Genomic DNA, 72,089 nt, shown 5'->3' with positions numbered 1-72,089 from the left:
CCAACCCTGGGTGTCTCCATACAGATGTTCCAACCCTGGGTGTCTAAATACAGATGGTCCAACCCTGGGTGTCTATAGAGAGATGGTCCAACCCTGGGTGTCTACAGAGAGATGGTCCAACCCTGGGTGTCTCCCTACATATGGTCCAACCCTGGGTGTCTCTAGAGAGATGCCCCAACACTGGGTGTCTCCATACATATTGTCCAACCCTGTGTGTCTCTAGAGAGATGGTCCAACCCTGGGTGTCTCCATACAGATGGTCCAACCCTGGGTGTCTCCAGAGAGATGGTCCAACCCTGGGTGTCTCCAGACTTATGGTCCAACACTGGGTGTCTCCAGAGAGATGGTCCAACCCTGGGTGTCTCCATACATATTGTCCAACCCTGGGTGTCTCTAGAGAGATGGTCCAACCCTGGGTGTCTCCAGAGAGATGGTCCAACCCTTGGTGTCTCTAGAGAGATGGTCCAACCCTGGGTGTCTCCATACAGATGGTCCAACCCTGGGTGTCTCCAGAGAGATGGTCCAACCCTGGGTGTCTCTAGAGAGATGGTCCAACCCTGGGTGTCTCCAGAGAGATGTTCCAACCCTGGGTGTCTCCAGAGAGATGTTCCAACCCTGGGTGTCTCCAGAGAGATGGTCCAACCCTGGGTGTTCCCATACAGATGGTCCAACCCTGGGTGTCTCCAGAGAGATGGTCCAACCCTGGGTGTCTCCAGAGAGATGGTCCAACCCTTGGTGTCTATAGAGAGATGGTCCAACCCTGGGTGTCTCCAGACATATGGTCCAACCCTGGGTGTCTCAAGAGAGATGGTCCAACCCTGGGTGTCTCCAGAGAGATGGTCCAACCCTGGGTGTCTCTAGAGAGATGGTCCAAACCTGGATGTCTCTAGAGAGATGGTCCAACCCTGGGTGTCTCCATACAGATTGTCCAACCCTGGGTGTCTCCATACAGATGTTCCAACCCTGGGTGTCTAAATACAGATGGTCCAACCCTGGGTGTCTCCAGAGAGATGTTCCAAACCTGGGTGTCTCCAGAGAGATGGTCCAACCCTGGGTGTCTCCAGAGAGATGGTCCAACCCTGGGTGTCTCTAGAGAGATGGTCCAACCCTGGGTGTCTCCATATAGATTGTCCAACCCTGGGTGTCTCCAGAGAGATGTTCCAACCCTGGGTGTCTCCAGAGAGATGGTCCAACCCTGGGTGTCTCCATACAGATGGTCAAACCCTGGGTGTCTCCAGAGAGATGGTCCAACCCTTGGTGTCTATAGAGAGATGGTCCAACCCTGGGTGTCTCCAGAGAGATGGTCCAACCCTTGGTGTCTCTAGAGAGATGGTCCAACCCTGGGTGTCTCCATACATATTGTCCAACCCTGTGTGTCTCTAGAGAGATGGTCCAACCCTGGGTGTCTCCAGAGAGATGGTCCAACTCTTGGTGTCTCTAGAGAGATGGTCCAACCCTGGGTATCTCCATACAGATGGTCCAACCCTGGGTGTCTCCAGAGAGATGGTCCAACCCTGGGTGTCTCTAGAGAGATGGTCCAACCCTGGGTATCTCCATACAGATGGTCCAACCCTGGGTGTCTCCAGAGAGATGGTCCAACCCTGGGTGTCTCCAGACATATGGTCCAACCCTGGGTGTCTCCAGACATATGGTCCAACCCTGGGTGTCTACAGAGAGATGGTCCAACCCTTGGTGTCTATAGAGAGATGGTCCAACCCTGGGTGTCTACAGAGAGATGGTCCAACCCTGGGTGTCTCCCTACATATGGTCCAACCCTGGGTGTCTCTAGAGAGATGCCCCAACACCGGGTGTCTCCATACATATTGTCCAACCCTGGGTGTCTCCATACAGATGGTCCAACCCTGGGTGTCTCCAGAGAGATGGTCCAACCCTGGGTGTCTCCAGACATATGGTCCAACCCTGGGTGTCTCCAGAGAGATGGTCCAACCCTGGGTGTCTCCATACATATTGTCCAACCCTGGGTGTCTCTAGAGAGATGGTCCAACCCTGGGTGTCTCCAGAGAGATGGTCCAACCCTGGGTGTCTCTAGAGAGATGGTCCAACCCTGGGTGTCTCAATACAGATTGTCCAACCCTGGGTGTCTCCAGAGAGATGTTCCAACCCTGGGTGTCTCCAGAGAGATGGTCCAACCCTTGGTGTTCCCATACAGATGGTCCAACCCTGGGTGTCTCCAGAGAGATGGTCCAACCCTGGGTGTCTCCAGAGAGATGGTCCAACCCTTGGTGTCTATAGAGAGATGGTCCAACCCTGGGTGTCTCCAGACATATGGTCCAACCCTGGGTGTCTCAAGAGAGATGGTCCAACCCTGGGTGTCTCCAGAGAGATGGTCCAACCCTGGGTGTCTCTAGAGAGATGGTCCAAACCTGGGTGTCTCTAGAGAGATGGTCCAACCCTGGGTGTCTCCATACAGATTGTCCAACCCTGGGTGTCTCCATACAGATGTTCCAACCCTGGGTGTCTAAATACAGATGGTCCAACCCTGGGTGTCTCCAGAGAGATGTTCCAACCCTGGGTGTCTCCAGAGAGATGGTCCAACCCTGGGTGTCTCCATACATATTGTCCAACCCTGTGTGTCTCTAGAGAGATGGTCCAACCCTGGGTGTCTCCATACAGATGGTCCAACCCTGGGTGTCTCCAGAGAGATGGTCCAACCCTGGGTGTCTCCAGACATATGGTCCAACCCTGGGTGTCTCCAGAGAGATGGTCCAACCCTGGGTGTCTCCATACATATTGTCCAACCCTGGGTGTCTCTAGAGAGATGGTCCAACCCTGGGTGTCTCCAGAGAGATGGTCCAACCCTGGGTGTCTCCATACATATTGTCCAACCCTGTGTGTCTCTAGAGAGATGGTCCAACCCTGGGTGTCTCCATACAGATGGTCCAACCCTGGGTGTCTCCAGAGAGATGGTCCAACCCTGGGTGTCTCCAGACATATGGTCCAACCCTGGGTGTCTCCAGAGAGATGGTCCAACCCTGGGTGTCTCCATACATATTGTCCAACCCTGGGTGTCTCTAGAGAGATGGTCCAACCCTGGGTGTCTCCAGAGAGATGGTCCAACCCTTGGTGTCTCTAGAGAGATGGTCCAACCCTGGGTGTCTCCATACAGATGGTCCAACCCTAGGTGTCTCCAGAGAGATGGTCCAACCCTGGGTGTCTCCAGAGAGATGGTCCAACCCTGGGTGTCTCCATACAGATGGTCCAACCCTGGGTGTCTCCAGAGAGATGGTCCAACCCTGGGTGTCTCTAGAGAGATGGTCCAACCCTGGGTGTCTCCATACAGATGGTCCAACCCTGGGTGTCTCCAGAGAGATGTTCCAACCATGGGTGTCTCCAGAGAGATGGTCCAACCCTGGGTGTTCCCATACAGATGGTCCAACCCTGGGTGTCTCCAGAGAGATGGTCCAACCCTGGGTGTCTCCAGAGAGATGGTCCAACCCTTGGTGTCTATAGAGAGATGGTCCAACCCTGGGTGTCTCCAGACATATGGTCCAACCCTGGGTGTCTCAAGAGAGATGGTCCAACCCTGGGTGTCTCCAGAGAGATGGTCCAACCCTGGGTGTCTCTAGAGAGATGGTCCAAACCTGGGTGTCTCTAGAGAGATGGTCCAACCCTGGGTGTCTCCATACAGATTGTCCAACCCTGGGTGTCTCCATACAGATGTTCCAACCCTGGGTGTCTAAATACAGATGGTCCAACCCTGGGTGTCTCCAGAGAGATGTTCCAAACCTGGGTGTCTCCAGAGAGATGGTCCAACCCTGGGTGTCTCCATACATATTGTCCAACCCTGTGTGTCTCTAGAGAGATGGTCCAACCCTGGGTGTCTCCATACAGATGGTCCAACCCTGGGTGTCTCCAGAGAGATGGTCCAACCAAGGTTGTCTCCAGACATATGGTCCAACCCTGGGTGTCTCCAGAGAGATGGTCCAACCCTGGGTGTCTCCATACATATTGTCCAACCCTGGGTGTCTCTAGAGAGATGGTCCAACCCTGGGTGTCTCCAGAGAGATGGTCCAACCCTTGGTGTCTCTAGAGAGATGGTCCAACCCTGGGTGTCTCCATACAGATGGTCCAACCCTGGGTGTCTCCAGAGAGATGGTCCAACCCTGGGTGTCTCTAGAGAGATGGTCCAACCCTGGGTGTCTCCATATAGATTGTCCAACCCTGGGTGTCTCCAGAGAGATGTTCCAACCCTGGGTGTCTCCAGAGAGATGGTCCAACCCTGGGTGTCTCCATACAGATGGTCCAACCCTGGGTGTCTCCAGAGAGATGGTCCAACCCTTGGTGTCTATAGAGAGATGGTCCAACCCTGGGTGTCTCCAGAGAGATGGTCCAACCCTGTGTGTCTCTAGAGAGATGGTACAACCCTGGGTGTCTCCAGAGAGATGGTCCAACCCTTGGTGTCTCTAGAGAGATGGTCCAACCCTGGGTGTCTCCATACATATTGTCCAACCCTGTGTGTCTCTAGAGAGATGGTCCAACCCTGGGTGTCTCCAGAGAGATGGTCCAACCCTTGGTGTCTCTAGAGAGATGGTCCAACCCTGGGTATCTCCATACAGATGGTCCAACCCTGGGTGTCTCCAGAGAGATGGTCCAACCCTGGGTGTCTCTAGAGAGATGGTCCAACCCTGGGTATCTCCATACAGATGGTCCAACCCTGGGTGTCTCCAGAGAGATGGTCCAACCCTGGGTGTCTCCAGACATATGGTCCAACCCTGGGTGTCTCCAGACATATGGTCCAACCCTGGGTGTCTACAGAGAGATGGTCCAACCCTTGGTGTCTATAGAGAGATGGTCCAACCCTGGGTGTCTACAGAGAGATGGTCCAACCCTGGGTGTCTCCCTACATATGGTCCAACCCTGGGTGTCTCTAGAGAGATGCCCCAACACCGGGTGTCTCCATACATATTGTCCAACCCTGGGTGTCTCCATACAGATGGTCCAACCCTGGGTGTCTCCAGAGAGATGGTCCAACCCTGGGTGTCTCCAGACATATGGTCCAACCCTGGGTGTCTCCAGAGAGATGGTCCAACCCTGGGTGTCTCCATACATATTGTCCAACCCTGGGTGTCTCTAGAGAGATGGTCCAACCCTGGGTGTCTCCAGAGAGATGGTCCAACCCTGGGTGTCTCTAGAGAGATGGTCCAACCCTGGGTGTCTCCATACAGATTGTCCAACCCTGGGTGTCTCCAGAGAGATGTTCCAACTCTGGGTGTCTCCAGAGAGATGGTCCAACCCTTGGTGTTCCCATACAGATGGTCCAACCCTGGGTGTCTCCAGAGAGATGGTCCAACCCTGGGTGTCTCCAGAGAGATGGTCCAACCCTTGGTGTCTATAGAGAGATGGTCCAACCCTGGGTGTCTCCAGACATATGGTCCAACCCTGGGTGTCTCAAGAGAGATGGTCCAACCCTGGGTGTCTCCAGAGAGATGGTCCAACCCTGGGTGTCTCTAGAGAGATGGTCCAAACCTGGGTGTCTCTAGAGAGATGGTCCAACCCTGGGTGTCTCCATACAGATTGTCCAACCCTGGGTGTCTCCATACAGATGTTCCAACCCTGGGTGTCTAAATACAGATGGTCCAACCCTGGGTGTCTCCAGAGAGATGTTCCAACCCTGGGTGTCTCCAGAGAGATGGTCCAACCCTGGGTGTCTCCATACATATTGTCCAACCCTGTGTGTCTCTAGAGAGATGGTCCAACCCTGGGTGTCTCCATACAGATGGTCCAACCCTGGGTGTCTCCAGAGAGATGGTCCAACCCTGGGTGTCTCCAGACATATGGTCCAACCCTGGGTGTCTCCAGAGAGATGGTCCAACCCTGGGTGTCTCCATACATATTGTCCAACCCTGGGTGTCTCTAGAGAGATGGTCCAACCCTGGGTGTCTCCAGAGAGATGGTCCAACCCTGGGTGTCTCCATACATATTGTCCAACCCTGTGTGTCTCTAGAGAGATGGTCCAACCCTGGGTGTCTCCATACAGATGGTCCAACCCTGGGTGTCTCCAGAGAGATGGTCCAACCCTGGGTGTCTCCAGACATATGGTCCAACCCTGGGTGTCTCCAGAGAGATGGTCCAACCCTGGGTGTCTCCATACATATTGTCCAACCCTGGGTGTCTCTAGAGAGATGGTCCAACCCTGGGTGTCTCCAGAGAGATGGTCCAACCCTTGGTGTCTCTAGAGAGATGGTCCAACCCTGGGTGTCTCCATACAGATGGTCCAACCCTAGGTGTCTCCAGAGAGATGGTCCAACCCTGGGTGTCTCCAGAGAGATGGTCCAACCCTGGGTGTCTCCATACAGATGGTCCAACCCTGGGTGTCTCCAGAGAGATGGTCCAACCCTGGGTGTCTCTAGAGAGATGGTCCAACCCTGGGTGTCTCCATACAGATTGTCCAACCCTGGGTGTCTCCAGAGAGATGTTCCAACCCTGGGTGTCTCCAGAGAGATGGTCCAACCATGGGTGTCTCCATACAGATGGTCCAACCCTGGGTGTCTCCAGAGAGATGGTCCAACCCTGGGTGTCTCCAGAGAGATGGTCAAACCCTTGGTGTCTATAGAGAGATGGTCCAACCCTGGGTGTCTCCAGAGAGATGGTCCAACCCTGTGTGTCTCTAGAGAGATGGTACAACCCTGGGTGTCTCCAGAGAGATGGTCCAACCCTTGGTGTCTCTAGAGAGATGGTCCAACCCTGGGTGTCTCCATACATATTGTCCAACCCTGTGTGTCTCTAGAGAGATGGTCCAACCCTGGGTGTCTCCAGAGAGATGGTCCAACCCTTGGTGTCTCTAGAGAGATGGTCCAACCCTGGGTGTCTCCATACAGATGGTCCAACCCTGGGTGTCTCCATACATATTGTCCAACCCTGGGTGTCTCCATACATATTGTCCAACCCTGTGTGTCTCTAGAGAGATGGTCCAACCCTGGGTGTCTCCAGAGAGATGGTCCAACCCTTGGTGTCTCTAGAGAGATGGTCCAACCCTGGGTGTCTCCATACAGATGGTCCAACCCTGGGTGTCTCCATACAGATGGTCCAACCCTGGGTGTCTCCAGAGAGATGGTCCAACCCTAGGTGTCTCCAGAGAGATGGTCCAACCCTGGGTGTCTCCAGAGAGATGGTCCAACCCTGGGTGTCTCCATACAGATGGTCCAACCCTGGGTGTCTCCAGAGAGATGGTCCAACCCTGGGTGTCTCCAGAGAGATGTTCCAACCCTGGGTGTCTCCAGAGAGATGGTCCAACCCTGGGTGTCTCCATACAGATGGTCCAACCATGGGTGTTTCCAGAGAGATGGTCCAACCCTGGGTGTCTCCAGAGAGATGGTCCAACCCTTGGTGTCTATAGAGAGATGGTCCAACCCTGGGTGTCTCTAGAGAGATGGTACAACCCTGGGTGTCTCCAGAGAGATGGTTCAACCCTTGGTGTCTCTAGAGAGATGGTCCAACCCTGGGTATCTCCATACAGATGGTCCAACCCTGGGTGTCTCCAGAGAGATGGTCCAACCCTGGGTGTCTCCATACATATTGTCCAACCCTGGGTGTCTCTAGAGAGATGGTCCAACCCTGGGTGTCTCCAGAGAGATGGTCCAACCCTTGGTGTCTCTAGAGAGATGGTCCAACCCTGGGTGTCTCCATACAGATGGTCCAACCCTAGGTGTCTCCAGAGAGATGGTCCAACCCTGGGTGTCTCCTTAGAGATGGTCCAACCCTGGGTGTCTCCATACAGATGGTCCAACCCTGGGTGTCTCCAGAGAGATGTTCCAACCCTGGGTGTCTCCAGGGAGATGGTCCAACCCTGGGTGTCTCCATACAGATGGTCCAACCCTGGGTGTCTCCAGAGAGATGGTCCAACCCTGGGTGTCTCCAGAGAGATGGTCCAACCCTTGGTGTCTATAGAGAGATGGTCCAACCCTGGGTGTCTCCAGAGAGATGGTCCAACCCTGTGTGTCTCTAGAGAGATGGTACAACCCTGGGTGTCTCCAGAGAGATGGTCCAACCCTTGGTGTCTCTAGAGAGATGGTCCAACCCTGGGTGTCTCCATACATATTGTCCAACCCTGTGTGTCTCTAGAGAGATGGTCCAACCCTGGGTGTCTCCAGAGAGATGGTCCAACCCTTGGTGTCTCTAGAGAGATGGTCCAACCCTGGGTGTCTCCATACAGATGGTCCAACCCTAGGTGTCTCCAGAGAGATGGTCCAACCCTGGGTGTCTCCAGAGAGATGGTCCAACCCTGGGTGTCTCCAGAGAGATGGTCCAACCCTGGGTGTCTCCAGAGAGATGGTCCAACCCTGGGTGTCTCCATACAGATGGTCCAACCATGGGTGTTTCCAGAGAGATGGTCCAACCCTGGGTGTCTCCAGACATATGGTCCAACCCTGGGTGTCTACAGAGAGATGGTCCAACCCTTGGTGTCTATAGAGAGATGGTCCAACCCTGGGTGTCTACAGAGAGATGGTCCAACCCTGGGTGTCTCCATACATTTGGTCCAACCCTGGGTGTCTCTAGAGAGATGCCCCAACACTGGGTGTCTCCATACAGATGGTCCAACCCTGGGTGTCTCCCGAGAAATGGTCCAACCCTCGGTGTCTCCAGACAAATGGCCCAACCCTGGGGGTCTCCATACAGATGCCCCAACACTGGGTGTCTCCATACAGATGGTCCAACCCTGGGTGTCTCCTGAGAGATGGTCCAACCCTGGGTGTCTCCAGACAAATGGCCCAACACTGGGTGTCTCCATACAGATGCCCCAACACTGGGTGTCTCCATACAGATGGTCCAACCCTGGGTGTCTCCAGAGAGATGGTCCAACACTGGGTGTCTCTAGAGAGATGGTCCAACCCTGGGTGTCTCCAGAGAGATGGTCCAACCCTGGGTGTCTCCAGAGAGATGGTCCAACCCTGGTTGTCACTAGAGATATGGTCCAACCCTGGGTGTCCCTAGAGAATTGGTCCAACCCTGGGTGTCTCTAGACAGATGGTCCAACCCTGGGTGTCTCCAGAGTGATTGTCCAACCCTGGGTTTCTCTAGAGAGATGGTCCAACCCTAGGTGTCTCCAGACAAATGGCACAACCCTGGGGGTCTCCATACAGATGGTCCAACACTGGGTGTCTCCAGAGAGATGTTCCAACCCTGGGTGTCTCCAGAGAGATGGTCCAACCCTGGGTGTCTCTAGAGAGATGGTCCAACCCTGGGTGTCTCCAGAGTGATGGTCCAACCCTTGGTGTCTACAGAGAGATGGTCCAACCCTGGGTGTCTCCAGAGAGATGGTGCAACCCTGGGTGTCTCCAGAGAGATTGTCCAACCTTGGGTGTCTCTAGAGAGATGGTCCAACCCTGGGTGTCTCCATACATATTGTCCAACCCTGGGTGTCTCTAGAGAGATGGTCCAACCCTTGGTGTCTCTAGAGAGCTGGTCTAACCCTGGGTGTCTCCATACAGATGGTCCAACCCTGGGTGTCTCTAGAGAGATGGTCCAACCCTGGGTGTCTCCAGAGTGATGGTCCAACCCTTGGTGTCTACAGAGAGATGGTCCAACCCTGGGTGTCTCCATACAGATGGTCCAACCCTAGGTGTCTCCAGAGAGATGGTCCAACCCTGGGTGTCTCCAGAGAGATGGTCCAACCCTGGGTGTCTCCAGAGAGATGGTCCAACCCTGGGTGTCTCCAGAGAGATGGTCCAACCCTGGGTGTCTCCATACAGATGGTCCAACCATGGGTGTTTCCAGAGAGATGGTCCAACCCTGGGTGTCTCCAGACATATGGTCCAACCCTGGGTGTCTACAGAGAGATGGTCCAACCCTTGGTGTCTATAGAGAGATGGTCCAACCCTGGGTGTCTACAGAGAGATGGTCCAACCCTGGGTGTCTCCATACATTTGGTCCAACCCTGGGTGTCTCTAGAGAGATGCCCCAACACTGGGTGTCTCCATACAGATGCCCCAAAACTGGGTGTCTCCATACAGATGGTCCAACCCTGGGTGTCTCCCGAGAAATGGTCCAACCCTCGGTGTCTCCAGACAAATGGCCCAACCCTGGGGGTCTCCATACAGATGCCCCAACACTGGGTGTCTCCATACAGATGGTCCAACCCTGGGTGTCTCCTGAGAGATGGTCCAACCCTGGGTGTCTCCAGACAAATGGCCCAACACTGGGTGTCTCCATACAGATGCCCCAACACTGGGTGTCTCCATACAGATGGTCCAACCCTGGGTGTCTCCAGAGAGATGGTCCAACACTGGGTGTCTCTAGAGAGATGGTCCAACCCTGGGTGTCTCCAGAGAGATGGTCCAACCCTGGGTGTCTCCAGAGAGATGGTCCAACCCTGGTTGTCACTAGAGATATGGTCCAACCCTGGGTGTCCCTAGAGAATTGGTCCAACCCTGGGTGTCTCTAGACAGATGGTCCAACCCTGGGTGTCTCCAGAGTGATTGTCCAACCCTGGGTTTCTCTAGAGAGATGGTCCAACCCTAGGTGTCTCCAGACAAATGGCACAACCCTGGGGGTCTCCATACAGATGGTCCAACACTGGGTGTCTCCAGAGAGATGTTCCAACCCTGGGTGTCTCCAGAGAGATGGTCCAACCCTTGGTGTCTATAGAGAGATGGTCCAACCCTCTGTGTCTACAGAGAGATGGTCCAACCCTGGGTGTCTCCATACATTTGGTCCAACCCTGGGTGTCTCTAGAGAGATGCCCCAACACTGGGTGTCTCCATACAGATGCCCCAAAACTGGGTGTCTCCATACAGATGGTCCAACCCTGGGTGTCTCCCGAGAAATGGTCCAACACTCGGTGTCTCCAGACAAATGGCCCAACCCTGGGGGTCTCCAGACATATGGTTCAACCCTGGGTGTCTCCAGAGAGATGGTCCAACCCTGGGTGTCTCCATACATATTGTCCAACCCTGGGTGTCTCTAGAGAGATGGTCCAACCCTTGGTGTCTCTAGAGAGCTGGTCTAACCCTGGGTGTCTCCATACAGATGGTCCAACCCTGGGTGTCTCTAGAGAGATGGTCCAATCCTGGGTGTCTCCAGAGTGATGGTCCAACCCTTGGTGTCTACAGAGAGATGGTCCAACCCTGGGTGTCTCCATACAGATGGTCCAACCCTAGGTGTCTCCAGAGAGATGGTCCAACCCTGGGTGTCTCCAGAGAGATGGTCCAACCCTGGGTGTCTCCAGAGAGATGGTCCAACCCTGGGTGTCTCCAGAGAGATGGTCCAACCCTGGGTGTCTCCATACAGATGGTCCAACCATGGGTGTTTCCAGAGAGATGGTCCAACCCTGGGTGTCTCCAGACATATGGTCCAACCCTGGGTGTCTACAGAGAGATGGTCCAACCCTTGGTGTCTATAGAGAGATGGTCCAACCCTGGGTGTCTACAGAGAGATGGTCCAACCCTGGGTGTCTCCATACATTTGGTCCAACCCTGGGTGTCTCTAGAGAGATGCCCCAACACTGGGTGTCTCCATACAGATGCCCCAAAACTGGGTGTCTCCATACAGATGGTCCAACCCTGGGTGTCTCCCGAGAAATGGTCCAACCCTCGGTGTCTCCAGACAAATGGCCCAACCCTGGGGGTCTCCATACAGATGCCCCAACACTGGGTGTCTCCATACAGATGGTCCAACCCTGGGTGTCTCCTGAGAGATGGTCCAACCCTGGGTGTCTCCAGACAAATGGCCCAACACTGGGTGTCTCCATACAGATGCCCCAACACTGGGTGTCTCCATACAGATGGTCCAACCCTGGGTGTCTCCAGAGAGATGGTCCAACACTGGGTGTCTCTAGAGAGATGGTCCAACCCTGGGTGTCTCCAGAGAGATGGTCCAACCCTGGGTGTCTCCAGAGAGATGGTCCAACCCTGGTTGTCACTAGAGATATGGTCCAACCCTGGGTGTCCCTAGAGAATTGGTCCAACCCTGGGTGTCTCTAGACAGATGGTCCAACCCTGGGTGTCTCCAGAGTGATTGTCCAACCCTGGGTTTCTCTAGAGAGATGGTCCAACCCTAGGTGTCTCCAGACAAATGGCACAACCCTGGGGGTCTCCATACAGATGGTCCAACACTGGGTGTCTCCAGAGAGATGTTCCAACCCTGGGTGTCTCCAGAGAGATGGTCCAACCCTGGGTGTCTCTAGAGAGATGGTCCAACCCTGGGTGTCTCCAGAGTGATGGTCCAACCCTTGGTGTCTACAGAGAGATGGTCCAACCCTGGGTGTCTCCAGAGAGATGGTGCAACCCTGGGTGTCTCCAGAGAGATTGTCCAACCTTGGGTGTCTCTAGAGAGATGGTCCAACCCTGGGTGTCTCCATACAGATTGTCCAACCCTGGGTGTCTCCAGAGAGGTGGTCCAACCCTGGGTGTCTCCAGAGAGATGGTCCAACCCTGGGTGTCTCCAGACATATGGTCCAACCCTGGGTGTCTCAAGAGAGATGGTCCAACCCTGGGTGTCTCCAGAGAGATGGTCCAACCCTGGGTGTCTCCAGACATATGGTTCAACCCTGGGTGTCTCCAGAGAGATGGTCCAACCCTGGGTGTCTCCATACATATTGTCCAACCCTGGGTGTCTCTAAAGAGATGGTCCAACCCTTGGTGTCTCTAGAGAGCTGGTCTAACCCTGGGTGTCTCCATACAGATGGTCCAACCCTGGGTGTCTCTAGAGAGATGGTCCAACCCTGGGTGTCTCCAGAGTGATGGTCCAACCCTTGGTGTCTACAGAGAGATGGTCCAACCCTGGGTGTCTCCAGAGAGATGGTGCAACCCTGGGTGTCTCCAGAGAGATTGTCCAACCTTGGGTGTCTCTAGAGAGATGGTCCAACCCTGGGTGTCTCCATACAGATTGTCCAACCCTGGGTGTCTCCAGAGAGATGGTCCAACCCTGGGTGTCTCTAGAGAGATGGTCCAACCCTGGGTGTCTCCAGAGTGATGGTCCAACCCTTGGTGTCTACAGAGAGATGGTCCAACCCTGGGTGTCTCCAGAGAGATGGTGCAACCCTGGGTGTCTCCAGAGAGATGGTCCAACCCTGGGTGTCTCCATACATATTGTCCAACCCTGGGTGTCTCTAGAGAGATGGTCCAACCCTTGGTGTCTCTAGAGAGCTGGTCTAACCCTGGGTGTCTCCATACAGATGGTCCAACCCTGGGTGTCTCTAGAGAGATGGTCCAACCCTGGGTGTCTCCAGAGTGATGGTCCAACCCTTGGTGTCTACAGAGAGATGGTCCAACCCTGGGTGTCTCCAGAGAGATGGTGCAACCCTGGGTGTCTCCAGAGAGATTGTCCAACCTTGGGTGTCTCTAGAGAGATGGTCCAACCCTGGGTGTCTCCATACAGATTGTCCAACCCTGGGTGTCTCCAGAGAGATGGTCCAACCCTGGGTGTCTCTAGAGAGATGGTCCAACCCTGGGTGTCTCCAGAGTGATGGTCCAACCCTTGGTGTCTACAGAGAGATGGTCCAACCCTGGGTGTCTCCAGAGAGATGGTGCAACCCTGGGTGTCTCCAGAGAGATTGTCCAACCTTGGGTGTCTCTAGAGAGATGGTCCAACCCTGGGTGTCTCCATACAGATTGTCCAACCCTGGGTGTCTCCAGAGAGATGGTCCAACCCTGGGTGTCTCCAGAGAGATGGTCCAACCCTGGGTGTCTCCAGACATATGGTCCAACCCTGGGTGTCTCAAGAGAGATGGTCCAACCCTGGGTGTCTCCAGAGAGATGGTCCAACCCTGGGTGTCTCCAGACATATGGTTCAACCCTGGGTGTCTCCAGAGAGATGGTCCAACCCTGGGTGTCTCCATACATATTGTCCAACCCTGGGTGTCTCTAGAGAGATGGTCCAACCCTTGGTGTCTCTAGAGAGCTGGTCTAACCCTGGGTGTCTCCATACAGATGGTCCAACCCTAGGTGTCTCCAGAGAGATGGTCCAACCCTGGGTGTCTCCAGAGAGATGGTCCAACCCTTGGTGTCTCTAGAGAGATGGTCTAACCCTGGGTGTCTCCATACAGATGGTCCAACCCTAGGTGTCTCCAGAGAGATGGTCCAACCCTGGGTGTCTCCAGAGAGATGGTCCAACCCTGGGTGTCTCCATACAGATGGTCCAACCCTGGGTGTCTCCAGAGAGATGGTCCAACCCTGGGTGTCTCTAGACAGATGGTCCAACCCTGGGTGTCTCCAGAGTGATTGTCCAACCCTGGGTTTCTCTAGAGAGATGGTCCAACCCTAGGTGTCTCCAGACAAATGGCACAACCCTGGGGGTCTCCATACAGATGGTCCAACCCTGGGTGTCTCCAGAGAGATGTTCCAACCCTGGGTGTCTCCAGAGAGATGGTCCAACCCTGGGTGTCTCTAGAGAGATGGTCCAACCCTGGGTGTCTCCAGAGTGATGGTCCAACCCTTGGTGTCTACAGAGAGATGGTCCAACCCTGGGTGTCTCCAGAGAGATGGTCCAACCCTGGGTGTCTCCAGAGAGATGGTCCAACCCTGGGTGTCTCCATACAGATGGTCCAACCCTGGGTGTCTCCAGAGAGATGGTCCAACCCTGGGTGTCTCTAGAGAGATGGTCCAACCCTGGGTGTCTCCAGACATATGGTCCAACCCTGGGTGTCTCAAGAGAGATGGTCCAACCCTGGGTGTCTCCAGAGAGATGGTCCAACCCTGGGTGTCTCTAGAGAGATGGTCCAAACCTGGGTGTCTCTAGAGAGATGGTCCAACCCTGGGTGTCTCCAGAGAGATGTTCCAACCCTGGGTGTCTCCAGAGAGATGGTGCAACCCTGGGTGTCTCTAGAGAGATGGTCCAAACCTGGGTGTCTCTAGAGAGATGGTCCAACCCTTGGTGTCTACAGAGAGATGGTCCAACCCTGGGTGTCTCCAGAGAGATGGTGCAACCCTGGGTGTCTCCAGAGAGATTGTCCAACCCTGGGTGTCTCTAGAGAGATGGTCCAACCCTGGGTGTCTCCATACAGATTGTCCAACCCTGGGTGTCTCCAGAGAGATGGTCCAACCCTGGGTGTCTCCAGAGAGATGGTCCAACCCTGGGTGTCTCCAGACATATGGTCCAACCCTGGGTGTCTCAAGAGAGATGGTCCAACCCTGGGTGTCTCCAGAGAGATGGTCCAACCCTGGGTGTCTCCAGACATATGGTTCAACCCTGGGTGTCTCCAGAGAGATGGTCCAACCCTGGGTGTCTCCATACATATTGTCCAACCCTGGGTGTCTCTAGAGAGATGGTCCAACCCTGGGTGTCTCCAGAGAGATGGTCCAACCCTTGGTGTCTCTAGAGAGATGGTCCAACCCTGGGTGTCTCCATACAGATGGTCCAACCCTAGGTGTCTCCAGAGAGATGGTCCAACCCTGGGTGTCTCCAGAGAGATGGTCCAACCCTGGGTGTCTCCATACAGATGGTCCAACCCTGGGTGTCTCCAGAGAGATGGTCCAACCCTGGGTGTCTCTAGAGAGATGGTCCAACCCTGGGTGTCTCCATACAGATTGTCCAACCCTGGGTGTCTCCAGAGAGATGTTCCAACTCTGGTTGTCTCCAGAGAGATGGTCCAACCCTGGGTGTCTCCATACAGATGGTCCAACCCTGGGTGTCTCCAGAGAGATGTTCCAACCCTTGGTGTCTCTAGAGAGATGGTCCAACCCTGGGTGTCTCCATACAGATGGTCCAACCCTAGGTGTCTCCAGAGAGATGGTCCAACCCTGGGTGTCTCCAGAGAGATGGTCCAATCCTGGGTGTCTCCATACAGATGGTCCAACCCTGGGTGTCTCCTGAGAGATGGTCCAACCCTGGGTGTCTCCAGACAAATGGCCCAACACTGGGTGTCTCCATACAGATGCCCAAACACTGGGTGTCTCCATACAGATGGTCCAACCATGGGTGTCTCCAGAGAGATGGTCCAACACTGGGTGTCTCTAGAGAGATAGTCCAACCCTGGGTGTCTCCTGACATATGGTTCAACCCTGGGTGTCTCCAGAGAGATGGTCCAACCCTGTGTGTCTCCAGAGAGATGGACCAACCCTGGTTGTCACTAGAGATATGGTCCAACCCTGGGTGTCCCTAGAGAGATGGTCCAACCCTGGGTGTCTCTAGACAGATGGTCCAACCCTGGGTGTCGCCAGAGTGATTGTCCGACCCTGGGTTTCTCTAGAGAGATGAGATGGTCCAACCCTAGGTGTCTCCAGACAAATGGCACAACCCTGGGGGACTCCATACAGATGGTCCAACCCTGGGTGTCTCCAGACATATGGTCCAACCCTGGGTGTCTCCAGAGAGATGGACCAACCCTGGGTGTCTCTAGAGAGATAGTCCAACCCTGGGTGTCTCCTGACATATGGTTCAACCCTGGGTGTCTCCAGACAGATGTTCCAACACTGGGTTTCTCTAGAGAGATGGTCCAACCCTAGGTGTCTCCAGACAGATGTTCCAACCCTGGGTGTCTCTAGACAGATGGTCCAACCCTGGGTGTCTCCAGACTGATTATCCAACCCTAGGTGTCTCCAGACAAATGGCCCAACCCTGGGGGTCTCCGTACAGATGGTCCAACCCTGGGTGTCCCTAGAGAGATGGTCCAACCCTGGGGCTCTCCAGACAGATGTTCCAAACCTGGGTGTCTCTAGACAGATGGTCCAACCCTGGGTGTCTCCAGAGTGATTGTCCAACCCTGGGTTTCTCTAGAGAGATGGTACAACCCTAGGTGTCTCCAGACAAATGGCACAACCCTGGGCGTCTCCATACAGATGGTCCAACCCTGGGTGTCTCCATACAGATGGTCCAACCCTGGGTGTCTCCAGAGAGATGGTCCAACCCTGGGTGTCTCCAGAGAGATGGACCAACCCTGGTTGTCACTAGAGATATGGTCCAACCCTGGGTGTCCCTAGAGAGATGGTCCAACCCTGGGTGTCTCTAGACAGATGGTCCAACCCTGGGTGTCGCCAGAGTGATTGTCCGACCCTGGGTTTCTCTAGAGAGATGAGATGGTCCAACCCTAGGTGTCTCCAGACAAATGGCACAACCCTGGGGGACTCCATACAGATGGTCCAACCCTGGGTGTCTCCAGACATATGGTCCAACCCTGGGTGTCTCCAGAGAGATGGACCAACCCTGGGTGTCTCTAGAGAGATAGTCCAACCCTGGGTGTCTCCTGACATATGGTTCAACCCTGGGTGTCTCCAGACAGATGTTCCAACACTGGGTTTCTCTAGAGAGATGGTCCAACCCTAGGTGTCTCCAGACAGATGTTCCAACCCTGGGTGTCTCTAGACAGATGGTCCAACCCTGGGTGTCTCCAGACTGATTATCCAACCCTAGGTGTCTCCAGACAAATGGCCCAACCCTGGGGGTCTCCGTACAGATGGTCCAACCCTGGGTGTCCCTAGAGAGATGGTCCAACCCTGGGGGTCTCCAGACAGATTTTCCAACCCTGGGTGTCTCTAGACAGATGGTCCAACCCTGGGTGTCTCCAGAGTGATTGTCCAACCCTGGGTTTCTCTAGAGAGATGGTACAACCCTAGGTGTCTCCAGACAAATGGCAAAACCCTGGGCGTCTCCATACAGATGGTCCAACCCTGGGTGTCTCCATACAGATGGTCCAACCCTGGGTGTCTCCAGAGAGATGGTCCAACCCTGGGTGTCTCCAGAGAGATGGACCAACCCTGGTTGTCACTAGAGATATGGTCCAACCCTGGGTGTCCCTAGAGAGATGGTCCAACCCTGGGTGTCTCTAGACAGATGGTCCAACCCTGGGTGTCGCCAGAGTGATTGTCCGGCCCTGGGTTTCTCTAGAGAGATGGTCCAACCCTAGGTGTCTCCAGACAAATGGCACAACCCTGGGGGTCTCCATACAGATGGTCCAACCCTGGGTGTCTCCAGACATATGGTCCAACCCTGGGTGTCTCCAGACAGATGTTCCAACACTGGGTTTCTCTAGAGAGATGGTCCAACCCTAGGTGTCTCCTGACATATGGTTCAACCCTGGGTGTCTCCAGACAGATGTTCCAACACTGGGTTTCTCTAGAGAGATGGTCCAACCCTAGGTGTCTCCAGACAGATGTTCCAACCCTGGGTGTCTCTAGACAGATGGTCCAACCCTGGGTGTCTCCAGAGTGATTATCCAACCCTAGGTGTCTCCAGACAAATGGCCCAACCCTGGGGGTCTCCGTACAGATGGTCCAACCCTGGGTGTCTCCATACAGATGGTCCAACCCTGGGTGTCTCTAGAGAGATGGTCCAACCCTGGGGGTCTCCAGACAGATGTTCCAACCCTGGGTGTCTCTAGACAGATGGTCCAACCCTGGGTGTCTCCAGAGTGATTGTCCAACCCTGGGTTTCTCTAGAGAGATGGTACAACCCTAGGTGTCTCCAGACAAATGGCACAACCCTGGGCGTCTCCATACAGATGGTCCAACCCTGGGTGTCTCCATACAGATGGTCCAACCCTGGGTGTCTCCAGAGAGATGGTCCAACCCTGGGTGTCTCCAGAGAGATGGTCCAACCCTGGGTGTCTCCGGAGAAATGGTCCAACCCTGGTTGTCTCTAGAGAGATGGTCCAACCCTGGGTGTCTCTAGAGAGATGGTCCAACCATGGGTGTCTCCAGAGAGATGGTCCAACCCTGGGTGTCTCTAGAGAGATGGTCCAACCCTGGGGGTCTCCATACAGATGGTCCAACCCTGGGTGTCTCCAGAGAGATGGTCCAACCCTGGGTGTCTCCAGAGAGATGGTCCAACCCTGAGTGTCTCTAGAGAGATGACCCAACCCTGGGTGTCTCCAGAGAGATGGTCCAACCCTGGGTGTCTCCAGACAAATGGACCAACCCTGGGGGTCTCCATACAGATGGTCCCACCCTGGGTGTCTCCAGAGAGATGTTCCAACCCTGGGTGTCTCCAGAGAGATGGACCAACCTTGGGTGTCTCTAGAGAGATGGTCCAACCCTGGGTGTCTCCAGACATATGGCTCAACCCTGGGAGTCTCCAGAGAGATGGTCCAACCCTGGGTGTCTCCATACAGAATATCGAACCCTGGGTGTCTCCAGAGAGATGGTCCAACCCTGGGTGTCTCTAGAGAGATGGTCCAAACCTGGGTGTCTCCAGAGAGATCGTCCAACCCTGGGTGTCTCCAGAGTGATTATCCAACCCTAGGTGTCTCCAGACAAATGGCCCAACCCTGGGGGTCTCCGTACAAATGGCCCAACCCTGGGGGTCTCCGTACAGATGTTCCAACCCTGGGTGTCTCTAGACAGATGGTCCAACCCTGGGTGTCTCCAGAGTGATTGTCCAACCCTGGGTTTCTCTAGAGAGATGGTACAACCCTAGGTGTCTCCAGACAAATGGCACAACCCTGGGCGTCTCCATACAGATGGTCCAACCCTGGGTGTCTCCATACAGATGGTCCAACCCTGGGTGTCTCCAGAGAGATGGTCCAACCCTGGGTGTCTCCAGAGAGATGGTCCAACCCTGGGTGTCTCCGGAGAAATGGTCCAACCCTGGTTGTCTCTAGAGAGATGGTCCAACCCTGGGTGTCTCTAGAGAGATGGTCCAACCATGGGTGTCTCCAGAGAGATGGTCCAACCCTGGGTGTCTCTAGAGAGATGGTCCAACCCTGGGGGTCTCCATACAGATGGTCCAACCCTGGGTGTCTCCAGAGAGATGGTCCAACCCTGGGTGTCTCCAGAGAGATGGTCCAACCCTGAGTGTCTCCAGACATATGGCCCAACCCTGGGAGTCTCCAGAGAGATGGTCCAACCCTGGGTGTCTCTAGAGAGATGACCCAACCCTGGGTGTCTCCAGAGAGATGGTCCAACCCTGGGTGTCTCCAGACAAATGGACCAACCCTGGGGGTCTCCATACAGATGGTCCCACCCTGGGTGTCTCCAGAGAGATGTTCCAACCCTGGGTGTCTCCAGAGAGATGGTCCAACTCTGGGTGTCTCCAGAGAGATGGTCCAACCCTGGGTGTCTACAGACATATGGTTCAACCCTGGGTGTCTCCAGACAGATGTTCCAACCCTGGGTGTCTCTAGACAGATGGTCCAACCCTGGGTGTCTCCAGAGTGATTGTCCAACACTGGGTTTCTCTAGAGAGATGGTCCAACCCTAGGTGTCTCCAGACATATGGTTCAGCCCTGGGTGTCTCTAGACAGATGGTCCAACCCTGGGTGTCTCCAGAGTGATTGTCCAACCCTGGGTTTCTCTAGAGAGATGGTCCAACCCTAGGTGTCTCCAGACAAATGGCCTAACCCTGGGGGTCTCCATACAGATGGTCCAACCCTGGGTGTCTCCAGTGAGATGGTTCAACCCTGGGTGTCTCCAGAGAGATGGACCAACCTTGGGTGTCTCTAGAGAGATGGTCCAACCCTGGGTGTCTCCAGACATATGGCTCAACCCTGGGTGTCTCCAGAGAGATGGTCCAACCCTGGGTGTCTCCATACAGAATATCGAACCCTGGGTGTCTCCAGAGAGATGGTCCAACCCTGGGTGTCTCTAGAGAGATGGTCCAAACCTGGGTGTCTCCAGAGAGATCGTCCAACCCTGGGTGTCTCCAGAGTGATAATCCAACCCTAGGTGTCTCCAGACAAATGGCCCAACCCTGGGGGTCTCCGTACAGATGGTCCAACCCTGGGTGTCTCCATACAGATGGTCCAACCCTGGGTGTCCCTAGAGAGATGGTCCAACCCTGGGGGTCTCCAGACAGATGTTCCAACCCTGGGTGTCTCTAGACAGATGGTCCAACCCTGGGTGTCTCCAGAGTGATTGTCCAACCCTGGGTTTCTCTAGAGAGATGGTACAACCCTAGGTGTCTCCAGACAAATGGCACAACCCTGGGCGTCTCCATACAGATGGTCCAACCCTGGGTGTCTCCATACAGATGGTCCAACCCTGGGTGTCTCCAGAGAGATGGTCCAACCCTGGGTGTCTCCAGAGAGATGGTCCAACCCTGGGTGTCTCCGGAGAAATGGTCCAACCCTGGTTGTCTCTAGAGAGATGGTCCAACCCTGGGTGTCTCTAGAGAGATGGTCCAACCATGGGTGTCTCTAGAGAGATGGTCCAACCCTGGGTGTCTCTAGAGAGATGGTCCAACCCTGGGGGTCTCCATACAGATGGTCCAACCCTGGGTGTCTCCAGAGAGATGGTCCAACCCTGGGTGTCTCCAGAGAGATGGTCCAACCCTGAGTGTCTCCAGACATATGGCCCAACCCTGGGAGTCTCCAGAGAGATGGTCCAACCCTGGGTGTCTCTAGAGAGATGACCCAACCCTGGGTGTCTCCAGAGAGATGGTCCAACCCTGGGTGTCTCCAGACAAATGGACCAACCCTGGGGGTCTCCATACAGATGGTCCCACCCTGGGTGTCTCCAGAGAGATGTTCCAACCCTGGGTGTCTCCAGAGAGATGGTCCAACCCTGGGTGTCTCCAGAGAGATGGTCCAACCCTGGGTGTCTACAGACATATGGTTCAACCCTGGGTGTCTCCAGACAGATGTTCCAACCCTGGGTGTCTCTAGACAGATGGTCCAACCCTGGGTGTCTCCAGAGTGATTGTCCAACACTGGGTTTCTCTAGAGAGATGGTCCAACCCTAGGTGTCTCCAGACATATGGTTCAGCCCTGGGTGTCTCTAGACAGATGGTCCAACCCTGGGTGTCTCCAGAGTGATTGTCCAACCCTGGGTTTCTCTAGAGAGATGGTCCAACCCTAGGTGTCTCCAGACAAATGGCCTAACCCTGGGGGTCTCCATACAGATGGTCCAACCCTGGGTGTCTCCAGTGAGATGGTTCAACCCTGGGTGTCTTCAGAGAGATGGACCAACCTTGGGTGTCTCTAGAGAGATGGTCCAACCCTGGGTGTCTCCAGACATATGGCTCAACCCTGGGTGTCTCCAGAGAGATGGTCCAACCCTGGGTGTCTCCATACAGAATGTCGAACCCTGGGTGTCTCCAGAGAGATGGCCCAACCCTGGGTGTCTCTAGAGAGATGGTCCAAACCTGGGTGTCTCCAGAGAGATCGTCCAACCCTGGGTGTCTCCAGAGTGATTATCCAACCCTAGGTGTCTCCAGACAAATGGCCCAACCCTGGGGGTCTCCGTACAGATGGTCCAACCCTGGGTGTCTCCATACAGATGGTCCAACCCTGGGTGTCCCTAGAGAGATGGTCCAACCCTGGGGGTCTCCAGACAGATGTTCCAACCCTGGGTGTCTCTAGACAGATGGTCCAACCCTGGGTGTCTCCAGAGTGATTGTCCAACCCTGGGTTTCTCTAGAGAGATGGTACAACCCTAGGTGTCTCCAGACAAATGGCACAACCCTGGGCGTCTCCATACAGATGGTCCAACCCTGGGTGTCTCCATACAGATGGTCCAACCCTGGGTGTCTCCAGAGAGATGGTCCAACCCTGGGTGTCTCCAGAGAGATGGTCCAACCCTGGGTGTCTCCGGAGAAATGGTCCAACCCTGGTTGTCTCTAGAGAGATGGTCCAACCCTGGGTGTCTCTAGAGAGATGGTCCAACCATGGGTGTCTCCAGAGAGATGGTCCAACCCTGGGTGTCTCTAGAGAGATGGTCCAACCCTGGGGGTCTCCATACAGATGGTCCAACCCTGGGTGTCTCCAGAGAGATGGTCCAACCCTGGGTGTCTCCAGAGAGATGGTCTAACCCTGAGTGTCTCCAGACATATGGCCCAACCCTGGGAGTCTCCAGAGAGATGGTCCAACCCTGGGGGTCTCCATACAGATGTTCCCACCCTGGGTGTCTCCAGAGAGATGGTCCAACCCTGGGTGTCTCCAGAGAGATGGTCCAACCCTGGGTGTCTCCAGAGAGATGGTCCAACCCTGGGTGTCTACAGACATATGGTTCAACCCTGGGTGTCTCCAGACAGATGTTCCAACCCTGGGTGTCTCTAGACAGATGGTCCAACCCTGGGTGTCTCCAGAGTGATTGTCCAACACTGGGTTTCTCTAGAGAGATGGTCCAACCGTGGGTGTCTCCAGAGAGATGGTCCAACCCTGGGTGTCTCCAGACATATGGTCCAACCCTGGGTGTCTCCAGAGAGATGGTTCAACCCTGGGTGTTTCCAGAGAGATGGTCCAACCCTGGGTGTCTCCATACAGATGGTCCAACCCTGGGTGTCTCCAGACAGATGGTCCAACCCTAGGTGTCTCCAGAGAGATGGTCCAACCCTGGTTGTCACTAGAGAGATGGACCAACCCTGGGTGTCTCTAGAGAGATGGTCCAACCCTGGGTGTCTCCAGAGAGATGGTCCAACACTTGGTGTCTCCAGACATATGGCCCAACCCTGGGTGTCTCCAGAGAGATGGTCCAACCCTGGGTGTCTCTAGAGAGATGGTCCAACCCTGGGGGTCTCCATACAGATGGTCCAACCCTGGGTGTCTCCAGAGAGATGGTCCAACCCTGGGTGTCTCTAGAGAGATGGACCAACCCTGGGTGTCTCCAGAGAGATGGTCCAACCCTGGGTGTCTCCAGACATATGGTCCAACCCTGGGTGTCTCCAGAGAGATGGTTCAACCCTGGGTGTCTCCAGAGAGATGGTCCAACCCTGGGTGTCTCCATACAGATGGTCCAACCCTGGGTGTCTCCAGACATATGGTCCACCCTGTTTGTCTCCAGAGAGATGGTCCAACCCTGGGTGTCTCTAGAGAGATGATGCAACCCTGGGTGTCTCCATACCGATGGCCCAACCCTGGGTGTCTCTAGAGAGATTGTCCAACCCTCGGTGTCTCCAGAGAGATGGTCCAACCCTGGGTGTCTCTAGAGAGATGGTCCAACTCTGGGTGTCTCCAGAGAGATGGTCCAACCCTGGGGGTCTCCATACAGATTTTCCAACCCTGGGTGTCTCCAGAGAGATGGTCCAACCCTGGATATCTCCAGAGAGATGGTCCAACCCTGGGTGTCTCCAGACATATGGCCCAACCCTGGGTGTCTCCAGAGAGATGGTCCAACCCCGGTGTATCTCCAGAGAGATGGTCCAACCCTGGGTGTCTCCAGAGAGATGGTCCAACCCTGGATGTCTCCAGAGAGATGGTCCAACCCTGGTTGTCTCCAGACATATGGCCCAACCCTGGGTGTCTCCAGAGAGATGCTCCAACCCTGGGTGTCTCCATACAGATGGTCCAACCCTGGGTGTCTCCAGAGAGATGGTCCAACCCTGGGTGTCTCCAGACATATGGTCCAACCCTGGGTGTCTCCATACAGATGGCCCAACCCTGGGTGTCTCCAGAGAGATGCTCCAACCCTGGGTGTCTCCATACAGATGGTCCAACCCTGGGTGTCTCCAGAGAGATGGTCCAACCCTGGGTGTCTCCAGACATATGGTCCAACCCTGGGTGTCTCCATACAGATGGTCAAACCCTGGGTGTCTCCAGAGAGATGGTCCAACCCTGGGTGTTTCCCCAACCCACATACACACCTCACACACACACACACACACACACACACACATCACACATACACACACTGCTCTGCACACCTCATATTTCCCTGGTGATTTCTGCTGCAACCCACTGCAGGGTCTCTAACCTCAGGTAAACCCAGGTCTCTAACGTCAGATAAACCCAGGTCTCTAAGCTCAGGTAAACCCATGTCTCTAACGTCAGGTAAACCCAGGTCTCTAAGCTCAGGTAAACCCATGTCTCTAACGTCAGGTAAACCCAGGTCTCTAACGTCAGATAAACCCAGGTCTCTAACGTCAGGTAAACCCAGGTCTCTAACATCAGGTAAACCCAGGTCTCTAAGTCAGGTAAACGCCGGGCCTCTAACCACAGGTAAACACAAGGGTACGGTCTCTCTGGACATGGCAGGGTATCTCTGGACTTTTATAAACATCATTTTAATAATTAAAGTAAGTTCTCCTCCTTCCCCTCTCAGCAGATGATCTGTACTCATTCACATGATGGAGGGAACACAGAACACAGAGGGAGCAGAACAAGGCCCAAACATTACACATTCTGTTGTGTAATTAAAGATCCCAGCTGTTGCAGGATTCTAATAGGATTTTTTTTTTTTTTTTTTATTAAAGAAAAAAAGTGAAGGGTTGTTTGTTTGTCTCCATTAGATTGTAACATGGCAAATCTCCAAGATTAAAGTCAGCTTCAAGTTTAAATAAATACAAAAAACAACTTAGAAGTGTTGTTACTTAAAAAATAAAAATAAATCATTTTTATATTAAAAGTGTCCAGATCTCTTGAAGGACTAAAGGGTGGAAGTGAGAAGACAGTCTGATCTGTTATAGTTCACCAGTCTGATCTGTTATAGTTCACTAGTCTGATCTGATATAGTTCACCAGTCTGATCTGTTATAGTTCACCAGTCTGATCTGATATAGTTCACCAGTCTGATCTGTTATAGTTCACTAGTTCACCAGTCTGATCTGATATAGATCACCAGTCTGATCTGTTATAGTTCACCAGTCTGATCTGTTATAGTTCACCAGTCTGATCTGTTATAGTTCACCAGTCAGATCTGTTATAGTTCACCAGTCTGATCTGTTATAGTTCACTAGTCTGATCTGTTATAGTTCACCAGTCTGATCTGTTATAGTTCACCAGTCTGATCTGTTATAGTTCACCAGTCTGATCTGTTATAGTTCACTAGTCTGATCTGTTATAGTTCACCAGTCTGATCTGTTATAGTTCACCAGTCTGATCTGTTATAGTTCACCAGTCTGATCTGTTATAGTTCACCAGTCTGATCTGTTATAGTCCACCAGTCTGATCTGATATAGTTCACCAGTCTGATCTGTTATAGTTCACCAGTCTGATCTGTTATAGTTCACCAACACAACACAACAACACAATAACTACACGTCAACACAATAACACAACAACACAACTACACGTCAACACAATAACACAATAACACAACAACACAATAACTACACGTCAACACAATAACAACACAACAGCACAACACAATAACAACACAACAGCACAACACAATAACAACCCAACAACACAATAACAACAGCACAACACAATAACACAACAAAACAATAACAACAGCACAACACAATAACACAACACAAGAACACAATAACTATACGTCAACACAATAACAACATAACAGCACAACACCATAACAACACAACAGCACAACACCATAACAACACAACAGCACAACACCATAACAACACAACAGCACAACACAAGAACAACACAACAACACAATAACAACAGCACAACACAATAACAACAGCACAACACAATAACACAACACAACAACACAACAACACAATAACAACACAACACAATAACAACACAATAACACAATAACACAACACACCAGCACAACACAATAACAACACAACAACACAATAACAACACAACAACACAATAACAACGCAACACAATAACACAACACAACAACACAATAACAACACAACAACACAATAACACAACAACACAAAAGCAACAACACAAAAGCAACACACAACAACACAATAATGACACAACAACAACACAAAAACAACCGCAACACAATGACTACACGTCAACACAATAACAAAACCAAGTAATAACATCATGCAATAACACAGCACAATAACACAACATCAACACAATAACCCCACATCAATAATAACACAATCACACCACATCAACACAATAACAACACAGTAACAACACAACACCACATCAACACAATAACAACACACAACAACACAACACAAAACACTAAGAACACAACAACACAATAACTACACGTCAACACAATAACAAATTACAACACAATAACACAAAGATACAACATAACAACATAACATTACAATAACTTAACACAACACCACAATCACAACACCATCACAATCACAATAACACCAAAATCACAATAACACCACAATCACACAGCAGGCAACACAATAAGAACACAGCACAATAAGAACACATCAACACAACAACACAAGTACACAATATCAACACAATAACAACACAATAACACAACACAGCAACAACATACCACAACACAATAAGACAACACAACATCACAATAACAACACAATAACACAACACAGCAACAACATACCACAACACAATAAGACAACAACACAACAACACAACATCACAATAACAACACAATAACAACACAATAACACAACATAGCAACAACATACCACAACACAATAAGACAACAACACAACAACACAACATCACAATAACAACACAATAACAACACAATAACACAATAACACCACAATAGCCTATGATGTGTTATTGCGTTGCGTCGATGTGTCGTTGTGTTTTTGTGTTGTTGTGTTGTTGTGTGGTTGTTGTGTTCTGTTAGTGTTGTTGTCGTGTTGTTGTGTTGTTTTATTGTGTTGTTGTGTTGTTGTATTTTTGTTGTGTTGTGTTAGTGTTGTTGTCGTGTTGTTGTGTTAGTGTTGTTGTCGTGTTGTTGTGTTCTTTGTGTGCTGTGTATTTGTTGTTAGTATTGTTGTGTTGTTGTTGTTGTTATTGTGTTTTTTTGTGTGTTGTTGTCTTATTGTGTTGTGGTATGTTGTTGCTGTGTTGTATCATTTTGTTCAATTGTTATTGTGTTGTGTTATTGTGTTGTTGTATTTATGTATTGTCATTTTGTTGTTGTGCTATTGTGTTGTTGTCTTGTTATTTTGTTATGTTGTCATTGTGTTGTTATTGTGTTGTGTTATTCTGTTGTTAAGTTATTGTGTTGTTAGGTTGACATGTTATGTTAATGTAATGCTATGTTATTGGGTTGTTGTGTTATTGTCTTATGTCATTGTTTCCATCTACACACAACACCCCCTAATGGCAAAGCAAAAACAGGTTTTTAGAAATGTTTGCTAATTTATATATTTAACAAACAAAAAAACTAAATATCACATTCACTTACATGTTCAGACCCTTTCCTCAGTACTTTGTTGAAGCACCATTGGCAGTGATCATAGCCTCGAGCCTTCTTGGGTATGATGCTACAAGCTTGGCAAACTTGTATTTGGGGAGTTTCTCCTATTCTTCTCTACAGAACGTCTCAAGCTGTCAGGTTGGATGGGGAGCGTTGCTGAACAGCTATTTTCAGGCCTCTCTAGAGATGTTTGATTGGGTTCAAGTCCGGGCTCTGGCTGGGCCACTCAAGGACATTCAGAGACTTGTCCCGAAGCCACTCCTGTGTTGTCTTGGCTGTGTGCTTGGGGTCATTGTCCTGCTGGAAGGTGAACCTTTGCCCCAGTCTGAGGTCCTGAGCGCTCTGGACCAGGTTTTTATCAAGGATCTCTGTACTTTGCTCTGTTTTTCTTTGCCTCAAACCTGACTAGACTTCCAGTCACTGCTGCTGAAAAACATACCCTCAGCATGATGTTGCCACCACCATGCTTCACCATAGGGATGGTGGCTGGTTTCCTCCAGACGTGACGCTTGGCATTCAGGATGAAGAGTTCAATCTTGGTTTCATCAGACCAGAGAATCTTCTTTCTCGTGGTCTGAGAGTCTTTAAGTGCCTTTTGGGAAACTCCAAGTGGGCTGTCATGTGCCTTTTACTGAGGAGTGGATTCTGTCTGGCAACTCTACCATAAAGGCCTGATTGGTGGAGTGCCGCAGAGATGATTGTTCTTTTGGAATGTTATCCCATCTCCGCAGAGGAACTCTGGAGCTCTGTCAGAGTGACCATCGGGTTCTTGGTCACTTTCCTGGCCATGGCCCCTCTCCCCCGAATACTCAGTTTTGCCAGGCGGCCCACTCTAGGAAGAGTCTTGGTGGTTTCAAAATTCTTCCATTTAAGAATGAAGGTAATTGTGTTCCTGGGGAACTTCTATGCTGCAGAATGTTTTGGTATCTGTCCCCATATCTGTGCATAGACACAATCCTGTCTCTGAGCTCTACGGACAATTATTTCAACCTCATGGCTTGGTTTTTGCTCTGACATGCACTGTTGTCTGTGGGACCTTATGTAGACAGGCGTGTGCCTTTCCAAATCATGTCCAATCAATTGAATTTACCACAGGTGGACTCCAATCAAGTTGTAGAAACATCTCAAGGATGATCAATGAAAACAGGATGCACCTGAGCTCAATTTTAAGTCTCATTGCAAATATTTGTGAATATTTATGTAAATTCCATGGGTCTGAATATTTTCCTATGGCACTCTATACTTTTTCAGAAATTAACTCTTTAAATTAGATGTGCTTATGTAGATGCTCACCATGGTGTGACATAGCTAAAACTAAAATCTCAGGTCTATTTAATTGGATAAAGCCTTTCAACATCTCCTCCTCTCTTTCTCTCCACCAACCCCAGAGACCCGAGGACAAAGGAAATTCACTTTTCATATAGTCTGTCAGTGTAATTGGCTGCTTTGGCCAATGCTGCAGCAGTGCTGGTGTGATGGTCTAACACGAAACTGATGCTGTTAAAGGGTTGTCTCTCAATCACCTCCTCTCTCTCTCTCACCTCTCTCTCTCACCTCCTCTCTCTCTCTCTCTCTCACCTCCTCTCTCTCTCTCTCTCTCTCTCTCACCTCATCTCTCTCTCTCACCTCATCTCTCTCTCTCCCCTCCTCTCTCTCTCTCACCTCCTCTCTCTCTCTCACCTCCTCTCTCTCTCACCTCCTCTCCCCCTCTCACCTCCTCTCTCTCTCTCACCTCCTCTCTCACTCTCACCTCCTCTCTGTCTCTCACCTCCTCTCCCCCTCTCACCTCCTCTCCCCCTCTCACGTCCTCTCCCCCTCTCACCTCTTCTCCGTGACAGCCAAATTATCTTTAATGAGCTTTTAGAAAGCTCTTCTTCCAGGGAAAATGACTTGATTCAGCATCAAATAGTACATCCAGCTTGTTTACCCCAAATGAAACCCTATTGGCCCTAGTTCCTGGTCAAAAGTAGTGAACTATAGTAAATAGGGAGCCATTTAGGACGCATCCAGAGACCACCTCTCCACCCTGCTGGCCTCAGGCCTTCCCCTACCATCCTGACCACTGCTAGCCTGCCTCAGCCTGGCTCTGCTTTTCTCAGTTAATGCGTCATATTTATTAGAATTCCCTGCTGAGATTAAGATTAAGGTTGTGAACAAAATAAAATAAAACGCTTCGAGTTGAAAAACAAGATTTGTAATCTGGATACCGAACAAAGACTTACTCAGAGATGATGCCTAGAATGATTTTTTTCACACACACAAACACACACACACACACACACACACACACACACACACACACACACACACACACACACACACACACACACACACACACACACACACCAAACAGTGCTGGAAACACTTTGAGGTAAAAATAGAAATAAACGGAAGGCAAATTATTCTACAACAATTAAACGCCAGACTGTTAGAGACCTTAGACCAAAGTAAGGAGAGAAATAAATGAGGATATTAACAGCATGGTATAAAGACATGGTCTGCTGCTGGAGCTCAGGCTCAGCGCCAGATAGACTAATCAACCATCCTCCCATCTGCTAGAGGAAGACTCTGTGTATGTGTGTGTGTGTGTGTGTGTGTGTGTGTGTGTGTGTGTGTGTGTGTGTGTGTGTGTGTGTGTGTGTGTGTGTGTGTGTGTGTGTGTGTGTGTGTATCAAATCAAATGAAAAAATACATCTAATTACATTTTTATAACAAGTGTAGAAATTACCATGAAATGCTTAATTTACAAGCCCCAACAATGCAGTTCAAGAAATAGTTAATAAAATATTGACTAAATAAATTAAAGTAAAAAATAAAAAATAAAAAAGGTAACATCAGATATTTACATAACAATAACGAGGCTATATACAGGGGGTACCGGTACCGAGTCAATGTGCGGGGGTACATACAGGGGGTACCGGTACCGAGTCAATGTGCGGGGGTACATACAGGGGGCACCGGTACCGAGTCAATGTGCGGGGGTACATACAGGGGGCACCGGTACCGAGTCAATGTGCGGGGGTACATACAGGGGGTACCGGTACAGAGTCAATGTGCGGGGGTACATACAGGGGGTACCGGTACCGAGTCAATGTGCGGGGGTACATACAGGGGGTACCGGTACAGAGTCAATGTGCGGGGGTACATACAGGGGGTACCGGTACAGAGTCAATGTGCGGGGGTACATACAGGGGGTACCGGTACCGAGTCAATGTGCGGGGGTACATACAGGGGGTACCGGTACAGAGTCAATGTGCGGGGGTACATACAGGGGGCACCGGTACCGAGTCAATGTGCGGGGGTACATACAGGGGGTACCGGTACAGAGTCAATGTGCGGGGGTACATACAGGGGGTACCGGTACAGAGTCAATGTGCGGGGGTACATACAGGGGGCACCGGTACCGAGTCAATGTGCGGGGGTACATACAGGGGGCACCGGTACCGAGTCAATGTGCGGGGGTACATACAGGGGGTACCGGTACCGAGTCAATGTGCGGGGGTACATACAGGGGGCACCGGTACCGAGTCAATGTGCGGGGGTACATACAGGGGGCACCGGTACCGAGTCAATGTGCGGGGGTACATACATGGGGCACCGGTACCGAGTCAATGTGCGGGGGTACATACAGGGGGCACCGGTACCGAGTCAATGTGCGGGGGTACATACAGGGGGCACCGGTACCGAGTCAATGTGCGGGGGTACATACAGGGGGCACCGGTACCGAGTCAATGTGCGGGGGTATATACAGGGGGTACCGGTACAGAGTCAATGTGCGGGGGTATATACAGGGGGTACCGGAACAGAGTCAATGTGCGGGGGTACATACAGGGGGCACCGGTACCGAGTCAATGTGCGGGGGTATATACAGGGGGTACCGGTACAGAGTCAATGTGCGGGGGTATATACAGGGGGCACCGGTACCGAGTCAATGTGCGGGGGTATATACAGGGGGTACCGGTACAGAGTCAATGTGCGGGGGTATATACAGGGGGCACCGGTACCGAGTCAATGTGCGGGGGTATATACAGGGGGTACCGGTACAGAGTCAATGTGCGGGGGTATATACAGGGGGTACCGGTACAGAGTCAATGTGCGGGGGTACATACAGGGGGCACCGGTACCGAGTCAATGTGCGGGGGTACATACAGGGGGTACCGGTACAGAGTCAATGTGCGGGGGTACATACAGGGGGTACCGGTACCGAGTCAATGTGCGGGGGTACAGGTTAGTCGAGGTATTTGTCAAATTGAAAATAAACAGCAGCAGTGTAAAAACAAAGGTCAATGTCAATGTGAAGGTCAATGTCAATTTGAAGGTCAATGTCAATGTGAAGGTCAATGTAAATGTGAAGGTCAATGTAAATGTGAAGGTCAATGTAAATGTGAAGGTCAATGTAAATGTGAAGGTCAATGTCAATGTGAAGGTCAATGTAAATGTGAAGGTCAATGTAAATGTGAAGGTCAATGTCAATGTGAAGGTCAATGTAAATGTGAAGGTCAATGTAAATGTGAAGGTCAATGTAAATGTGAAGGTCAATGTAAATGTGAAGGTCAATGTAAATGTGAAGGTCAATGTAAATGTGAAGGTCAATGTCAATGTGAAGGTCAATGTAAATGTGAAGGTCAATGTCAATTTGAAGGTCAATGTCAATTTGAAGGTCAATGTAAATGTGAAGGTCAATGTCAATTTGAAGGTCAATGTAAATGTGAAGGTCAATGTCAATGTGGAGGTCAATGTAAATGTGAAGGTCAATGTCAATTTGAAGGTCAATGTCAATTTGAAGGTCAATGTAAATGTGAAGGTCAATGTAAATGTGAAGGTCAATGTAAATGTGAAGGTCAATGTCAATTTGAAGGTCAATGTCAATTTGGAGGTCAATGTAAATTTCAGCAGTCTTATGACTTGGGGGTAGAAGCTGTTAAGAAGCGTTTTGGTCCTTCCTCTGACACCGCCTGGTTTAGAGGTCCTGGATGTCAGGAAGCTTGGCCCCAGTGATGTACTGGGCCAGATGCACTACCCTCTGTAGCGCCTTTTGTTCAGATACCGGAAGTTGCCACAACAGGCGGTGATGCAACCGGTCGGGATGCTCTCGATGGTGTAACTAAATAACTTTTTGAGGATCTGGGGACCATGTCAAATCTTTTCAGTCACCTGAGGGGAAAAGGTGTTGTCATGCCCTCTTCTCAACTGAATGGTGTGTTTGGACCCTGATAGTTTGTTGGTGATGTGGACACCAAGGAACTTGAAACTCTCTACCTGTTCCACTTCACTTTTCCTGTAGTCCACGATCAGTTCCTTACATTGAGGGAGATGTTGTTATCCTGGCACCAAACTGCCAGGTATCTGATCTGCTCCCTATAGGCTGTCTCATCTTTGTTGGTGATCAGGCCTGACCACTGTTGTGTCGTCAGCAAATGTAATGATGGTGTTGGAGTCGTGCTTGGCCAAACAGTAGTGGGAGAACAGGGAGAACAGGAGGGGACTACCCTTACCACCTGGGGGCAGCCCCTCAGGAAGTCCAGGATCAAGTTGCAGAGGGAGGTGTTTAGTCCCAGGGTCCTTAGCTTAGTGATGAGCTTTGTGGGTACTGTAGTTTTGAATGCTGAGCTGTATTAAATAAGCAGCAGTCTCAGGTGTTCCTTTTGTCCATGTGGGAAAGGGCAGAGTGTTGTGTGATTCAGATTGCATCATCTGTTGATCTATTGGGACGGTATCGGATTTGGAGTGTGTCTCAACTTCTTTAATATTAGATATCGCGCACCAGCAGTTGACAAATAGACACACACCCTGATCCCTTGTCTTACCAGACGTAGCTGCTCTTTCCTGGAGAAGGAGAAGCCAGCCAGCGCTATATTATCCATGTTGTCATTTAGCCATGTCTCGTGAAACATAAGATTTTACAGTTAATGTCCCATTGGTAGGATAGTCTTAATCGTAGATCGTCCAGTTTGTTCTCCAATGATTGCACGTTGGCAAATAATTCAGAGGGTAGCGGTGGTTTACCTACTCGTGGTTTACCTACTCTTACAAGGTACCCTCCGATCTCCAGCCCTTGTATTTCCATCTTTTCTTCACATGAATGACAGGGATTTGGGCCTGGTTTCGGAGAAGTGGTATATCCTTCACGTCAGACTCATTAAAGAAACATTTCTTGTCCAGTTCGAGGTGAGTAATCACTGTTCTTATGTCGAGAAGCTCTTTTCAGTTATAAGAGATGGTAACAGCAACATTATGAGTAACAAACAACACGAAAACAAAGAAAACACAATTGGATAGGAGCCTGTAAAACGGCAGCAATCCCCATCGGTGACATTATAAAAAGCTGTGTGTGAGTGTGCTTGCGTTGCATAAAAAACATGTTGAGCTGAAGAGATTTTCATATCTCTGAACTAGCTACAGGTATATAACTAGCTACCAGTAAATAACTAGCTAAAGGTTAACAACTAGCAACCAGTAATCAACTAGCTACCAGTAAATAACTAGCTACCAGTAAATAACTAGCTACCAGTAAACAACTAGCTACCATTAAAGAACTAGGTACAGGAAAAGCAATAGTTACGGGTAAAGAACTAGCTACAGGTAAAGAACTAGCTACAGGTAAAGAACTAGCTACAGGTAAAGAACTAGCTACAGGTAAAGAACTAGCTACAGGTAAAGAACTAGCTACAGGTAAAGAACTAGCTAGAGATAAAGAACTAGCTACAGGTAAAGAACTAGTAACAGGTAAAGAACTTGTAACAGGTAAAGGACTTGTGACAGGTAAAGAACTAGTAACAGGTAAAGAACTAGCTACAGGTAAAGAACTAGCTACAGGTAAAGAACTAGCTACAGGTAAAGAACTAGCTACAGGTAAAGAACTAGCTACAGGTAAATAACTAGTAACAGGTAAAGAACTTGTAACAGGTAAAGGACTTGTGACAGGTAAAGAACTAGTAACAGGTAAAGAACTAGCTACAGGTAAAGAACTAGTAACAGGTAAAGGACTTGTGACAGGTAAAGAACTAGTAACAGGTAAAGGAGTAGTAACAGGTAAAGAACTAGTGACAGGTAAAGGACTAGTGACAGGTAAAGGACTTGTGACAGGTAAAGAACTAGTAACAGGTAAAGGAGTAGTAACAGGTAAAGAACTAGTGACAGGTAAAGGACTAGTGACAGGTAAAGGACTAGTGACAGGTAAAGGAGTAGTGACAGGTAAAGGACTAGTGACAGGTAAAGGACTAGTGACAGGTAAAGGACTAGAGACAGGTAAAGGACTAGTGACAGGTAAATGACTAGTGACAGGTAAAGGACTAGTGACAGGTAAAGGACTAGTGACTAGTGAGTGATGGTACAGAGCGGCATAGGCAAGATACAGTAGATGGTATTGAGTGCAGTATATACATATGATATGAGTATGTAAACAAAGTGGCATAGTTAAAGTGGCTAGTGATAAATGTATTACATAAAGATGCAGTAGATGATATAGAGTACAGTATATACATATACATATGAGATGAAGGAAATAGCTACCGGTAAATGACAACCAACCTGTATAGAACTAGCAACAAGTAAAGGACTAGCTATCGGTAAAGAACAAGCTACAGGTAAAGAACAAGCGACAGGTAAGGAAAAAGCTACAGGTAAATAACTAGCTACCGGTAAATAACTAGCTACAGGTAAAGAACACACTACAGGTAAATAACTAGCTACTGGTAAAGAACTAGCAATCAGTAAAGAACTAGCACCAGGTAAAGAACTAGCAACAGTTAAAGAACTAGCTACAGGTAAAGAACCAGCTAGAGATAAACATCCAGCTACAGGTAAGTAGCTAGCTATCGCTAAAGAACTAGCTATCGCTAAAGAACTAGCTATCGCTAAAGAACTAGCTATCGCTAAAGAACTAGCTATCGCTAAAGAACTAGCTATCGCTAAAGAACTAGCTGTCGGTGAAGAACTAGCTGCAGTAAAGAACTAGCTACAGTAAATGAACTAGCTACAGGTGAAGAACTAGCTACGGGTAAAGAACTAGCTACGGGTAGAGAACTTGCTACCGGTAAGTAAATAGCTACCAGTAAATAACAACCAACAGTAAAATAACTAAATAAAGATAAAGAACTAGCTACAGGTAAATAACTAGCTACAGGTTTAGAACTTGCTACGGGTAAAGAACAAGCTACCGGTAAAGAAATAGCTGCAGTAAAAAAACTAGCTGCAGGTAAAGAACTAGCTGCGGGTAAAGAACTAGCTACAGGTAAAGAACTGGCTGCGGGTAAAGAACTAGCTACAGGTAAAAAACTAGCTACAGGTAAAGAACTAGCTATGGGTAAAGAACTAGCTGCGGGTAAAGATCTAGCTAAAGGTAAATAACTAGCTGCGAGTAAAGAACTAGCTGTGGTTAAAGAACTAGCTGCGAGTAAAGATCTAGCTGCAGTAAAAAAAATAGCTGCAGGTAAAGAACTAGCTGCGGGTAAATATCTAGCTACAGGTAAATATCTAGCTACAGGTAAAGAACTAGCTGTGAGTAAAGAACTAGCTGTGGGTAAAGAACTAGCTGCGGGTAAAGAACTAGCTACAGTTAAAGAACTAGCTACAGGTAAAGAACTAGCTGTGGGTAAGAACTAGCTGTGGGTAAAGAACTAGCTACAGTTAAAGAACTAGCTACAGGTAAAGAACTAGCTGCGGGTAAATAACTGGCTGTGGGTAAAGAACTAGCTACAGGCAAAGAACTAGCAATCATTAAAGAACTAGCAACAGTTAAAGAACTAGCTACAGTTAAAGAACTAGCTACAGTTAAAGAACTAGATACAGGTAAAGATCTAGCTACAGGTAAAGAGCAAGCTACAGGTAAATATCTAGCTCCTGTTAAAGAACTAGCTCCTGTTAAAGAACTAGCTACAGGTAAAAACTAGCCACGTGTAAAGAACTAGCAGCAGGTAAAGAATGAGTTGCAGGTAAAGAACTAGCTATCTGTAAAGAACTAACTGTAAATAACTAACGAACTAACGGAAGAGAACTAGCTAACGGTAAAAAACTAGCTACAGGTTAAGAACTAGCTATTGGTAAAGAAATAGCAATCGGGAAAAAAAGAGCTACCGGTAAAGAACCAGCAACAGTTAAAGAACTAGCTGTAGGTGAAGAACAATCTACGGGTAAAGAACTAGCTACCGGTATGGAAAAAGTTACAGGTAAATAACAACCAACCGGTCAATAATAACCAACCGGCAAAGAACTAGCTATCATTAAAGAACTAGCTACTGGAAAAGAACTAGCTACGGGTAAAGAACTAGCTACGGGTAAAGAACTAGCTACGGGTAGAGAACTGGCTACGGGTAAAGAACTAGCTACGGGTAAAGAACTATCTACAGGTAAAGGACTACCTAAGGGTAAAGGACTACCTAGGGGTAAAGGACTACCTAGGGGTAAAGGACTGGCTGCATGTAAAGGACTACCTAAGGGTAAAGGACTACCTAAGGGTAAAGGACTAGCTGCATGTAAAGGACTACCTAAGGGTAAAGGACTACCTAGGGGTAAAGGACTGGCTGCAGGTAAAGGACTACCTAAGGGTAAAGGATGTTGTTTTTGTCGCACTGCTTTGCTTTATCTTGGCCAGGTTGCAATTGTAAACTGAAAAAAACTGGAGAAAAAAGAACTAGCTACAGTTAAATAACTATGTACAGGTAAGGAACTACCTTCCAGTAAAGAACTAGCTACAGTTAAATACCTAGCTACCGGTAAGTTACTAGCTACTGGCAAATAACTAGCTACAGATAAATACCTAGCTACCGGTAAGGACCTACCTACCATTAAAGAACCAGCTACAGATAAATACCTAGCTACCAGTAAGGAACTACCCACCAGTAAAGAACCAGCTACAGATAAATACCTGGATACCGGTAAGTTACTAGCTACTGGCAAAAAACTAGCTACAGTTAAAGAACTAGCTACAGGTAAAGAACTAGTGAAAATATAACTGAATGAATAACTTTTAAAGTCAAACTTAGAGGACTGTGTTGAAGGATTGTTTGACTTTACACCATATAACTCTCTGTTTCTCTGTTTCAGTCAACACATGAAGAATGAAGAATCAATTTTTTTAGATTGAGTATTTATTGGGTCATGATGTTCGTATATTATGTATGTTTGTAATAGTGTGCTATATGTGGAAATGTGTTTGTATCATAAATGGGGACTAAAAGTAAAAATATTTTTAAAAACACACACCAAAGACTGAGGAAGACCAAGTAAACAGAGAAAAGGTCATTTTATTTTAGGAAAACATTTGCATATTAGTCAGTAAACCAGGACCTGCTTGGTTTGGTCAATGTTCAAAGTTGGTCAAATAAGGGGCAGATACCAAAGCCTCTGCTTGACTTGAAGAGAAATAACAACCTGTCATAATCAGATACAAAGACTCTCCTCCACTTTTAAAGACACATAACAACCTGTCATAATCAGATACCAAGACTCTCCTCGACTTTTAAAGACATATAACAACCTGTCATAATCAGATACAAAGACTCTCCTCGACTTTTAAAGACACATAACAACCTGTCATAATCAGATACCAAGACTCTCCTTGACATTTAAAGACATATAACAACCTTTAATTATCAGATACCAATACTCTCCTTGACTTTTAAAAACATACAGTGGGGAGAACAAGTATTTGATACACTGCCGATTTTGCAAGTTTTCCTACTTACAAAGCATGTAGAGGTCTGTCATTTTTATCATAGGTACACTTCAACTGTGAGAGACGGAATCTAAAACAAAAATTCCGGAAAATCACATTGTATGATTTTTAAATAATTAATTTGCTATTTATGGTGCTGAATGAAAAAAAGCTCAGACTATGAAAACGCAATTTGAACAGTCATCCAGCTCGGAATTCCAATTCGGAAACTCGGGTCTCTTTCTAGATCTCCGGCTTTCCGACCTGAACATCACTGACGTCATGATTTGACCTTATATTTCTCAGAGTTCCCAGTTGGTTTGGTATTGGTGTTTTGGTATTTTATTAGTATCCCCATTAGCTGTTGCAAAAGCAGAAGGCTGCTCTTCCTGGGGTCCACACAAAACATGAAACAATACAGAATGACATTATACAGAACATGAATAGACAAGAACAGCTCAATACGTGGCAATACTACCATTTACCATGCTTCAATCTGCAGGTAGCTAAAGCTAACCAACCAGTTTCAGTGTTTGCTAGTTAAAGCCTAATGTTTCGTAGCTAGCTATGCAAATGGTTTCTGAGATATTTAAACTATTCCTACAGATCATACATGCAAGGTTAGCTAGCGAGCCAGCAAGCTAATGTTTGCGAGCTAGCTAACCGTACACTTTAACTTGCAATGAAAACAACTTTCTGACAACTTTCTGAAGACCTGCACAAGTCTGGTTCATCCTTGGGAGCAATTTCCAAATGCCTGAAGGTACCACATTCATCTCTGCAAACAATAGCACACAAGTATAAACACAAGTATAAACATAAAGATCGTACTTTTTAGAGAAATGTCCTCTGGTCTGATGAAACAAAAATAGAACTGATTGGCCATAATGACCATCGTTATGTTTGGAGGAAAAAGGGGGGGTCTTGCAACCCGAAGAACACCATCCCAACCGTGAAGCACAGGGGTGGCAGCATCACAAAATAGATAGCTTCATAAGAATGGAAAATTATGTGTATATATTGAAGCAACATCAAGACATCAGTCAGGAAGTTAAAGCTTGGTCGCAAATGGGACTTCCAAATGGACAATGACCCCAAGCATACTTCCAAAGTTGAGGCAAAATGGCTTCCCACAACCTACCCGAAACGTTGGACCCAAGTTAACCAATTTAAAGGCAATGCTACCAAATACTAATTGAGTGTATGTAAACTTCTGACCCACTGGGAATGTGATGAAAGAAATAAAAGCTGAAATAATTCATTCTCTCTACTATTATTCTGACATTTCACATTCTTAAAATAAAGTGGTGATCCTAACTGACCTAATCCAGGGAATTTTTACTAGGATAAAATTTCAGGAATTGTGAAACACTGAGTTTAAATGTATTTGGCTAAGGTATGTGTAAACTTCAGACTTCAACTGTAGCTAGACCCTAAACCATTGTCACGACTCCGACCGAAGGACACTCCCCTTCCCGTTCAGGTGGCGCTCGGCGGTCGTCGTCGCCGGCCTACTAGCTGCTACTGATTATTTCCTCCCCCTCCTTATGTGTTGATTGTGTGCACCTGTTTTGTGTTAGGTAGTAGGCTTTATTAGTCAGCCGGCCCGCAGGGTTCCTTGTGCGGGATTAATTATTGTGATCGTCTGTTTGGTGTACTTATGTGCACGTCTATGGGTTTTGTGTTTTCCCATTTTGTGGTTTTTCCCTGGACAGTTTAAGTCCCCCTGTTTGGGGCATTTGTTTGTTCAGTACGCCCTGTGTGTTTGTGAGGGTTGGCTTATGTTCAGCGTTTTCTCAGTGCATTAAAAATAGCACTCCCCTGAACTCTCTGCTTCCTGCGCCTGACTCCTCACCCACTACACTCAGACCGTTACAACCATATACATGATTGAACGCTTCTGTAATACAACAGCCTTCTGTGTTCTCTTTTCTCTTCTTCATCTCTCTGCTTCCATCGGGTATTCCACTTCAAAAACTCAAAACTCGGACAACTTCTTCTGAGTTTCTTGTCATGTCTTCCCCATCACAGTCATCAGAAGACTACAATGTCTGGTTCAATGACAGTATTTTATCCTAAATCAGGGATTTCCTCATTGTCTGATTCATTTTCAGAGTCAGAGTCAGCATGGCGCGATCGTCCTCCAGGCAGTAGTTCATCACAACGTTTTCTGATCTTCGCCTGTTACCTTCAAGGCAGTACTTTTTCAGTTTTTTATGATATGTGTGTGTGTTTGTGTGCACGTGCGTGTGTGTGTGTGTACGTGCTTGTGTGTGTATGTGGGTGTGTGTGTGTGCGCACCCGTGTGTGTGTGCGCGCCCGTGTGTGTGTGTGGGTGCGTACCTCCTACAGACCACAGAGCAGCTTGGAACCTCCAGCTCTGAGAGAGACCAGCTAGCCTTGGCTACCACAGTCATAATTATGGGATAGCATGTGTTTGTAAATAAGTCACCTCACCTCCATAACTCTGTTACCCACCCACCCACACACACACACACACACACACACACACACACACACACACACACACACACACACACACACACACAGAGAGAGAGACAGACATGCACATGCAGTACCACATGACTGTGGTTTGGACACAGTTACTGATTCAAGGGTTTTTCTTTATTTGTACTATTTTCTACATTGTAGACTAATAGTGAAGACATCAGAACTATGAAATAGTAACCAAAGAAGTGTCAAACAAATCAAAATATACTTGAAATTCTTCAAAGTTGCCTTGATGACAGCTTTGCACACCCTTGGCATTCTCTCAACCAGATTCATGAGGAATGGTTTTCCAGCAGTCACTTGTTGGTTGCTTTTCCTTCATTCCACTGTCCAACTCATCCAAAACCATCTCAATTGGGTTGAAGTCGGGTGATAGTGGAGGCTAGGTCATCTGATGCAGCAATCCATCACTCTCCTTGGTCAAATAGCCCTTACACAGCCTGGAGGTGTGTTAGGTCATTGTTCTGTTGAAAAAGAATGATAGTCCCACTGAGCAAACCAGATGGGATGGCGTATCGCTGCTCTTGTAGCCATGCTGGTTAAGTGTGCCTTGAAATCTAAATAAATCACTGACAGTGTCACCAGCAAAGCACCCCACAACATCAAACCTCCTCCTCCATGCTTCACGGTGGGAACCACACATGCAGAGATCATCCGTTCACCTACTCTGCATCTCACAAAGGCACAGCAGTTGGAACCAAAAATCTCAAATTTTGACTCATCACACCAAAGGACCAATTTCCAACCGGTTTAATGTACATTACTCATGGTTCTTGCCCCAATCATGTCTCTTCTTTTTGGTTCTTTGCAGCAATTTGACCATGAAGGCCTGATTCACGCAGTCTCCTCTGAACAGTTGATGCTGACATGTTTCTGTTAATGCAATTTCTGAGGCTGCTAACTGAAATGAACTTCTCCTCTGCAGCAGAGATAACTCTGGGTCTTCCTTTACTGTGATGGTCCTCATGAGTCAGTTAACTCTAATGAGCTTTTCCTCTGCAGCAGAGATAACTCAGGGTCTTCCTTTCCTGTGGCGGTCCTCATGAGTCAGTTAACTCTAATAAACTTAACCTCTGCAGCAGAGATTACTCTGGGTCTTCCTTTCCTGTGGCGGTCCTCGTGAGAGCCAGTTTCATCATAGCGCTTGATGGTTTTTGCGACTGCTCTTTGCTTATTTGAGCTGTTCTTGCCATAATATGGACTTAGTATTGTACCAAATAGGGATATCTTCTGTATACCACCCCTACCTTGTCATAACACAACTGATTGATTTGTTGAACACTTTTTTTGTTATTAAATGATTCCGTGTTATTTCATAGTTTTGATGTCTTCACTGTTATTCTATAATGTAGAACATAGTAAAACATCAAGAAAAACCCTGGAGTCGGTTTGACTGTGACACTCTGCCATGGTGAGGCTGGTGGGAGGAGCTATACGAGGATGGAAAGGTCTGGAAACAGAGTCATAAAGATTATATAGAGCAGCGGGTTGGTTTATTTCCCAGTTTACAGTAAACAACTCAGTGTTGCACAACACAAGACTCTTCAGTGACCATCTGAGTTGAAGCCCACAGAAAGGTCTCAGGCTGTGGCATGTCCAAAGGGATGGACATTATGCCCGTGGAAAGTACTTTTCAGACTGAGCTAAATGTGACAAACTAGCAAAGCAGGCAATTAACATTTTGGATTTTAAAATGACATTTTGTCTGCTTGGCTAGAGAACTTCATGCAGCCAATAGAAACTGGGATCTATTAGCTTGAGGCTGTGGCACTTCGACTATCACAGAGTAAGAACTATTTTCCCCCAATCTCTGAGAAATACAAGGTCAAATCATTTTAAGAGTCTTTGGTGTAACTCAACCAATTAATCCCTCAACCTCCCAATTTCAGGGGGCGGTCAATAAGTTGGTAAAGACATTAACTATATTGTATGGTCCTTATGGGGCAAAGTGATGAGGCTGTGGGACATATTCATTAAAACTGCTCCACGTCCACATATCTGTCGATAAATGCTATGTTTAATCACCTAATGACATTGAGAGGGAGAGGGAAAAAGAGAGAGAGATCGAGAGAGGGGTAGAGAGAGAAAGAGTGGGATAGAAAGAAAGAGTGGGAGAGGGAGGGAGATATATAGAGAGGGAGGGGGACATACATAGAGAGAGAAAGAGAGAGAGAGTGAGATACATAGACAGAGAGAGAAAAAGAGAGAGAGAGAGAGAGAGAGAGAGAGAGAGAGAGAGAGAGAGAGAAAGAGCAGAGTGAATTTATATCAAACCATTCCACCTTACAAACAAGGAGGCTTTCATAAGGTTCATCACTTGTCTGTCTGTCTGACATTGAGACAGAGCCAGATAGAGCTATCCAAGTTACCCTGCTGCCTGCCTCTCTGCCTCGTAGGGCCCAGGATACCACTTCACACCTCCACACAGAGTGGGTTGCCAGGCATATACACACACACACACTGCATAAATATTTACCAGACAAACAGCTGTCATGTCTCTCTCTGTTAATATAAATTCCTTAAGGTTGATGGAGAAATGGAGGAGAGGAGGAGATGGAGGAGAGGAGGAAATGAGGAAAGATGGAGAGGAAAGATGGAGGAGAGGAGAGGAGGAGAGGAAAGATGGAGGAGAGGAGAGGAAAGGTGGAGAAGAGTAGAGATGGAGGAGAGGATGAGAGAAGGAGAGATGACATGTCTGAAGAGCACATTTCATACTGGAGGATTTCAACGCGTTTACTTAGCGGGATTGTTTTCTTAAAGAAGAAGAGAAGTGCATTGGTGTGATGGTGTAATGTCACACCAATGCAGTGTTTCTGTGATGAAATAAATCAAATTATCGATGGCATCATTTTACGTGACCAACAGATTGTTTCTTCACTCCTCCTAAATGACATACGTTTGGTTGGCTGTCTCTGAGTTAAATTATACAAAGGCTAAATATTTAGTGAAACAGCCATATTATTAGTGTCCTGACCAGGGGGTGTCCTGGTACATCAGGCTGTCTCTCTACAGAAACAGGAGATAGACTAGTGTCCTGTCCAGGGGGTGTCCTGGTACATCAAGCTGTCTCTCTACAGAAACAGGAGATAGACTAGTGTTCTGTTCAGGGGGTGTCCTGGTACATCAAGCTGCCTCTCTACAGAAACAGGAGATAGACTAGTGTTCTGTCCAGGGGGTGTCCTTCTACATCAAGCTGCCTCTCTACAGAAACAGGAGATATACTAGTGTCCTGACCAGGGGGCTGTGTCCTGTACATCAAGCTGCTACAGAAACAGGAGATAGACTAGTGTCCTGACCAGGGGGTGTCCTGGTACATCAAGCTGTCTCACTACAGAAACAGGAGATAGACTAGTGCCCTGACCAGGGGGTGTCCTCACGCAAAAGGTGATATGGACGTTTGGACTCAGACAAGGCTTTCATACACATCACTACTTCAGTGCTCTCTCAACTCTTTCTCTTAATCTCTCCATAATGTCAACTCAATTCAAGGGCTTTATTGGTAAACATAGGTTTACAATGCCAAAGCAAGTGAAATAGACAATACAAAATAAAAATACATTTGCCAGTATCTCTCTCTGATTGTAAACTATAAACTCCTCCCATATCTCTCTCTGATTGTAAACTATAAACTCCTCCCATATCTCTCTCTGATTGTAAACTATAAACTCCTCCCATATCTCTCTCTGATTGTAAACTATAAACTCCTCCCATATCTCTCTGATTGTAAACTATAAACTCCTCCCATATCTCTCTGATTGTAAACTATAAACTCCTCACATATCTCTCTCTGATTGTAAACTATACACTCCTCCCATATCTCTCTCTGATTGTAAACTATAAACTCCTCCCATATCTCTCTCTGATTGTAAACTATAAATTCCTCCCATATCTCTCTGACTGTAAACTATAAACTCCTCCCATATCTCTCTCTGATTGTAAACTATAAACTCCTCCCATATCTCTCTCTGATTGTAAACTATAAACTCCTCCCATATCTCTCTCTGATTGTAAACTATAAACTCCTCCCATATCTCTCTGATTGTAAACTATAAACTCCTCCCATATCTCTCTGATTGTAAACTATAAACTCCTCCCATATCTCTCTCTGATTGTAAACTATAAACTCCTCCCATATCTCTCTCTGATTGTAAACTATAAACTCCTCCCATATCTCTCTCTGATTGTAAACTATAAACTCCTCCCATATCTCTCTCTGATTGTAAACTATAAACTCCTCCTAAATCTCTCTCTGATTGTAAACTATAAACTCCTCCCATATCTCTCTCTGATTGTAAACTATAAACTCCTCCCATATCTCTCTCTGATTGTAAACTATAAACTCCTCCCATATCTCTCTGATTGTAAACTATAAACTCCTCACATATCTCTCTCTGATTGTAAACTGTAATCTCCTCCCATATCTCTGTCTCTGCCTGTAAACTGTAACATCCTCCTAAATCTCTCTCTGATTGTAAACTGTAAACTCCTCCCATATCTCTCTCTGATTGTAAACTATAAACTCCTCACATATCTCTCTCTGATTGTAAACTGTAATCTCCTCCTAAATCTCTCTCTGATTGTAAACTGTAAACTCCTCCCATATCTCTCTCTGATTGTAAACTATAAACTCCTCACATATCTCTCTCTGATTGTAAACTGTAATCTCCTCCTAAATCTCTCTCTGATTGTAAACTGTAAACTCCTCCCATATCTCTCTCTGATTGTAAACTATAAACTCCTCCCATATCTCTCTCTGATTGTAAACTATAAACTCCTCACATATCTCTCTCTGATTGTAAACTGTAAACTCCTCCTAAATCTCTCTCTGATTGTAAACTGTAAACTCCTCCCATATCTCTCTCTGACTGTGAACTGTAAACTCCTCCCATATCTCTGTCTCTGCCTGTAAACTGTAAACTCCTCCCATATCTCTCTCTGATTGTAAACTATAAACTCCTCCTAAATCTCTCTCTGATTGTAAACTGTAAACTCCTCCCATATCTCTCTCTGACTGTGAACTGTAAACTCCTCCCATATCTCTGTCTCTGCCTGTAAACTGTAAACTCCTCCCATATCTCTCTCTGATTGTAAACTATAAACTCCTCCCATATCTCTCTCTGATTGTAAACTATAATCTCCTCCCATATCTCTGTCTCTGCCTGTAAACTGTAAACTCCTCCCATATCTCTCTCTGATTGTAAACTATAAACTCCTTCAAAATTTGATTTGATTTGATACCTTCTCCCATATCTCTCTCAAACTGTAAACAATAATCTCCTCACGTATCTCTCTCAGACTGTAAACAATAATCTCCTCACATATCTCTCAGACTGTAAACAATAATCTCCTCCCATATCTCTCTCAAACTGTAAACAATAATCTCCTCACATACCTCTCAAACTGTAAACAATAATCTCCTCACGTATCTCTCTCAAACTGTAAACAATAATCTCCTCACATATCTCTCTCAAACTGTAAACAATAATCTCCTCACATATCTCTCTCAAACTGTAAACAATAATCTCCTCACATATCTCTCAGACTGTAAACAATAATCTCCTCACATATCTCTCTCTAACTGTAAACAATAATCTCCTCACATACCTCTCAATCTGTAAACAATAATCTCCTCACATATCTCTCTCTAACTGTAAACAATAATCTCCTCACATACCTCTCAATCTGTAAACAATAATCTCCTCACATATCTCTCTCTAACTGTAAACAATAATCTCCTCACATATCTCTGTCTCTGCCTGTAAACTGTAACATCCTCCTAAATCTCTCTCTGACTGTGAACTCTAAACTCCTCCCATGTCTATCTCTGACTGTAAACAATACCCTCTTCCCATGTCTTTGTCTCTGACTGTAAACAATACCTCCTCCCATATCTATCTCTCTGACTGTAAACTTTAAAGTCCTCCCATATCTCTGACTGTAAACTTTTACGCCCTACCATATCTTTCTCTCAGAATATAAACTCTAAACTCCTCCCATATCTCTCTCTCTGACTGTGAACTAAAACATTCTCGCATATCTCTGACTGTAAACTTTAACCTCCTCCAATTTATCTAAGACAGTAAACTTTTACCTCCTCCCATATCTCTCTCTCTCACATTAAACTTTAACCTCCTCCAATTTCTCTAAGATAGTACAATATAACCTCCTCCCATATCTCTCTCTGACTGTGAACTGTAAACTCCTCCCATATCTCTCTCTGACTGTGAACTGTAAACTCCTCCCATATCTCTCTCTGACTGTGAACTGTAAACTCCTCCCATATCTCTCTCTGACTGTGAACTGTAAACTCCTCCCATATCTCTCTCTGACTGTGAACTGTAAACTCCTCCCATATCTCTCTCTGACTGTGAACTGTAAACTCCTCCCATATCTCTCTGACTGTGAACTGTAAACTCCTCCCATATCTCTCTCTGACTGTGAACTGTAAACTCCTCCCATATCTCTCTCTGACTGTGAACTGTAAACTCCTCCCATATCTCTCTCTGACTGTGAACTGTAAACTCCTCCCATATCTCTCTCTGACTGTGAACTGTAAACTCCTCCCATATCTCTCTCTGACTGTGAACTGTAAACTCCTCCCATATCTATCTCTCTAACTGTAAACTTTAACTTCCTCCCATATCTGTCTGACTGTAAATGTTTTCCTCCTCCCATATCTCTATCGCTGACTGTAAACTATAACCTCCAGCCATATCTCTCTCTGACTGTAAACTATAACCTCCAGCCATATCTCTATCGCTGACTGTAAACTATAACCTCCAGCCATATCTCTCTCTGACTGTAAACTATAACCTCCAGCCATATCTCTATCGCTGACTGTAAACTATAACCTCCAGCCATATCTCTATCGCTGACTGTAAACTATAACCTCCAGCCATATCTCTCTCTGACTGTAAACTATAACCTCCAGCCATATCTCTCTCTGACTGTAAACTATAACCTCCAGCCATATCTCTCTCTGACTGTAAACTATAACCTCCAGCCATATCTCTATCGCTGACTGTAAACTATAACCTCCAGCCATATCTCTCTCTGACTGTAAACTATAACCTCCAGCCATATCTCTATCGCTGACTGTAAACTATAACCTCCAGCCATATCTCTCTCTGACTGTAAACTATAACCTCCAGCCATATCTCTCTCTGACTGTAAACTATAACCTCCAGCCATATCTCTCTCTGACTGTAAACTATAACCTCCAGCCATATCTCTGTCTCTGCCTGTAAACTGTAACATCCTCCTAAATCTCTCTCTGACTGTGAACTCTAAACTCCTCCCATGTCTATCTCTCTGACTGTAAACAATACCCTCTTCCCATGTCTTTGTCTCTGACTGTAAACAATACCTCCTCCCATATCTATCTCTCTGACTGTAAACTTTAAAGTCCTCCCATATCTCTGACTGTAAACTTTTACGCCCTACCATATCTTTCTCTCAGAATATAAACTCTAAACTCCTCCCATATCTCTCTCTCTGACTGTGAACTAAAACATTCTCGCATATCTCTGACTGTAAACTTTAACCTCCTCCAATTTATCTAAGACAGTAAACTTTTACCTCCTCCCATATCTCTCTCTCTTACATTAAACTTTAACCTCCTCCAATTTCTCTATCGCTGACTGTAAACTATAACCTCCAGCCATATCTCTCTCTGACTGTAAACTATAACCTCCAGCCATATCTCTATCGCTGACTGTAAACTATAACCTCCAGCCATATCTCTATCGCTGACTGTAAACTATAACCTCCAGCCATATCTCTCTCTGACTGTAAACTATAACCTCCAGCCATATCTCTCTCTGACTGTAAACTATAACCTCCAGCCATATCTCTCTCTGACTGTAAACTATAACCTCCAGCCATATCTCTATCGCTGACTGTAAACTATAACCTCCAGCCATATCTCTCTCTGACTGTAAACTATAACCTCCAGCCATATCTCTATCGCTGACTGTAAACTATAACCTCCAGCCATATCTCTCTCTAACTGTAAACTATAACCTCCAGCCATATCTCTCTCTGACTGTAAACTATAACCTCCAGCCATATCTCTCTCTGACTGTAAACTATAACCTCCAGCCATATCTCTGTCTCTGCCTGTAAACTGTAACATCCTCCTAAATCTCTCTCTGACTGTGAACTCTAAACTCCTCCCATGTCTATCTCTCTGACTGTAAACAATACCCTCTTCCCATGTCTTTGTCTCTGACTGTAAACAATACCTCCTCCCATATCTATCTCTCTGACTGTAAACTTTAAAGTCCTCCCATATCTCTGACTGTAAACTTTTACGCCCTACCATATCTTTCTCTCAGAATATAAACTCTAAACTCCTCCCATATCTCTCTCTCTGACTGTGAACTAAAACATTCTCGCATATCTCTGACTGTAAACTTTAACCTCCTCCAATTTATCTAAGACAGTAAACTTTTACCTCCTCCCATATCTCTCTCTCTTACATTAAACTTTAACCTCCTCCAATTTCTCTAAGATAGTACAATATAACCTCCTCCCATATCTCTCTCTGACTGTGAACTGTAAACTCCTCCCATATCTCTCTCTGACTGTGAACTGTAAACTCCTCCCATATCTCTCTCTGACTGTGAACTGTAAACTCCTCCCATATCTCTCTCTGACTGTGAACTGTAAACTCCTCCCATATCTCTCTCTGACTGTGAACTGTAAACTCCTCCCATATCTCTCTCTGACTGTGAACTGTAAACTCCTCCCATATCTCTCTGACTGTGAACTGTAAACTCCTCCCATATCTCTCTCTGACTGTGAACTGTAAACTCCTCCCATATCTCTCTCTGACTGTGAACTGTAAACTCCTCCCATATCTCTCTCTGACTGTGAACTGTAAACTCCTCCCATATCTCTCTCTGACTGTGAACTGTAAACTCCTCCCATATCTCTCTCTGACTGTGAACTGTAAACTCCTCCCATATCTATCTCTCTAACTGTAAACTTTAACTTCCTCCCATATCTGTCTGACTGTAAATGTTTTCCTCCTCCCATATCTCTATCGCTGACTGTAAACTATAACCTCCAGCCATATCTCTCTCTGACTGTAAACTATAACCTCCAGCCATATCTCTATCGCTGACTGTAAACTATAACCTCCAGCCATATCTCTATCGCTGACTGTAAACTATAACCTCCAGCCATATCTCTCTCTGACTGTAAACTATAACCTCCAGCCATATCTCTCTCTGACTGTAAACTATAACCTCCAGCCATATCTCTCTCTGACTGTAAACTATAACCTCCAGCCATATCTCTATCGCTGACTGTAAACTATAACCTCCAGCCATATCTCTATCGCTGACTGTAAACTATAACCTCCAGCCATATCTCTCTCTGACTGTAAACTATAACCTCCAGCCATATCTCTCTCTGACTGTAAACTATAACCTCCAGCCATATCTGTCTCTGACTGTAAACTATAACCTCCAGCCATATCTCTATCGCTGACTGTAAACTATAACCTCCAGCCATATCTGTCTCTGACTGTAAACTATAACCTCCAGCCATATCTCTCTCTGACTGTAAACTATAACCTCCAGCCATATCTGTCTCTGACAGTAAACTATAACCTAATCCCTTATCTCTCAGACTGTAAACTATAAAGTCCTCTGATATCTCTGACTATAAACTTTTACCTCCTCCCATATCTCTCTCTCAGACTGTAAACTATAACATTCTCGCATATCTCTGACTGTAAACTTTACTACTCTCATATCTCTCTCTCAGAGCATTATATATAACCTCCTCCCATTTCTCTCTTTCAGACTGTGAGCTATAACATTCCTGCATATCTCTGACTGTAAACTTTAAGCTCCTCCAATTTCTCTGAGAGTAAACAAAAACCTCTTCCCATATCTCTATTTTTGACTGTAAAATATATTCTCCTCCTATATCTCTCTCTCAGAATGTAAACTCTAAAATCCTTCCATATCTCTCTCTCAGACTGTAAACTAGATCATCATCCCATATCTCTCTCTCAGACTGTAAACTAGATCATCCTCACATATCTCTCTCTCAGATAGTAAACTGTAAAATCCTTGCATCTCTCTATTAGATTGTAAACTATATCCTCCTCCCATATCTCCCTCTCCATCGCCTTTCAGACTTTAACTTTAGCCAGATGCTATATAACCTCCCCATCCCTACTGCATGTTGTAACAGAGTCAATTAAGCTGATTAGGGAGAGAGAAGCTCTGGTGTCCACCAAGACCAAAGTATTATGTCAATTCATGCCTTAGAAGACTACATCTATTAGAAATGTATTTTCATTTATGAAAATGTATTGTGTTTATCCTAAACAGCAACATATTCCCCCCAGTGAGAGAAGATAGGAAAAGGAGAGTGAGGATGTTAGGGCCAGTGCCCCGCTTGTGATTGGTTAAACAAAATCTCTCTCTCCCTAATGTGTTCTATACAGTACTACTCTTAAACATAGGCCTATGGTCTATGTTGTTCTATACTGTACTACTCTTAAACATAGGGTTATGGTCTATGGTGTGCCATTTAGGAAGCAACCCAGGTAGGTTGGACATGAGGCAGCAGCAGTGTTGGTTGGCAGCCTCATTTTTCTGCTCTGTTAGTCTAGCTGGCAGACGTGGACATCAATATGGCAGCTCAGTGTGTCCTGGCTACTACTGCTATCTGCTCCTAGTCAGACCCCATTACTGTCAGTCATTCAGCTCAGCTCGCTGGCTCCTCTCCTCTCCCTCACTCCGCTCCTCTCCTGTCCCTCACTCCGCTCCCATTCCATCTACATTACTCCTTCTTTTCATCTGTTCTCCTCTCAACCTGCCCCCTCTCTCTCCTCCCTCTCTCTCCTCCATCCGCTCTCTCTCTCTCTCCTCTCCTCCTCCCTCTCTCTCTGTTCCTCTTTCTCCCTCTCTCTCTTCTCCTCCCTCTCCCTCTCTTCTCTTCTACTCTTCTCTCCCTACTCTCCCTTTTCTCTTCTCCTCCCTCTCCCTCTCTTCTCCTCCCTCTCCCTCCTCTCTTCTCTTCTCCTCTTCTCTCCCTACTCTCCCTTTTCTCTTCTCCTCCCTCTCCCTCTCTTCTCCTCCCTCTCCCTTTTCTCTTCTCCTCCCTCTCCCCTTTCTCTTCTCCTCCCTCTCCCTTTTCTCTTCTCCTCCCTCTCCCCTTTCTCTTCTACTCCCTCTCACTTTTCTCCTCTCCTCTTCTCCTCCCTCTCCCTTTTCTCTTCTCCTCCCTCTCCCTTTTCTCCTCTCCTCTTCTCCTCCCGCTCCCTTTTCTCCTCTCCTCTTCTCCTCCCTCTCTCTTTTCTCTTCTCCTCCCTCTCCCCTTTCTCCTCTCCTCTTCTCCTCCCTCTCCCTTTTCTCCTCTCCTCTTCTCCTCCCTCTCCCTTTTCTCCTCTCCTCTTCTCCTCCCTCTCCCTTTTCTCTTCTCCTCCCTCTCCCTTTTCTCCTCTCCTCTTCTCCTCCCTCTCCCTTTTCTCATCTCCTCCCTCTCCCTTTTCTCCTCTCCTCTTCTCCTCCCTCTCCCTTTTCTCTTCTCCTCCCTCTCCCTTTTCTCCTCTCCTCTTCTCCTCCCTCTCCCTTTTCTCCTCTCCTCTTCTCCTCCCTCTCCCTTTTCTCCTCTCCTCTTCTCCTCCCTCTCCCTTTTCTCTTCTCCTCCCTCTCCCTTTTCTCCTCTCCTCTTCTCCTCCCTCTCCCTTTTCTCTTCTCCTCCCTCTCCCTTTTCTCCTCTCCTCTTCTCCTCCCTCTCCCTTTTCTCCTCTCCTCTTCTCCTCCCTCTCCCTTTTCTCCTCTCCTCTTCTCCTCCCTCTCCCTTTTCTCTTCTCCTCCCTCTCCCTTTTCTCCTCTCCTCATCTCCTCCCTCTCCCTTCTGACTATCATCATATAAAGATAAAAACAATCAGATAAATGTATGCAGTCCCATCCACCCGCCCGTATCCTCCCTCCTCACCCAGGAATGCGTCCCAATGGGTTTTTTTCATGCAATCTCTCATGACATTTTTTTACATTGAAAAATACTACACCAAACATCTTAGATTTAACATTTTTTTTACATTGAAAAATACTACACCAAACATCTTAGATGTACCATTTTGCAACTAAGATCTCCTTGGCAAGAATGTCAAAATAATTTCGCAATATGCAATACACAAGGCAGGATCACGTTACAAATAATAGCCGACATGACAACACTAACATACAATAAAACTATTTACATACAGTCAGGAGTCACAATATGACATTTACAGAAAGGAAGTAGAGTTTACAATACAAAATATTCTACAGTGCCTTGCGAAAGTATTCGGCCCCCTTGAACTTTGCGACCTTTTGCCACGTTTCAGGCTTCAAACATAAAGATATAAAACTGTATATATATTTATTTTTTTCAACAACAAGTGGGACACAATCATGAAGTGGAACGACATTTATTGGATATTTCAAACTTTTTTAACAAATCAAAAACAGAAAAATTGGGCGTGCAAAATAATTCAGCCCCCTTAAGTTAATACTTTGTAGCGCCACCTTTTGCTGCGATTACAGCTGTAAGTCGCTTGGGGTATGTCTCTATCAGTTTTGCACATCGAGAGACTGACATTTTTTCCCATTCCTCATTGCAAAACAGCTCGAGCTCAGTGAGGTTGGATGGAGAGCATTTGTGAACAGCAGTTTTCAGTTCTTTCCACAGATTCTCGATTGGATTCAGGTCTGGACTTTGACTTGGCCATTCTAACACCTGGATATGTTTATTTTTGAATCATTCCATTGTAGATTTTGATTTATGTTTTGGATCATTGTCTTGTTGGAAGACAAATCTCCGTCCCAGTCTCAGGTCTTTTGCAGACTCCATCAGGTTTTCTTCCAGAATGGTCCTGTATTTGGCTCCATCCATCTTCCCATCAATTTTAACCATCTATCCTGTCCTGTGCTGAAGAAAAGCAGGCCCAAACCATGATGCTGCCACCACCATGTTTGACAGTGGGGATGGTGTGTTCAGGGTGATGAGCTGTGTTGCTTTTACGCCAAACATAACGTTTTGCATTGTTGCCAAAAAGTTCAATTTTGGTTTCATCTGACCAGAGCACCTTCTTCCACATGTTTGGTGTGTCTCCCAGGTGGCTTGTGGCAAACTTTAAACAACAGTTTTATATGGATATCTTTAAGAAATGGCTTTCTTATTGCCACTCTTCCATAAAGGCCAGATTTGTGCAATATGCGACTGATTGTTTTCCTATGGACAGAGTCTCCCACCTCAGCTGTAGATCTCTGCAGTTCATCCAGAGTGATCATGGGCCTCTTGGCTGCATCTCTGATCAGTCTTCTCCTTGTATGAGCTGAAAGTTTAGAGGGACGGCCAGGTCTTGGTAGATTTGCAGTGGTCTGATACTCCTTCCATTTCAATATTATCGCTTGCACAGTGCTCCTTGGGATGTTTAAAGCTTGGGAAATCGTTTTGTATCCAAATCCGGCTTTAAACTTCTTCACAACAGTATCTCGGACCTGCCTGGGGTGTTCCTTGTTCTTCATGATGCTCTCTGCGCTTTTAACGGACCTCTGAGACTATCACAGTGCAGGTGCATTTATACAGAGACTTGATTACACACAGGTGGATTGTATTTATCTTCATTAGTCATTTAGGTCAACATTGGATCATTCAGAGATCCTCACTGAACTTCTGGAGAGAGTTTGCTGCACTGAAAGTAAAGGGGCTGAATAATTTTGCACGCCCAATTTTTCAGTTTTTGATTTGTTAAAAAAGTTTGAAATATCCAATAAATGTCGTTCCACTTCATGATTGTGTCCCACTTGTTGTTGATTCTTCACAAAAAAATACAGTTTTATATCTTTATGTTTGAAGCCTGAAATGTGGCAAAAGGTCGCAAAGTTCAAGGAGGCCGAATACTTTCGCAAGTCACTGTATATTATTGTCACTTAGTTACCATGTAGGTCCATTGCTTGGTCAAGAGGTTTAGATTACACCTCCCATGCCTCCACCTTATTTCCCCAAGCTTTGTTTATCACAGCTCTATACAAACAATATCTGGGAAATATGAGAACCATGTTTGAGGCGAGAGGATTGTAGGGGTAATCCAAGCACTAAGGACAACCTTTTTAACTGCTGTTAAACATAAATGATTCTGTTCTGAACTAGTTGCAGTGCAAATGGAGAGTCATCATTCAACAAAAATAAAAGGTGGATCTTTGTTCACAGGGAAACCCATAGTTCCCAACTGGGACACCTCAGGACATTCCCAAAACATGTGACCAGAACTGGGACACCTCAGGACATTCCCAAAACATGTGATCAGAACTGGGACACCTCAGGACATTCCCAAAACATGTGACCAGAACTGGGACACCTCAGGACATTCCCAAAACATGTGATCAGAACTGGTACACCTCAGGACATTCCCAAAACATGTTACCAGAACTGGGACACCTCAGGACATTCCCAAAACATGTTACCAGAACTGGGACACCTCAGGACATTCCCAAAACATGTGATCAGAACTGGTACACCTCAGGACATTCCCAAAACATGTTACCAGAACTGGGACACCTCAGAACATTCCCAAAACATGTGACCAGAACTGGGACACCTCAGGACATTCCCAAAACATGTGATCAGAACTGGTACACCTCAGGACATTCCCAAAACATGTTACCAGAGCTGGGACACCTCAGGACATTCCCAAAACATGTTACCAGAACTGGTACACCTCAGGACATTCCCAAAACATGTTACCAGAACTGGGACACCACAGGACATTCCCAAAACATCTGACCAGAACTGGGACACCTCAGGACATTCCCAAAACATGTGATCAGAACTGGGACACCTCAGGACATTCCCAAAACATATGACCAGAACTGGGACACCTCAGGACATTCCCAAAACATGTGATCAGAACTGGGACACCTCAGGACATTCCCAAAACATATGACCAGAACTGGGACACCTCAGGACATTCCCAAAACATGTTACCAGAACTGGGACACCTCAGGACATTCCCAAAACATGTTACCAGAACTGGGACACCTCAGGACATTCCCAAACCATGTTACCAGAACTGGGACACCTCAGGACATTCCCAAAACATGTTACCAGAACTGGGACACCTCAGGACATTCCCAAAACATGTTACCAGAACTGGGACACCTCAGGACATTCCCAAACCATGTTACCAGAACTGGGACACCTCAGGACATTTCCAAAACATGTGACCAGAACCACATGCGACCATGTGACCAATATGCTTCTCAGTGTTGTATCACACTTGTAGTGAGTTGGAAATAATACAACCACATTGTTTGAATGCTGTTTTTACCTTGACACCGGAAAAAACTAGATCTGTAATTCTCTGCAGTGCAGCAAGTCCTTCCTCGAACGCCTCTCCAAGAAGCTGCAATATAATCATTGGACCATACTCTCAAGGACTTTATTTGTAAAGACCAGTAATATAATTTGTAATCTGGAAGAGACAGACCTCCTAGTATCATATCGAATGCCTGGCTTTTTATCATTCCAAATATACTTTGAGGTCATTGACTTTAATTCCTCAAAGTATTTTGTCGGAGGTGGTATAAGAAGCATAGAGAAAATAAAATATAGTTGACCGAGTACATTCATTTAGACTATAGCAATCCTACCCTGTAATGAGATGTTAAGAGAGGATCATCTCTGCAAATCAGAGCTGATCTCCTCTACGTGTTGGTCATAGTTTGTTCTTCAAACTTGGGAAAATATGGTGGGTATGCATGCATATTGTCACACCCTGATCTGTTTCACTTGTCCAGGTGTCGCCCATCTTTCCATTATTCCAAGGGCTTTTATACCTGTGTCTCCGTTTGTCTGTTGCCAGTTAGTTTTGTTCTTCAAGTCTACCAGCGTTTTTTCCATTGTGCCTTTCTTTGGTCAAGTTCCTGTTTTCCCAGTTTCTAACCTTTCTGCCTGCCCTGAGCCTGTCTGCCATTCTGTACCTTTTGTACTCTGATCTGGATAACTAAGGCCTTGTCGTTTTGCCTCCCTGTGTTAAGTAATACACTTTAATGAAATAGACACGGTCTGTATGTGGGTCTCCCCTGAAACGTGATACAGTGGCTTGCAAGAGTATTCACCCCCCTTAGCGTTTTTCCTAATTTGTTTATTACAACCTGTAATTTAAATGGATTTTTATTTGGATTTCATGTAATGGACATACACAAAATAGTCCAAATTGGTGCAGTGAACTGAAAAAAAATGAATTGTTTAAAAACATAATAATAATGATGAAAAGTGGTGCGTGCATGGTCTGTAGCTATGTACAGTTGAAGTCGGAAGGTTACATACACCTCAGCCGAACACATTTAAAAGTTTTTCACAATTCCTGACATTTAATACTAGTAAAAAATCCCCTGTTTTAGGTCAGTTAGGATCATTAAGAATGTGAAATGTAAGAATAATAGTAGAGATAATTATTTATTTCAACTTTCATTTCTTTCGTCACATTCCCAATGGGTCAGAAGTTTACATACACTCAATTATTATTTGATAGCATTGCCTTTAAATCCTTTAACTTGGGTAAAACGTTTTGGGTAGCCTTCAACAAGCTTACCACAATACGTTGGTTGAATTTTGGCCCATTCCTCCTGACAGAGCTTGTGTAACTGAGTCAGGCTGGTAGGCCTCCTTGCTCGCACACGCTTTTTCAGTTCTGCCCACAAATGTTCTATGGGATTGTGGTCAGGGCTTTGTGATGGCCACTCCAATACCTTGACTTTGTTGTCCTTAAGTAGATTTACCAAAACTTTGGAAGTATGCTTGGGGTCATTGTCCACTTGGAAGACCCATTCGTGACCAAGCTTTAATTTCCTGACTGATGTCTTGAGATGTTGCTTCAATATATCCACATCATTTTCCATCCTCATGATGCCATCTATTTTGTGAAGTGCACCATCCCTCCTGCAGCAAAGCACCCCCATAACATGATACTGCCACCCCCGCGTTTCACGGTTGGGATGGTATTCTTTGGCTTGCAAGCCTCCCTCTTTTCCCTCCAAACATAAAGATGGTCATTGTAACCATATAGTTATATTTTTGTTTCATCAAACCAGAGGACATTTCTCCAAAAAGTATGATCTTTGTCCCCATGTGCAGTTGTAAACCGTAGTCTGGCTTTTTTATGGCGGTTTTGGAGCAGTGGCTTCTTGCTGAGCGGCCTTTCAGATTATGTCGACATAGGACTTGTTTTTTCTGTGGATATAGATACTTTTGTACCTGTTTCCTCCAGCATCTTCACAGGGTCCTTTGCTGTTGTTCTGGGATTGATTTGGCCTTTTCGCACCACAGTACATTCATCTCTAGGAGACAGAACACCGCTCAGGACGGAGACGCACGATGGCTGCATGGTCCCATGGTGTTTAAACTTGCGTACTATTGGTTGTACAGATGAATGTGGTACCTTCAGGCGTTTGAAAATTGCTCCCAATGATGAATCAGACTTATGGAGGTCTACAATTTTTTTCTGTGGTCTTAGCTGATTTCGTTTATTTTTCCCATGACGTCAAGCAAAGAGACACTAGTTTGAAGGCAGGCCTAGAAATACATCCACAGGTACACTTCCAATTGACTCAAATGATGTCAACTAGCCTAACTTCTAACGCCATGATATAATTTTCTGGAATTTTACAAGCTGTTTAAAGTCACAGTCAACTTAGTGTATGTAAACTTCTGACCCACTGGAATTGTGATAGATTGAATTATAAGTGAAATAATCTGTCTGTAAACAATTATTGGAAAAATTACTTTTGTCATGCACAAAGTAGATGTCCTATACGACTTGCCAAAACTATAGTTTGTTCACAATAAATGTTTTGGAGTGGTTGAAAAACCAGATTTACTCGAACCTAAGTGACGTAAACGTCAGGAATATGTATTCACCTGCTTTGCTATGAAGCCCCTAAAAAAAGATTTACCTTCAATTACCTTCATAAGTCACATAATTAGTTAAAGGAAGTCCACCTGTGTGCAATCTAAGTATCACATGATCTGTCACATAATCTCAGTATATACAGTATACACCTGTTCTGAAAGGCCCCAGAGTCTGCAACAACACTAAGCAAGCGGAACCACTAAGCAAGCGGAACCACCAAGCAAGCGGCACTATGAAGACCAAGGCACTCTCCAAACAGGTCAGGGACAAAGTTGTGAAGAAGTACAGTTCAGGGTTGGGTTATAAAAAAATATCAAAAACTTTGAACATCCCACGAAGCATTAAATCCATTATCAAATAAATGGAAAGAATATGGTACCACAACAAACCTGCCAAGAGAGGGCCGCCCACCAAAACTCACAGACCAGGCAAGGAGAGGCAACAAGGAGACCAAAGATTACCCTTAAGGAGCTGCAAAGCTACACAGCGGAGATTGGAGTATCTGTCCATAGGATCACTTTAAGCCGTACAGTCCACAGCGCTGGGCTTTACAGAAGAGTGTCCAGAAAAAAAGCCATTGCTTCAAGAAATGTTTTTACAAAAAATGTTTTGTGTTCGCCAAAAGATGTGTGGGAGACTCTCCAAACATAGGGAGGAAGGTACTCTGGTCAGAAGAGACTAAAATTTAGCTTTTGAAGCAGTGAAGCATGGTGGTGGCAGCATCATGCTGTGGGGATGTTTTTCATCGGCAGGGCCTGGGAAACTGGTCAGAATTTAAGAAATGATTGGTGGCTCTAAATACAGGGAAATTCTTGAGGGATACCTGTTTCAGTCTTCCAGAGATTTGAGACTGGGAGATTTGAGCCTGGGACAGTGGTTCACCTTCCAGCAGGACAATGACCCTAAGCATTCTGCTACAGCAACACTTTTGAGTGGTTTAAGGGGAAACATTTAAATGTCCTAGTCAAAGCCCAGAACTCAATCCAATTGAGAATCTGTGGTATGTCTTAATTAAAGACTGCTGTACATCAGCAGGAACCCATCCAACAGTTTTGCCTTGAAGAATGGGCAAAAATCCCAGTGGCTAGATGTGCCAAGCTTATGGAGACATACCCCAAGAGAGACTTGCAGCTGTAATTGCTGCAAAAGGTGTCTCTACATAGTATTGACTTGGGGGGGTGAATAGTTATGCAGCTCAAGTTTTCTGTTTTTTTGTCTTATTTCTTGTTTGTTTCACAATGAAACATATTTTGCATCTTCAAAGTGGTAGGCATGTTTTTTTTATCAAATTATATAAACCCCCCCAAATTCCATTTTAATTCCAGGTTGTAAGGCAACAAAATGGGAAAAATGCCAAGTAGAATACTTTCGCAAGACACTGTACATAAGCTCAAATAAATAAAGGCCGCCTCATGCCACTACACTGGAAATGCAGCAGGCAAAGTAAGACATTCCACAGTGCTATTAACGGGCATACACAGTATAGATGTATTATTATTTATTATTTTATATTCACAGAATGAACCAAACACAGTAAATCATTTCAGAATCTGTGAAAGGGAAATTAAGATGTCTGAGAAATTACACCTGTAATATTGATGGGTGAAATAAGTTGGTCCAATCTAATCACTTGAACAAGGGGCTACAAAGACAGTGCAAAGAGCATTGGTGATAATGGACATTTTGTGGAACTTTGCAAAGAAAAAGTATCGGATAGAATGTTTCCATGTTTTTAACATGGAGAAACATCCTTTACCAAAATCTAAGGCCCCCCTCCCTCCCATAAATTGGTCAATTCTAGCCTTTCAAAGACTTTTTATGCATCCAAACTAAAAAGTGCAGCAGGGACTAGGTCGTTTTTGGACTAATTTATGATATGAAATATATGTTTAATATTGTCTGATGCTAAACGACCCTTTATAAACCCACTTTGATCATCGCTAATTAGATTTCCTACAAGCAGACACAATCTGATGGCAAGTTCCTTTGCAAGCACCTTGACCTTGTTGTAATAAGGCTTAAGTGTATATGTATGTAAATACATTTTACAGTCCAGGGGAGATTTTCTCTTTTTTAACAAAACTGTAATCAGTGAGGTGTTTTGGTCAAATTTTCTGTAAATCAGTCATTAATCAGTTATGGTTATAAATCACACGTAGATGTGTTTCGCTTCAATCTACTGTCCAAACATATCTGATTCTAATTTCTTTAGTTTGTGTCACGCCTGCTCCCACTCTCCCTCTCTGGTGCTCGAGGGCGCCAGGCTGCCCTTCATTACACACATCTGTCACCATCGTTATGCGCATCAAAGCTCATTGGACTCACCTGGACTCCTTCACCTTGTTGATAGCCACGTCTATAACTGTCTGTTCTTCCTTTGGTTTCCTGTGTCAGCATTATTGTTGTTTACGTTTTCCCTGTCCAGACGATGTCCGTATTCTGTTCCTGTCCGTTGGTAATTAAATGTTCACTTCCTGTACCTGCTTCTCGTCTCCCGTGTCTGTCCTCACAGAATGCTGACACCAATATGTGAAGCATCAGGGAAGTTTTTTGTTGTTGTTTTTGTTGGTGATGTGGGGTCAGGAACCGGGGGGTGCCTCAGCTGGCTTGTCGGGCTTCCACGTCTTAGCTGACTCGAGAGGATTTCCTGCCTCGGTTGGTTCGGCAGGCGCCCATCCCATGTCATGCCTCAGCCGGCTCATCGGGGTCTCACGCCTCAGCTGGCTCCGCGGGCTCCCACGCCTCAGCTGGCTCGTCGGGCTCCCACGCCTCAGCTGGCTCCGCGGGCTCCCACGCCTCAGCTGGCTCGTCGGGCTCCCACGCCTCAGCTGGCTCCGCGGGCTCCCACGCCTCAGCTGGCTCGTCGGGCTCCCACGCCTCAGCCGGCTCCGCGGGCTCCCACGCCTCAGCCGGCTCCTCGGGCTCCCACGCCACTGCCTCTCATCACAGGTGTTAAGATAGACGTGTTGGAGGCTTCCACCATATCCTTAAGTGATTTCATTTCTCCCGAAAGCAGTTCCTCCAGGAATTCCTTAACTGATTGTTTGACCATTGCCTGCATTCCTTAATGACCATTGCCTGCATTCCTTAATGACCATTGCCTGCATTCCTTAATGACCATTGCCTGCATTCCTTAATGACCATTGCCTGCATTCCTTAATGACCATTGCCTGAATTCCTTAATGACCATTGCCTGAATTCCTTAATGACCATTGCCTGCATTCCTTAATGACCATTGCCTGAATTCCTTAATGACCATTGCCTGAATTCCTTAATGACCATTGCCTGAATTCCTTAATGACCATTGCCTGCATTCCTTAATGACCATTGCCTGCATTCCTTAATGACCATTGCCTGCATTCCTTAATGACCATTGCCTGCATTCCTTAATGACCATTGCCTGCATTCCTTAATGACCATTGCCTGCATTCCTTAATGACCATTGCCTGCATTCCTTAATGACCATTGCCTGCATTCCTTAATGACCATTGCCTGCATTCCTTAATGACCATTGCCTGCATTCCTTAATGACCATTGCCTGCATCGAAGTAAGCTGTTGATTCAGAGCCTTCAATATGGCAAAGTTTATTGTATTTTTATTTATTTTTTATTTCACCTTTATTTAACCAGGTAGGCTAGTTGAGAACACCTTTATTTAACCAGGTAGGCTGGTTGAGAACACCTTTATTTAACCAGGTAGGCTAGTTGAGAACACCTTTATTTAACCAGGTAGGCTAGTTGAGAACACCTTTATTTAACCAGGTAGGCTGGTTGAGAACACCTTTATTTAACCAGGTAGGCTAGTTGAGAACACCTTTATTTAACCAGGTAGGCTAGTTGAGAACACCTTTATTTAACCAGGTAGGCTGGTTGAGAACACCTTTATTTAACCAGGTAGGCTAGTTGAGAACACCTTTATTTAACCAGGTAGGCTAGTTGAGAACACCTTTATTTAACCAGGTAGGCTAGTTGAGAACACCTTTATTTAACCAGGTAGGCTAGTTGAGAACACCTTTATTTAACCAGGTAGGCTGGTTGAGAACACCTTTATTTAACCAGGTAGGCTAGTTGAGAACACCTTTATTTAACCAGGTAGGCTAGTAGAGAACACCTTTATTTAACCAGGTAGGCTAGTTGAGAACACCTTTATTTAACCAGGTAGGCTAGTTGAGAACAAGTTCTCATTTGCAACTGCGACCTGGCCAAGATAAAGCATAGCAGTGTGAGCAGACAACAAAGAGTTACACATGGAGTAAACAATTAACAAGTCAATAACACAGTAGAAACCAAAGGGGGAGTCTATATACAATGTGTGCAAAAGGCATGAGGAGGTAGGCAAATAATTACAATTTTGCAGATTAACACTGGAGTGATGAATGATCAGATGGTCATGTACAGGTAGAGATATTGGTGTGCAAAAGAGCAGAAAAGTAAATAAATAAAAACAGTATGGGGATGAGGTAGGTGAAAAAGGGTGGGCTATTTACCAATAGACTATGTACAGCTGCAGCGATCGGTTAGCTGCTCAGATAGCTGATGTTTGAAGTTGGTGAGGGAGATAAAAGTCTCCAACTTCAGCGATTTTTGCAATTCGTTCCAGTCACAGGCAGCAGAGTACTGGAACGAAAGGCGGCCAAATGAGGTGTTGGCTTTAGGGATGATCAGTGAGATACACCTGCTGGAGCGCGTGCTACGGATTGGTGTTGCCATCGTGACCAGTGAGCTGAGATAAGGCGGAGCTTTACCTAGCATGGACTTGTAGATGACCTGGAGCCAGTGGATCTGGCGACGAATATGTAGCGAGGGCCAGCCGACTAGAGCATACAAGTCGCAGTGGTGGGTGGTATAAGGTGCTTTAGTGACGAAATGGATGGCACTGTGATAGACTGCATCCAGTTTGCTGAGTAGAGTGTTGGAAGCCATTTTGTAGATGACATCGCCGAAGTCGAGGATCGGTAGGATAGTCAGTTTTACTAGGGTAAGCTTGGCGGCGTGAGTGAAGGAGGCTTTGTTGCGGAATAGAAAGCCGACTCTTGATTTGATTTTCGATTGGAGATGTTTGATGAGTCTGGAAGGAGAGTTTGCAGTCTAGCCAGACACCTAGGTACTTATAGACGTCCACATATTCTAGGTCGGAACCATCCAGGGTGGTGATGCTAGTCGGGCATGCGGGTGCAGGCAGCGACCGGTTGAAAAGCATGCATTTGGTTTTACTAGCGTTTAAGAGCAGTTGGAGGCCACGGAAGGAGTGTTGTATGGCATTGAAGCTTGTTTGGAGGTTAGATAGCACAGTGTCCAAAGACGGGCCGAAGATATATAGAATGGTGTCGTCTGCGTAGAGGTGGATCAGGGAATCGCCCGCAGCAAGAGCAACATCATTGATATACACAGAGAAAAGAGTCGGCCCGAGAATTGAACCCTGTGGCACCCCCATAGAGACTGCCAGAGGACCAGACAGCATGCCCTCCGATTTGACGCACTGAACTCTGTCTGCAAAGTAATTGGTGAACCGGTCAAGGCAGTCATCCGAAAAACCGAGGCTCCTGAGTCTGCCGATAAGAATATGGTGATTGACAGAGTCGAAAGCCTTGGCAAGGTCTTAGTTGGAATGGTGTCTTTCTTTTTTTGGAGCGGTTTTAGGCTTCCCTGTGCCTTGTTGAGTGTCCTCTGTCGTGTAATTCCATGTTATTAAGCATTTTGAAGGTTCGGAGGCCAGTTGTCAGGAATTTATTATGGATTTTGGATTTTTAAGACGGTACTCAGAACTACACGTGAATCTTTGCGAAAAGGCCACCTGAAGTTATAATGACAGATTTCTTGAGTTACAGTGGCTTGTGAAAGTATTCACCCCCCTTGGCATTTTTCCTATTTTTTTTGCCTTACAACCTGGAATTAAAATGGATTTTGGGGGGGTTGTCAAATCAAATCAAATTGTATTGGTCACATACACATGGTTAGCAACGTTAATGGTCACATACACATGGTTAGCAATGCTAATGGTCACATACACACATGGTTAGCAATGTTAATGGTCACGTACACATGGTTAGCAATGTTAATGGTCACATACACATGGTTAGCAATGTTAATGGTCACGTACACATGGTTAGCAATGTTAATGGTCACATACACATGGTTAGCAATGTTAATGGTCACGTACACATGGTTAGCAATGTTAATGGTCACATACACATGGTTAGCAATGCTAATGGTCACATACACATGGTTAGCAATGTTAATGGTCACATACACATGGTTAGCAATGTTAATGCGAGTGTAGCGAAATGCTTGTGCTTCTAGTTCTGACAGTGCAGTAATATCTAACAAGTAATATAACAGTTCCCCAACAACTACCTAATACACACAAATCTAAAGGGGTGAATGAGAATATGTACATATAAGTATATGGATGGCCGAGCGGTGCGGCAAGGTGCAGTAGATGGTATAAAATACAGTATATACATGTGATATGAGTAACGTAAGATATGTAAACATTATTAGTGTGGCATTATTTAAAGTGACATTGTTTAAAAAAACTCTTAAGGACATGTGTCACGCCCTGACCTCAGTTATCCTTGTTGTCTTTATTATTTTGGTTAGGTCAGGGTGTGACGAGGGTGGGATGTGTGATTTTGTCTAGGGTTTTTTGTAATTCTATGGGGTTTGGTATGTCTAGGTATATGTAGGTCTATGATGGCCTGAATTGGTTCCCAATCAGAGACCGCTGTTTATCGTTGTCTCTGATTGGGGATCCCATTTAGGTTGCCATTCACCATTTTGGTTTTGTGGGTTATTGTCTATGTGTAGTTGCATGTCAGCACTCCTGTTAATAGCTTCACGTTCGTTTTGTTATTTTGTTAGTTTGTTTAAGTGTTCTTCGTTTTAATAAAAGAAGAATGTATTCATCTCACGCTGCGCCTTGGTCTCATCGTTATGACAAACGTGACAGAATAACCCACCAAACCAGGACCAGAAGCGTGAAAGGGAGGAACAGCGATTGGTGTAAAAATGGACCTGGGATGAAATACTGGACGGTAAAGGATCCTGGACGTGGGAGGAGATTTTGGCAGGAGAATCGCCTACCATGGAGGCAGGTTGAAATAACGCAGGAGGAATGACGAATTAAGGGAGGACAGCAACGACGTCGGGGAGGTAGGCCACAGAAACCCCAATCATTTTTATGGTGGGGGACATGGAGCAGTCAGCGAAGTTGAGGGGTGAGTCTGCGATTGTCGAGGAGTTATTGGACAGATTGGAGGAGAGTGAACGGAGGGGAGATTATGAGACATTCGAGGAGTTGTTGATGAAATTGTAGGTTTGGCGTAGTATGCACGGCATTCGCCCTGAGGAGCCTGTTAGCTGTCCAATGCCACCTGTGTCAGTTCCTCGTACTCATCCTGAAACGTGTTAAAGTTCCGGAAAAATTTATGCCGGATATACACACCAGGTCTCCAGTGTACCTTCACAACCCGGTGTGTCCTGTTCCTGCTCCCCGCACTCCCCCTGAGGTGCGTGTCCCCAGCCCGGTACCACCAGTGCCGGCACCACGCACCAGGCTTCCTGTGCGTCTCCAGAGCCCAGTATTTCCTGTTCCTCCTCCCCGCACTCGCCCTGAGGTGCATGTCACCAGCCCGGTACCACCAGTTCCGGCACAACGCACCAGGCCTACAGTGCGCCTCGGCAGTCCAGTACATCCTGTTCCTCCTCCCCGCACTCACCCTGAGGTGCGTGTCACCAGCACGGTAACACCAGTGCCGGCACCATGCACCAGGACTACAGTGCGCCTCAGCAGTCCAGAGCATCTGGCGACAGTACCCCGTCCAGAGCGTCCGGTGACAGTACCCAGTCCAGAGCTTCCGGCGACAGTTCACAGACCGGAACCTCCAACGACGGGCCACAGTCCAGGGCCTCCAACGACGGTCCCCAGCCCGGGGTCCCCACCCCGGGGTCTCCAGCGACGGTCTCCAGCCCGAGGTCTCCAGCGACGGTCCCCAGTCCGGGGTCTACAGCGATGGTCCCCAGTCCAGAACATCCGGCGATGATCCACGAAGCGAGGGTCCCCAGCCCGGGGCCTACAGTGAGGATCCGCAGTCCAGAGCCTCCGACGATGATCCACGGGTCAGTGCCATAAGAGAGGACTCAGTGTAAAGAAGGGGGGCGGCGTCCAGAACCAGAGCCGCCACCGAGGTTAGCTGCCCACACAGACCCTCCCATATGGGTTTAGGTTTGCGGCTGGGAGTCCGCACCTCTGGGGGGGGAGGTACTGTCACGCCCTGACCTTAGTTATCTTTGTTTTCTTTTGGTCAGGTCAGGGTGTGACTAGGGTGGTATGTGTGTTTTTGTCTCGTTTTTTGTATTTCTATGGGGTTTTGGTATGTGTAGGTAAATGTAGGTCTATGGTGGCCTGCATTGGTTCATATGTAGGTCTATGGTGGTCAGCACTCGTGTTCATAGCTTCAAGTTAATTTTGTTATTTTGTTAGTTTGTTTAAGTGTTCTTTGTTTTCATAAAAGAAGAATATATTCATTCCCTGGTCTCATCGTTATGATGATTGTGACAATATGCCCCTTTTTTTCTAATTTCACCTTAAATGGCATACACAAAGCAAGGATATGCATATTCTTGGTACCATTTGAAAGGAAACACTTTGAAGTTTGTCGAGATGTGAAAGGAATGTAGCAGAATATAACACATTAGATGTGGTCAAAGATAATACAAAGAATAAAACAACCGTCATCTTTGAAATGCAAGAGAAAGGTGATAATGTCTTATTCCAGCCCAGGTCAATTTAGATTTTGGCCACAAGATGGCTGCAGTGTATGTGCAAAGCTTTAGACTGATCTAATGAACCATTTAATTTCTGTTAAAAATGTTGTATCTATACTGCCCAAATGTGCCTAATGTGTTTATTACCAACTTTTCATGTTCAAAACTGTGCTCTCCTCAAACAATAGCATGGTATTCTTTCACTTTAATCACTACTGTAAATTGGACAGTGCAGTTAGATTAACAATCATTTAAACTTTCTGCCAATATCAGATATGTCTATGTCCTGGGAAATGTTTTTGTTAATTACAACCTCATGCTAATCACATTAGCCTATGTTAGCTCAACGTCACCCACCGATCCTGTAGAAGTTAACATGACTTGTGTTCTCTTTATCATAGTAGTAAATACATGAGATATGAGTAATGTAAGAATTGTAGACATTATTAAAGTGCCATTATTTGGAGTGGCATTGTTTCAAGTGACTAGTTATCCATTTACTAAAGTGTCCAGTGATTGGGTCTCAATGTAGGCAGCAGCCTCTCTGAGTTAGTGATTGCTGTTTAGCAGTCTCATGGCAATGAGATAGAAGCAGTTTCTCAATCTCTCGGTCCCAGCTTTGATGCACCTTTACTGACCTCGCCTTCTGGATGATAGCGGTGTGGCAGTGGCTTGGGTGGTTGTAGTCCTTGATGATCTTTTTGGCCTTCCTGTGACATCGGGTGCTGTAGGTGTCCAGGAGGGCAGGCAGTGTGCCCCCGGTGATGCATTGTGCGGACCCCACCACCCTCTGGAGAGCCTTACGGTTGAGGGCGGTACAGTTACCGTACCAGGCAGTGAAACAGCCCGACAGGAAGCTCTCGATTGTGCATCTGTAAAAGTTTGTCAGGGTTTTGGGTGACAAGTCAAATTTCTTCAGCCTCCTGATGTTGAAGAGGCGCTGTTGCGCATTCTTCACCGCACTGTCTGTGTGGATGAAACTATTTCAGTTTGTCTGTGTGTGCTCAGGAACATAAAACTTTCCACCTTCTCCACTGCTGTCTCTTTGATGTGGATGGGGGAGGGGTGCTCCCTCTGCTGTATCCTGAAGTCCACGATCATCTCTTTTATTTTGTTGACGTTGAGTGAGTGGTTGTTTTCCTGACACCACACTCCGAGTGTCCTCACCTCCTCCCTGTAGGCTGTCTCGTTGTTGGTGATCAAGCCCACTACTGTTGTGTTCTCTGCAAACTTGATGATTGATTTGAGGCGTGCATGGCCACACAGTCATGGGTGAACAGGGAGTAAAGAAGAGGGCTGAGCACACACCCTTGTGGGGCCCCAGTGTTGAGGTTCAGCGAAGTGGATATGTTGTCTCCTACCGGCCCGTCAGAAAGTCCAGGACTCAGTTGCACAGGGAGGGGTTGAGACCCAGGTCCTCCAGATTGATGATGAGCTTGGAGGGTACTATTTTGTTGAATGCTGAGCTGTAGACAATGAACAGCATTCTCACATAGGTGTTCCTTTTGTCCTGATGGGATGGGGCAGTGATGGCGATTGCGTCATCTATGGACCTGTTGGATGGCCCGTAAGGTGGAAGTGATTTGATCCTTGACTAGCCTCTCAAAGCACTTCATGATGACAGAAGTGAGTGCTATGGGGCGGTAGTCATTTAGGTTTCTTGGGAACAGGAACAATTGTAGCCATCTTGAAACGTGCGTATGGGGACAACAAACTGGGATAGGGTGAGATTAAATATATCCGTAAACACACCAGCCAACTGGTCTGCGCATGCTCTGAGGACGCGGCTTGCGATGCCATCTGGGCCAGCAGCCTTGCGAGGGGGGGGCTGTCTATTTGTATCCTCAAAGCGGGAATGGAAGGTGTTTTGTTTGTCTGGAAGCGTGACGTCGGTATCCGTGACGTGGCTGTTTTTGTTGTTGTAGTCCATGATTTCCTGCAGACCCTGTCTCTTACATCTCATGTCTGAGCCGTTGAATTGACCCCGAACTGGCATTTCGCTTGAGCATGCATAACTATTCACCCCCCCCCCCACAAATCAATACTTTGTAGAGCCACCTTATGCAGCAATTACAGCTGCATGTCTCTTGGGGTATGTCTCTATAAGCTTAGCACATCTAGCCACTGGGGTTTTTGCACATTCTTCAAGACAAAACGTCTCCAGCTCCTTCAAGTTGGATGGGTTCCACTGGTGTACAGCAATCTTTAAGTTATACCCGAGATTCTCAATTGGATTGAGATCTGGGCTTTGACTAGGCCATTCCAAGATATTTAAATGTTTCCCCTTAAACCACTCGATTGTTGCTTTAGCAGTATGCTTAGGGTCATTGTCCTGCTGGAAGGTGAACCTCTGTCCCAGTCTCAAATCTCTGGAAGACTGAAACAGGTTTCCCTCAAGAATTCTCTGTATTTAGTGGCATCCGTCATTCCTTCAATTCTGACCAGTTTGATGCTGCCACCACCATGCATCACTATGGGGATCGGGTTCTCGGGTGATGAGAGGTGTTGGGATTGCGCCAGCCATAGCATTTTCCTTGACAGCCAAAAAGCTCAATTTTAGTCTCATCTGACCAGAGTACCTTCTTCCATACGTTTGGAGAGTCTCCCAAATCTTTGGGCTAGCCACTAACAGCACACCTCAACAACATCTGGTGAAGTTGCAGGGCGCCAAATTCAAAATACAGAATTGTAAATATTTAACATTCATGAAGATACACATGCAACACATCAAAATAAAGTTTTACTTCTTGTTAATCCAGTCGCTGTGTCAGATTTCAAAAAGGCTTTACGGCGAAAGCATACCATGCGATTATCTGAGGACGGTGCCCCGCATACAATTGCATGACAAATCATTTTTGAACCAGGCAGTTGCGACACGAAAGTCAGAAATAGCGATATAAAACATGCCTTACCTTTGAAGACCTTCTTCTGTTGGCACTCCAAAAGGTCCCAGTTACATTACAAATGGTCCTTTTGTTCGATAAAGTCCTTCTTTATATCCATAAAAACTCAGTTTAGCTGGCGCTCTTCAGTCAATAATCCACTGGTTTCCCTCCATGAAAATGCATACAAAATGAATCCCAAACGTTACTAATAAAGTTTTCCAAACAAGTCAAACAACCTTTATAATCAAACCTTAGGTGCCCTTACGCGTAAATAAATGATACAATTCATGACGGAGAATCTTTATTGTGTTTACCGGAGATATACAAAAATAACACGCACTCGTCCATGCGCATGGAAACACTACAGCCAAAAAGGGAGCCACTTACAAAAACTACAACTTCTACCTCATTTTTTTTTTTAACAGCCTGAAACTCTTTCTAAAGTCTGTTGACATCTAGTGGAAGCCCTAGGAACTGCAATCGGGGAGGATTTCGCCTATAATAAAAGCGGCAGCCATTGAAATCAGTGGTAGGATGATTTTTTTTGGGGGGGGGTGGTTTGTCCTCGGGGTTTCGCCTGCCATTTCAGTTCTGTTATACACAGACATTATTTTAACAGTTTTAGAAACTAGAGTGTTTTCTATCCAAATCTACCAATTATATGCATATCCTAGCTTCTAGGGCCTGAGTAACAGGCAGTTTATTTGGGCACGCTTTTCATCCGGACGTGAAAATAGTGCCCCATAGCCCAAAGAGGTTAAAGTGGTCCTATGGACAGATACCCCAATCTCCGCTGTGGAGCTTTGCAGCTCCTTCAGAGTTATCTTTGGTATCTTTGTTGCCTCTCTGATTAATGCCCTCCTTGCCTGGTCTGTGAGTTTTGGTGGGAGGCCCTCTCTTGGCAGGTTTGTTGTGGTGCCATATTCTTTCCATTTTTTGATAAAGGATTTAATGGTGCTCCGTGGGATGTTCAAAGTTTTTATATTTTTTTATAACCCAACCCTGATCTGTACTTCTCCACAACTTTGTCCCTGACCTTTTTGGAGAGATCCGTTGTCTCCATGGTGCCGCTTTCTTGGTGGTGCCCCATGCTTAGTGGTGTTGCAGACTCTGAGGCCTTTCAGAACAGGTGTATGTGTACTGAGATCATGTGACAGATCATGTGACAGATCTTGTGACACATGACACTTGGACTTTATTTAACTAATTATGTGACTTTTGAAGGTAATTGGTTGCAACAGATCTTTTTAGATTTTTTTGAAACAAGTAATTTTTTTTTAAATTTCACTTCATCAATTTGGTCTATTTTGTGTATGTCCATTACATGAAATCCAAATAAAAATAATTTTAAATTACAGTTTGTAATGCAAGAGAATAGGGGGATTAATACTTTTGCAAGGCACTGTAAGGGTGATCTCCAGCAGCTAGATGTTCTTTACCATTTGGCCATCAGATTTGCCACCTGTGCTCCTTATAGGACACATCACTGCACTCTATACT

The sequence above is a fragment of the Oncorhynchus kisutch genome, linkage group LG6 (assembly GCF_002021735.2).
Source record: "Oncorhynchus kisutch isolate 150728-3 linkage group LG6, Okis_V2, whole genome shotgun sequence".
Taxonomy (NCBI): domain Eukaryota; kingdom Metazoa; phylum Chordata; class Actinopteri; order Salmoniformes; family Salmonidae; genus Oncorhynchus; species Oncorhynchus kisutch.
The sequence above is the reverse complement of the archived record's forward strand: the minus strand, read 5'-3'. Positions refer to the sequence as shown.